Genomic DNA, 72,089 nt, shown 5'->3' with positions numbered 1-72,089 from the left:
AAACGATTGAGAGGAGGTTGAATGCCCTCACGGAAAAGGGAGGCTCGGGTCGTGATCGCAATGGTGGCCAAAAGAGCAATCGGGATCGTAGTGGCGGTGGACGTTGCTATGAATGTAACAAAGAAGGACACTTCGCGAGGCAGTGCCCGATTAGATACCAGCGGTATGAAAGACAGGCGCAACGACCACGGTCGGAATATCAACAGCGGCTGCCTCCTAATACCTCATTTCAACAGTGGCAGCAACCCCAGCAACAACAATCCTGGCAACAGCACTGGCAACCACCTCAACAACAACAACAACAACAGTGGCACCCACAGCCGCCACCACTACCTCAGCCGTCACAACAGCGGGACATGCCACCATCGAACGCTCAGGATCAACCGACATTGAATCGTGCTTCTCAATCGGGAAACTAAGCGGGGCCGAAACCGTCGACCAGGGACCGGCCCTCCCGTATCCACCAATTGAAATTATTCGGATAAGCGAACGCTCAGGAGTGTCTGCTAGCATTAATTCAATTTTAAATGGTGCAAATACACGATTACTGGTCGATTCAGGAGCCGCCGCCACTGTGATTTCCCCAAAATTACTTGCTGCCATGCCTGAAGAAACTCGCCCGAAGTTGCGACAATTGACTGAAAATGTACAACTCCAGGCAGCAGACAGCGGACTGCTCACTGTGTATGGGGAAGTTGACATTGATATTAGTTTAGAATCTGATGTTTTTCCATGGTATGCATACGTCGCCGATATCCCTGACGATGGATTGATAGGCTTTGATTTTCTTCATCACTATGACTGTGTTCTCGAAGCTAGGCGAGGACTTCGCATTGGCAAAAGACTGTATGAAACTGCTGTAAATAGAGAATTTAACATGTGTACTGTGTATGTTGAGTCTGATACCATAATACCGGCGAACTGTGAATTCATCGTTTGTGGAACTGCAAAAAACTTCGAGTTTGATTGTGACAACCCGATTGGAGTGATTGAGCCTATCCAAGATGACGCGCTGCCACTCCATGTTGCCCATTCCGTGGTCGATGTCGCCCGTATGCGTGCTGGTAGTGGTATTCCAGTAAGAGTTGCGAATATAGACGATGATGATGTACAGCTTTTCGCCGGAACGAGGATAGCATTCATTCAGCCCGTCGTTTCTATTGTGGATGTCGCTGGAGACTTTGAAAACAGTGATTCATCACCCACGACTTCGACCCCGATCCGCAGTTTAAGGTCTGGTGACCAAACGAACTTCGACAGCTGGTCGGATGAGCTCAAGGATCTGTACACTCGTAGTTGTAAAGGACTTGACATCGGCGAGCGTCAACGACTTGCTGCACTGTTGGACAAACATAGGAAATCATTTGCGATGTCGGCCGACGATCACGGTCGCACTTCGATCGTTCGACATGCAATAGATACTGGTGATGCAGCACCCATCAAACAACGACCGCGTCGACCACCAAGGGCCTTCGAAGGGGAGGAAGAGCAGATTATCGCGGACCAGTTGAAATCAGGAGTTATTCGTGAGTCATCGAGCCCGTGGTCGAGTCCACTGGTGTATGTGAAAAAGAAAGACGGGACTACGAGGCAGTGCGTAGATTACCGGAAACTAAACGAAGTCACAAAGAAAGACGCATACCCGTTACCTCGAATGGAAGACTGTTTAGATTGTCTTGGTGGTTCTCATGTTTTCTCGACACTCGATCTCCAGTCTGGTTTTTGGCAGATCGAGATCGAGGAAGAGGATCGCCAGAAAACAGCATTCAGCACCCGAAACGGACACTACGAATATGTGACGATGCCATTTGGCTTGTGTAACGCGCCAAGTACGTTTGAACGAGCAATGGAATTACTCATGAAAGGCCTCCAGTGGAAGTCCGTTAGTCAAGATTTTAATGTGAAAAAAAATGGTAATCGCTATAAAAAAAAACAAAAAAAACGGACAGATTGCAGATTGGTTCAAATAGTTAATGGTTTGTTTTGCTCGTGTTTGTTATGTTTTCGAGCACATTTATTCTTGTTTGTTAACTACAAAATGGATAAAGTTTGATATGTGTCGTCATGTGTACTTTTAAGTTTGTATTTTGTCCGTTTTACATATTTTATTTTGCGTTGAAACTTTCCCATACAATTCGTCGTAGAGGAGAGTTCAATTAATTACAAGAGAAGTATCGTGTTCACTTTATCCGTATTTTATTAAAAGAAGACATCACGTATACTGAAAAGACGAGCGTCAAAACAACATCACATAATTATGTAACAGCGAGACATTAAAAGGGCTAACACATCGTGCGGTCTCGAACTACTCGCTCCTAGTCCAGTCTCGTAAAGGCAGCGCGTAAAGGGAATCCTTTTTCTCCTCTCTTCTCCTCTCGTAATTACCAAAACAGACGTTTATATACGATCTGGGGATGTCGCGTGCCATAAAGCTGGGCGATCCAGTTACCATGCGAACGATGTGTAACTGGGTCATCCAGTTTCTCAAAGAAGGCAGAGGCGCGTGGATGTAAAACTGGGTCATGACCTATATCTTTCTGAGATCAAGTCGGTCTGGTCTACATTCAAGCTTGGTCGAGAAAGGGCAGCTTTAGAATCAGGGCGGACCGATCTAGTGAGTATGCAACTGGACCAGCTATTTGGTATCGGGCAGAACTAGTTCTATGGATGGAGAATCAGATCAGGGATGCACTATTAGATGAAACTGTAGCAGTTCGAAACATGATGGTGTCAGCATAGCAGTTCGAAACATGATGGTGTCAGCATTTAACAATCACATCGAAGGGGTCAAACAGGGTTCGTGAATACACATGGCGAATATAGGTGAATAGTGGTACACGTACAACATAATCGTATGCAGCATTATTCTTATTTCAAAAACCGTCACAATTGCGACGAATTTTCTGGGTGCGTTCGTGATGAGAGTTGTGGATGCATGTCATGGATGGCGAGGGTTCAAATTGTCATTTCACGCACACGCATATCCCATACAATTCGTCGTAGAGGAGAGTTCAATTAATTACAAGAGAAGTATCGTGTTCACTTTATCCGTATTTTATTAAAAGAAGACATCACGTATACTGAAAAGACGAGCGTCAAAACAACATCACATAATTATGTAACAGCGAGACATTAAAAGGGCTAACACATCGTGCGGTCTCGAACTACTCGCTCCTAGTCCAGTCTCGTAAAGGCAGCGCGTAAAGGGAATCCTTTTTCTCCTCTCTTCTCCTCTCGTAATTACCAAAACAGACGTTTATATACGATCTGGGGATGTCGCGTGCCATAAAGCTGGGCGATCCAGTTACCATGCGAACGATGTGTAACTGGGTCATCCAGTTTCTCAAAGAAGGCAGAGGCGCGTGGATGTAAAACTGGGTCATGACCTATATCTTTCTGAGATCAAGTCGGTCTGGTCTACATTCAAGCTTGGTCGAGAAAGGGCAGCTTTAGAATCAGGGCGGACCGATCTAGTGAGTATGCAACTGGACCAGCTATTTGGTATCGGGCAGAACTAGTTCTATGGATGGAGAATCAGATCAGGGATGCACTATTAGATGAAACTGTAGCAGTTCGAAACATGATGGTGTCAGCATAGCAGTTCGAAACATGATGGTGTCAGCATTTAACAATCACATCGAAGGGGTCAAACAGGGTTCGTGAATACACATGGCGAATATAGGTGAATAGTGGTACACGTACAACATAATCGTATGCAGCATTATTCTTATTTCAAAAACCGTCACAATGCTTCCCTCTAAAAAAAAATGATCGTCCCCGATCATGGATTAAGATGAAAGGTTCGAATATCAAAAATAACATGCTTCCCTCCAAAAAAAAAAAAAAATGATCGTCCCCGATCATGGATTAAGATGAAAGGTTCGAATATCAAAAATAACTTTGGAAGAGTTTTTTTTTTTTTCGGTAGATGTAGGTTCTATGCTGAAAACTAAGTAATATTAACATAGCATTGTCAATTTAGATGAACACGTCTGAATCGCAATGTAAAATTCTGATGCACTTATTTTTTTTTTGGTATAATTGTTTGTTTTTGTCGCCAATTGAATCAGAACTCCTAAACCAGAGCGAGATGGGGAAAAAATGGCTTTTGAGAAAATTTAGATAAAAATCCGCGGTGAATAAGGAAAGAATTTAGTTGACACTGAAAAATAGGCTGGTACCAACATTTTGATATACACGAACTTCATCGATATACTACAACGAAAAAAAAAAAACACGAACAAGTGTAACTGCATGTACAAAATTTACAACAAAGATTATAAGAAACAATCGTTATGTTCAAGTAAAAATAAAAATGAGAAAGTCAGAACACGGCATCGAGTCATAAAATACAAAGGCACCACTGCCCTCCGCAAGGTGGGGACAACGTGGCATACGTGAAATAAAACGAGAACATGCCAGTCAGCAAACTTGTATCACGGCAGAGGCAAAACAGTGTGTCCTTGGTCAACTTTTTATTTTTGAGAAGAAAGCGGAGGAAACTGACCGAAGTAAAATCGGGCACATGCGATACATTTTAAGGAATGTCGGACTCTGCGCTTTAGCCTATCTCAAGTGTTGGGAGTGCGATTCAAGGCTCAGCCTCTCGCAAATGACATAACGTTGCCTACATTTCACCCTACCCGGGCCACCTGTGTAATGGCGTGGGGCGATAAATCATGGGTGTCTGAAAGAGAAAAAAAGAAAAAAAAAAAAAAAAAAACGTGGTCAAGACAACGTAGTAAGGACACATATGAATTTCGCCTCTGGAAGTGAACAAAAATGAAAGTTTCCACCACGAAAGTTTCAACGCAAAATAAAATATGTAAAACGGACAAAATACAAACTTAAAAGTACACATGACGACACATATCAAACTTTATCCATTTTGTAGTTAACAAACAAGAATAAATGTGCTCGAAAACATAACAAACACGAGCAAAACAAACCATTAACTATTTGAACCAATCTGCAATCTGTCCGTTTTTTTTGTTTTTTTTTATAGCGATTACCATTTTTTTTCACATTAAAATCTTGACTAACGGACTAACATTAGTAACAGCAACAAAAACATGTAAACACAAAAGGCAGAATACATAGGTTAAAAAATGATTGGCTTCGTTCATAATGCAAAATTAATGACTTATCATGATTCGACAATCAAAAGCGATTATAGCAAAACAAATTTTTAAACAAAACAAACAATTCGTATAACCCCGCATCGGTATATGAAATATAGTAGGATTATAGATTATAGTGGAAAGGAGAGAAGATAGGACAGCAAAGGGGCAGAAGATTGGAGAGAGTGGGGGGGGGGGGAAGAAATATTCAAGATAACGTGCGCAAACATGGATGGACGAAAATACCGTTTCCATCCACACTTAATTGGATGATTTTGGATTTTCCCTTTCCGCAAGATTTCGGCAGATGCAGCATAGCACAGTTTTGCTGAAAATGCATACGAGAAAGCCAATTGAGTCGTTTCTTCTTTCGATTTTCGGAAACAAAATAAAAATGACAAGAAAAAGTATGTGGATCTGTCACTTGCAGCAAAATATTATAGGCACTGATAAAATCTTGAGCAAATAACCGTTACTACATGCAAATCAACATAAAGACATAGTGCATACAATAGAAAATAACATCTGCAATGTGTGGGCGAACAACGTATAATCATTAAAACAAACATGTTAATCTCCAAAATGAGTGCATAAACATTCCACGTTTCAGGTAAACATGATAAAATGCACAAAGTCATTATTTGTCCCTTTTGGTCAACATGCATGAGTTCATTGTCCAAAAGTGGTGTTTCTCACTCGAAACAAATTCAATGTTCCGAACCAATTGGGATCATGATCACGAGTCAGTTCTCGAATGAAGTATAATCCAACTTCGAACATCAGAGCAGAACAAACAGACGATGGTTATAATTATATTTTCCCTTTAGAGTTTCCTCGTGGATATTAAAAGAAAAAAAAAATCGCACATGAGTCCGATGATTTGAATTACTCCATTTCGTCAAGCAATGGCCTTCCGGCGGTTGCCGTGACTGAAACCGTCGTCGTTACGGAAGGGGCAGGTGTCGTTGCGATCGTTGTCGTCAAGGGTGACCAAAACGGTGAGGGGGCCGGCGGGTTCGAGTTGATCTCCTTGGGGTCATTATGTCCTTCACATTAGTCTGGGTTCCAGTCTGTCGCATGTTCGGATCCAAAATTTTCACTCTTTGCGACAAATTCATGGCCCACTGTGGTATGTCGTTATTGATGTATGGTTTAAGTCTGTCATGATGCAACGTTTTCCCCTTACATTTGGCACTTGTCCGAATTTCGAAGTTGACGTCGTTATGAATTCGGACAACGACACATGGACCAACAAATTTATTGGGATTAAGCTTAGGCGATAGTCCTTTCTTTCGTGTAGAATCCACATAATAAACAAAATCACCCACTTTGAAGTTATTGATAGAAATCCTGGCATCATAGTCGTTTTTCTGTCGTTCCCGTGCTTTTCCGAGGTGATCTCTGGCTAATTTCGATGCGTCGGTCATCGCGGAGACTAATCCAACTGCGTGTTCGTTAGGGAGATGACCACCGTTGTCGTCATCTGGCTGTCCTATCCCCATGGCGACCTCGATTGGCGTTCGGACCTCACGACCGAGCATAAGAAAATTCGGAGAAAATCGGGTTGATTCGTGCTCGGTGCTGCGATACGCTGACGTAAGGAGGGATAGGTTTTCGTCCCAATTCGTCTGTTTCTTGTCGACGAACGCCGTAATCATGTCGACAAGCGTCTTGTTAAACCGTTCGATCATCCCGTTCGAATTAGGTCTGTAAGGGCTAGTGCGTGTTTTGGTAATCTCGAGAAGTCGGCAAAGCTCGTGCATGAGGTCGGATTCGAAGTTTCTCCCTTGGTCCGTGTGGATCTCTAAGGGCGTTCCAAATCTAGCTATAAACTCATGCACGATCACGTTCGCGATTGTCGGGGCTGTCTGGTCCGCGATGGCGTAGGCCTCTGTCCACTTGGTAAACATATCACCAATGACGAGTACGTATCGGTTCCCTTTCGCACTGGTCGGAAATGGGCCTAATATGTCCATTGCGACGCGATCCATCGGCGACCCAGGCGTGTATTCACCGAGTGGAGCTCGTGGTTTGGTCGTCGGCTTCTTCCTCGCTCCACACGATACGCAGTTAGCCAAATATAATTTCACTGACTGCTTCATGTTAAACCAGTAGAAACCTCGTGATGTTTTGCTCAAAGTTTTCTTAATTCCCAGGTGGCCAGACATTTTTGAGGAATGGTTGGCCTTCATGACTTCATCACGAAGACTTGCCGGGACGACGAGCTGTAAACTCGTTGTCAGCCTGTTGTTTGTATAATTCCTCTTGTACAGTACTCCATCAATTATCTGTAGTTGTTTCCACAGTAACCACAAATTACGCACTGCTGGACTTTTGTCGTGAACCCGGCTTCGATCAGGTCTGTCTGCTGACTCGATCAGCCACTCGTAGATAATTCCGATGTCGGGATCGTTCTTCTGCTTGGTCATCATTTCATTGCGTTCGATATTGCATAGAAATTGTCCCTGCGGCCCGGAGAAATCTCCAGCGACGGCGCCTGTTTCGGAGACGCAGGACAGAGAGTCATTCTTTGCGATGTCGACAGCGTTCTTGCGACTTATTCGTGCCTTCACTCGCGATATCGATGCACATTTCTTCACGCGTAAACTCAGAAATCCCGGGGTAGGCCAATGTCCCCTTCTCAAAAACGAAAATGCATCACTCGTTCCCCTAATCACAACTGCGAGGCTCAAAATTAGGCACACAATAGCACTACATAATCCAATGCGCAAGTTATTCAAATTATATGATAGCAGTCCAAGAAGAAAAACGATGACGGAGCCGGCATAAAAGATCATGTCGGCACAACAGTTAACTTTGGCAAAGTAGGTTCGATTGACATTATCACTTCCGGGTTTATTCGTGTGAATGGTCTTCACACTCTTTGATGACAACGGGATGACGTCATCGACACTAAAGAAGTCGGACCATTCTCGATGTCGTCGATGACATGTTGTGCAGCCTCCACATGGCAAATCTGACAAGATAGTAGACCCGTCGTAACAGTCGCATGAATCAGGGTCACACGGCATACGAGATAATGAGTCCGCATTTCCGTGTTTCTTGCCCGCTCGGTGTTCGATGTCGAAATCGAACTGTGACAGGATTTCCAACCAGCGCGCCATCTGATCTGTGGGCTCTCTAAACGACATTATCCACCGCAATGATGAGTGGTCTGTTCGAATAAGAAATTTGCGTCCGAGCAGATAGTGGCGAAAATGACGTACAAATGAAACCACTGCAAGCAATTCTCTCCGTGTAGTACAATATCGTCGTTGGGATCGGGTCAGAGTTCGACTAGCGTAAGCAATGGGCCGCTCGACTTCCTTTTGGCTCGTTTCATCCCACTGCATTTGGGACAAAACAGCACCAATGCCGGTCGCGGAAGCATCTGTGTCCAGAATGAATAATCCTCTATCCCGGGGGTAGGCCATCACGCTATCACTGACGAGTGTCGTTTTGAGATCGTTGAAGGCCCGATCACAATCGTCGTCCCATTCAAATCTGTTCGATTTCTCAAGCAATTTGTTCAAAGGGGTCGCTATTGATGAAAATCCGCATATGAATCGCCGATAATATGAGCAAAGTCCGAGAAACGACCTGACGTCCGTGATCGACGTCGGCGTCGCCCAGCTTTTGATTCGACGAATTTTGTCAGGGTCGGGTCTGATTCCACTTTTGCTCACAATATGTCCCAGGTAAGCAACCTCTTGGCGAAATAAACTGCACTTGCTGGGCTTCAGTTTAAGGCCTGCTGCAGATAATCGCGACAAAACTTCGTCTAGTCGAATCAGGTGGTCGTCGAAGGATTGGGCCATGACAATGATGTCATCGAGATACAATATCAGCGTCTTCCACTGGAGGCCTTTCATGAGTAATTCCATTGCTCGTTCAAACGTACTTGGCGCGTTACACAAGCCAAATGGCATCGTCACATATTCGTAGTGTCCGTTTCGGGTGCTGAATGCTGTTTTCTGGCGATCCTCTTCCTCGATCTCGATCTGCCAAAAACCAGACTGGAGATCGAGTGTCGAGAAAACATGAGAACCACCAAGACAATCTAAACAGTCTTCCATTCGAGGTAACGGGTATGCGTCTTTCTTTGTGACTTCGTTTAGTTTCCGGTAATCTACGCACTGCCTCGTAGTCCCGTCTTTCTTTTTCACATACACCAGTGGACTCGACCACGGGCTCGATGACTCACGAATAACTCCTGATTTCAACTGGTCCGCGATAATCTGCTCTTCCTCCCCTTCGAAGGCCCTTGGTGGTCGACGCGGTCGTTGTTTGATGGGTGCTGCATCACCAGTATCTATTGCATGTCGAACGATCGAAGTGCGACCGTGATCGTCGGCCGACATCGCAAATGATTTCCTATGTTTGTCCAACAGTGCAGCAAGTCGTTGACGCTCGCCGATGTCAAGTCCTTTACAACTACGAGTGTACAGATCCTTGAGCTCATCCGACCAGCTGTCGAAGTTCGTTTGGTCACCAGACCTTAAACTGCGGATCGGGGTCGAAGTCGTGGGTGATGAATCACTGTTTTCAAAGTCTCCAGCGACATCCACAATAGAAACGACGGGCTGAATGAATGCTATCCTCGTTCCGGCGAAAAGCTGTACATCATCATCGTCTATATTCGCAACTCTTACTGGAATACCACTACCAGCACGCATACGGGCGACATCGACCACGGAATGGGCAACATGGAGTGGCAGCGCGTCATCTTGGATAGGCTCAATCACTCCAATCGGGTTGTCACAATCAAACTCGAAGTTTTTTGCAGTTCCACAAACGATGAATTCACAGTTCGCCGGTATTATGGTATCAGACTCAACATACACAGTACACATGTTAAATTCTCTATTTACAGCAGTTTCATACAGTCTTTTGCCAATGCGAAGTCCTCGCCTAGCTTCGAGAACACAGTCATAGTGATGAAGAAAATCAAAGCCTATCAATCCATCGTCAGGGATATCGGCGACGTATGCATACCATGGAAAAACATCAGATTCTAAACTAATATCAATGTCAACTTCCCCATACACAGTGAGCAGTCCGCTGTCTGCTGCCTGGAGTTGTACATTTTCAGTCAATTGTCGCAACTTCGGGCGAGTTTCTTCAGGCATGGCAGCAAGTAATTTTGGGGAAATCACAGTGGCGGCGGCTCCTGAATCGACCAGTAATCGTGTATTTGCACCATTTAAAATTGAATTAATGCTAGCAGACACTCCTGAGCGTTCGCTTATCCGAATAATTTCAATTGGTGGATACGGGAGGGCCGGTCCCTGGTCGACGGTTTCGGCCCCGCTTAGTTTCCCGATTGAGAAGCACGATTCAATGTCGGTTGATCCTGAGCGTTCGATGGTGGCATGTCCCGCTGTTGTGACGGCTGAGGTAGTGGTGGCGGCTGTGGGTGCCACTGTTGTTGTTGTTGTTGTTGAGGTGGTTGCCAGTGCTGTTGCCAGGATTGTTGTTGCTGGGGTTGCTGCCACTGTTGAAATGAGGTATTAGGAGGCAGCCGCTGTTGATATTCCGACCGTGGTCGTTGCGCCTGTCTTTCATACCGCTGGTATCTAATCGGGCACTGCCTCGCGAAGTGTCCTTCTTTGTTACATTCATAGCAACGTCCACCGCCACTACGATCCCGATTGCTCTTTTGGCCACCATTGCGATCACGACCCGAGCCTCCCTTTTCCGTGAGGGCATTCAACCTCCTCTCAATCGTTTCCATCACTCGCTTTTCAAACGAGAGAAAACGATCTTCGGTGACCACGTCTGATGCCGAATTCGAAGTGGAGATCGAACGAACAGGCCTCCTGGCCGTTTCCTCCCTGAGGCTGAGGTACCTCTCGGTAATGTCTCGTGCCTCTTGTAGCGTTTGCGGCTCCTGCATACCAATTGTCAAAGTCATTTGGTTATCCCCCAGGCCGCGTAAGAAGTGCCTGGTCGCGATGCTCTCTATTGTCGCGACGTCGGCGGTTGGGTATCCAAACGTGGTCAGTTTCTTTATGTCGGCTGCGAAATCGACGAGCGACTCCCGTGGTGCCAACCGTCGCGACTCGAGCTGCGCGATGAACGTTGCCGGGGTCCTTCTCGCTGCAAATCGGTCAGCCAATGCGTTTGTCAACCTCCCATAGTCATTGACAACGTCGTCGGGTAGCTGCTGGTAGGCGTAGTCTGCTGCGTCGCCTCGCAGACACGCCAACAGTCTGAATCGTTTTTCGTGGTCATCCCAACCACAGGCGGCAGCTAAATTATTAAACGAGGCCACAAAACTGCTCCACGGCCTCGATCCGTCGAATGAATCTTGTTGTGGCAGCTGTACGTCCATCTTTCCCGCGTAGTCGTGCTGTGGTGCGACCACCACCTCCTCGTCATCGCAGTCATGGCGAATGGTGTCTTTTAGTTCATGCAGCTCCCGTCTTGCGGCATCCAATTCGTCTTGCAAATGTCTGAGCTCACGCTGGAGCTCTGCTTTCCTCTTAGGTCTGGTAGACATTGTAGATTAATCGACTAAATAGTTCTCCGTAGAAGAAATAAATCAAATCGAAATTCAGATTGTTATGGTCGCAATCTGCTCCTTCATAAATGGTATGAGTTCGCGGAAAACAATGCCAACAAATATTCGCTGAATCAATTTGGAGGTGGAGCAGTCCATTCAATTAACAGCTTTATTATTGCTCGTCATTCAATCCATCACATAGCACAATCGAGGCGCGTGTTAAAGATCGCTAATCCCACTCCTGACACCATTGCGACGAATTTTCTGGGTGCGTTCGTGATGAGAGTTGTGGATGCATGTCATGGATGGCGAGGGTTCAAATTGTCATTTCACGCACACGCATATCCCATACAATTCGTCGTAGAGGAGAGTTCAATTAATTACAAGAGAAGTATCGTGTTCACTTTATCCGTATTTTATTAAAAGAAGACATCACGTATACTGAAAAGACGAGCGTCAAAACAACATCACATAATTATGTAACAGCGAGACATTAAAAGGGCTAACACATCGTGCGGTCTCGAACTACTCGCTCCTAGTCCAGTCTCGTAAAGGCAGCGCGTAAAGGGAATCCTTTTTCTCCTCTCTTCTCCTCTCGTAATTACCAAAACAGACGTTTATATACGATCTGGGGATGTCGCGTGCCATAAAGCTGGGCGATCCAGTTACCATGCGAACGATGTGTAACTGGGTCATCCAGTTTCTCAAAGAAGGCAGAGGCGCGTGGATGTAAAACTGGGTCATGACCTATATCTTTCTGAGATCAAGTCGGTCTGGTCTACATTCAAGCTTGGTCGAGAAAGGGCAGCTTTAGAATCAGGGCGGACCGATCTAGTGAGTATGCAACTGGACCAGCTATTTGGTATCGGGCAGAACTAGTTCTATGGATGGAGAATCAGATCAGGGATGCACTATTAGATGAAACTGTAGCAGTTCGAAACATGATGGTGTCAGCATAGCAGTTCGAAACATGATGGTGTCAGCATTTAACAATCACATCGAAGGGGTCAAACAGGGTTCGTGAATACACATGGCGAATATAGGTGAATAGTGGTACACGTACAACATAATCGTATGCAGCATTATTCTTATTTCAAAAACCGTCACAATATACTCTACTGCGCCAGTGCGCTGTGATGTTACAGAGCTCCTGATATTGTTACTGATTAGACACAAGAAAAATAGATAACAAATTAATCAAAGGCTTCTGAAAAAAAGATAAGTCTTCAATAAAGATTTGAAGACAGCAAGTGATGAGCCCTTCCTCATTTTCTCAGGTAATTTATTCCAAAGTTTTGGAGCAGCACAGCTGAAGGCACAATCCCCCAAAGTTACATTCGTTTTTAAGTGAGGTTGCTTTAGAAGCAACTTATCCTGTGTACTTCGTTTTTACGTGAGGTTGCTTTAGAAGCAACTTATCCTGTGTCCTGTGCACTTCGTAAATTATGAGAATATGAATGTGATTTCATTAATATCAATTCTGATAAATAACCAGGTGCTTGACCATGCAGTATTTTATAACCGAGTAACAAAATTTTAAATACAATGTTCTGCCTTACTGGCAACCAATGTAATTTCATCAAAACATGTATAATATGTGAAAATTTTGACGAACTGGACACAAGTCTCGCACATGCATTCTGAACACGCTGAAGCTTGGTTGGTTTTGCAATTGATCCTTTATTAACACACAAAATCCTGTTATTTCATATTTGTTCTTAATGTGAGACTTTCCCACTAGGAGGATAACAGGTGATGAGCATCTTCACAGCTTTTGCAAAGTCCATCATACATTTTGCTGCAAGCATCATTTTCGCATAGATTTGTACACATCCTGACATTACCCAAGCAATTACTACTCTATCGTATGTTTTTTTTTTTCTTACTGTGTGTTTGTTGCGTGTATGTATCTTTGCTGATAGACAATGAGTGAAAAAAATGTTAAAACTAGCCCAAGCCCTGCACAGAACACAGACTATACTTATAATGTTGAGTAAGACGACGAGTAACTTAAACATATGCATGTTTCTGTTTGGTAGATGATAAAAGTGGAAAATGGGGGGGGGATTAATGATAACTGATGACACTGACAACAACACAGTATGTTTAAACAGTCGTAAACAAGTCTATGATTGGTTTTTTTTTTTTTCAGATTTGAAGAGGAATGATGTTTCAGTTGAAACCTATACTTATTAGTCGTATTTTCCACCAAAACAGTACGAAAACACCCTACACAACGAGTAACGACACTGCAAGAGTCAACTACCACCGTTTCGAGTGAGTTCCGGATACTAATATTACTGTGTGTGTGTGTGTGTGTGTGTGTGTGTGTGTGTGTTCGTTTCTTTATAATTATGTGTTGTTTGTGTCTTTTTTTTTCCTGAATACATTTAATTTCATTATAACCGAAGTATCAGCCGCTAAAACCGAGCATTAATCATTTATTATCGTTAAATGATTTGCAAAAATTTATGTATTATTTTATTGTACCCTCAACACATGGAAACAAACCCCTTGTATCAGTTCATTGTCATCACTTCTCGCAGTTTACATAAATACCAGCATATAACAATTTGAATAGTGTTTGATTGGTAATGTTGATATACACGTGAATGTTGATTTTTTTTTTATGTTTTGTAATACTGACAAAAGTTATGCTTCTCTAAGATTTACATGTCATTTGAATCTTGTACATGTAAATTATTTAGCTATTTTTTGTAGAAGGCATTTAAACAAAACATTATTATATTCTGATATTGAAAATAGATTATTAAAATGAACTGAACTGAATTGAATTGAATTGATTGAATTTGTTTCTCTTCACGTGCATTAAAAAGCAACATCCTATTCTGGCATCTTTGCTTTAAGTAACTCAGCGAGAAATTTAGTAGGGATTCTTGGGAAGACAGAAGAAAGCTCTTCATATTATTTTCAACACCGATATTCTTTTACATACTAAATCAGTGTTCCTCGAAAATAAAATATTCAGTGCTAAAGATTTTGTGTCTGTTTCTGATCAATGCATGTACTAAGTATTATACCTTTAAACCAATAAACTAATGTGCTCTACAGGAGTAGTGAAGAATTACGCTACTTCACAATCAAACTTGTTTTACTCACCCGTTTGATATGGACACAATATGCAAACGTCGCTGGGCACAACCTCTGCTAGTATTCGAGGGGATCTCCCCTGGAACATCCATTTCCATTCTAATTCTTCATCTTTGTGTTTGCGGTGCTTATCAAAAGGCTGGCTTCAGATCTAATCCTGGGGCCTGTTCTACGAGAGCTTTCTTTTTGAAAAGAGTTATACATGGCGATATGTTCAGTTTCTATTATAGAAAATGTTAATTTGTGAAATGTTATATAATAAACCAATGACAAATCAATAATAACGACAAAGAAATTGATGACAGGCAAACACTGCCATTGGGCATAACATAATGTAAGAAATTGTGTAAATTTTAACTAAGTCAATTAAGCTCTATTTTGTATGTATATAATATAAAATACAAAAGAGAGCGTAATTTCTTTGCCGTTATCATGGTTTCACTGGTATTGTATTTCATATGGGAAAACAGTGGAGACGAATTTTGTTGCTCAGCTATAAACCGCATAAACTTATCAAAAATAATAACAACAACAGCAGCAGAAAGAAAAACAACAACAACGAATATTTTAAAGCATGTTTATACGATACATGAACGATCATTGCTGTACATGACGCAACCAGACAGCAAGGTTTTTTTTATTTTTTTTTATTTTAAGCAGGCCTGAATATAATTATTCATGTCAAGCCTTTTGTTTTGTGGCTCCCCTGTTAACTCTGGTAAGACATTTTCAGAAAATGAATCAAATCAATTCAAATCTAATTAAGTTAAACCCTAACCCTTCTTTCCCTTTCTCTGCATTACCATTTTTTAGAAGACTTGAATTACCAGCAATGTGGCAACTCATTGTTTGTTGGGTAGACACATTATCCCTTAATTTTCTCCTTGTTTTGCTACATATTCCCTCTATACTCAATAAAAAAAAAGGAGAGATAGTCACTAAGGCTTTGATTTCTTTGTTTTAGATCCCTTCAAATTATGTTTTCATAAAGTTTTAAAGTTTCTTCCTGTTTCGCCTGCCATTGAGGATGAGTCAGAGCACTGCTACAGATCTCACCTTTAACCTCATTTCCTCTAAAAAAAAGGAGTTCCTGAATCAATAAATCTAGCTGTTATAACTCACAAGAATAATCTATTATCATGTAATATAAAAGAAAGAAAAATATATTTGTGTTTTCTTTGAAGATCACCTCATGAAACAATTCCTTTTTTTCCCCCTGTACTTCAGTTTCGACAGGTCCGAGGACAAAGTTTATCACGTACACATCTGGAGCTCTGTCTGTCATTCTTGCGCTGCTTTTCATAATTTCACTGATCTGGTGTAAGAATCTACAGAAAAGGTAATTCTTTGCAGTTTCTTATAATCGACTAATATGAAACATTGATTGAATGTTGATACAGCTATTATAAACGTGTGTGCACCCTTTAACTTTAATACGTTTCTGTACAACACCACGGCCACAAAGAGGCTAATGACATCCTCAAGGTCGTAATGTAGCACACACACACACACACACACACACACACACACACACACACACACACAGAAGAGGATAAATACAGTACTGTATCTTCTCTTTATTAAACACGACAATCAAGCCATTTTACCTGCTATTCAGGTTCTAATTTTTTTTTTTTTTTGATTAAGCTACTGGTATTTTTTTTTTTTTTACTTTGTCCTACACTTCACAGGAGTAAAATCAGCAATGCTAATGTGAAACAGAAAAAGAAATTATTATGAATATAAAAGCACTTTTTTTTTAGAACTTGTGTTTCATTTTTGCTCCAAAACATCAACGTTATCTTGTAAAAAAAAAAAAAAACCAGAAAGAAAGATCAGTCCAACCTAATTCGACCATCATGTCTGCAAGAAATACCAGCCCTATATTAATGACATCAATACCATCAAATAAACAGATTTACGTTCAAAGAATCTTTGTCACCGCCAATGTCATCGTGTCTATTTTTTAAGCAGTTGAATGAATTAAAATAATGGAAACGGAGAGACTTGAAACGTTTGAATTTCATGAAAAACCTGTTTTATATTTATACCTGTTTTTATATATTATAATTATGTCCATTATGTTAGACATCCCAAAGATTCAAAACAGTCGAACGCCAACTCAAGGGAAGAACCGCTGCAGACATGTCATGCTAACTCGTCAAACATTCATACGGGCACACTGGATCATGTTGTCTCTTCGCGCAGAACCGAAACTGGCACTTGCGCAGTAGGTCGATATTTTCCTGAAAATGCTAAGAACATAAGAGAAGCCTCAGTTCATCACGGGGATGCGTGTCACGTCTACCGGAACTTTGCAAAGGTAATCAACACAAATTTTTATCTTCAAGATTACAGGTTTTGACTTTAGATCTGATATTGTTACTGTTCCCACTTGCTTGCGTTGTGCATTATAATTGCGTTTTGGACTTTAAGAAAGACTTTCAATGATTTTTTTTTCATGATCACGTAGATTTTATATATACATTTATATGTATATAGCAAATCTACGCGATCATGAAAAACAAACAAACAAACAAACAAACGCCAAAGTGTAATATATATACATTGTATATATATATTGTATATATATATATATATATATATATATATATATATGTATGTATATATACATGTATATACACATGTACATATATATATATATATATATATATATATATATATATATATATATATATATTTATATATATATATATATATATATATATATATATAACACTTTGGCGTTATCAGAAAATTCCTTCCTATGGCTGTACATGGAGTGCGGGGAGAAAAAGAATTGGAAAAGTTATGTTATCACATCGTCATTGCTAGACTGGTTAAGCAAATTCGGCAAGAGTCAACTGGTGTTACGTCATGATTAGTCTCTAATCATTCTGGCGAGTAAGCATTTGTGAATTGGCACAGGGAGGGATGTTAACGATTTCTGAGATTAACGCCGGATTCAGTGAAGTGTTCTATATGATCCGTCAGAAATGGATAGGTATAGCTGCTGATTACGTTGAGATATAAAATATGAATGATCATGCAGTTGGTCTATTAAACTCGACACTCCAACGGATTTGCGCATACGTACAAGACGTACATTTTGTATTATGTTGAATTTTAGGGGTGAAAAGGTAATAGCTTTTGACATGAAAAAAAAAATCGAATCCACTGGATATGCATTTGTTTAGACTGGTATAATAGTATACACCGTCTTTTCACATAAATGAAATAATTGATAATTTTGATATCAGCACACATAAAAAGAAATACTTGTAGTCATTGGTTTGAACGCAAGTGTGTACCTACAACCGTGTATGCAGAGATACCAAAATTGTATGTTGTCAAACAGCTTCAACCAGTTTCTTTTCAGCCTGTATTCGTCATCTTATCTTTAAAGGACCACACTCCTCCACTGGAACGGGGCAGCGAACATAATATTCTATTTTCAGGAGACACTGCTGCACGCCGTCTACATGTTATCAACCAAAGTGACGAGGAAGTTGCCAAGTACGAAAACACTATAGCAGCTGACGACAAAGAGCTCTACATGGACATGTCAGGTGCTGTTCTATCCAAGAAAGAGAACACCATCCTTATTCAATCGAGTTATATCGGAGCAAATGAAGACACTGATGTAAATGGGTACCTTGTACCCAATATCAATTTTTCCAATGCGCGAAAATTCGCCAAGTACAAACCATATGCAGTGTTTTATGATACAGGGGCCTATGATTATGGCGGTGCTCCACCCTATGCTGACGAAAGGAGCATACGTGTTTCTTGTCATTCCGGAGCTGCAGATCACAGTGACTTAACTCGACCGCGTGACGTTGAATGTGCAATGTACCACGAAATTCCCTCACCTAATGATGATCTGATGTGCATCCCGGAGCATCAGTACTGGGATGTCGGTAGACATGATAAAAACGACCGCGTTGAGATGAATCTGAGCGATTCCTTTTATTCCGCATCCATCTACTCAAACAAGTCAAGGCAACATCGTGGGGTGGATCGGTCTTTCGAGGCACACACAGGTCAAATCGTCTACAATCAATTTGTGCAGGCAGATGAATTGAATTCCACCACGGCCCACATGTATGAAAACGAGATTTAGATGGGGTTACCAAAATAGGTAAAGGTTAGGGACACTTCAATTCAGTTCAACAATGAACGACAATCCCAGAAACCAGAAGTCTGTATTAACCTTTATGCGGGATCACGTAGCGTATTGTTTCTATCCCTATGATGAACATATTTCCTTAGAAAACTGCATTCGCTATTAGTGGTTGAATTACAGTCGCACATGATTTAATGAGGTTCATCCCTTTCAAGTAATGTTTATAGTATTAGGTCCAGGTGTCAGCATCTTTTATTGTGGCAATGCTACAAGTTCCATTTACGAAAGTACTGAAGGCCCGCTTGAAATCGGTGAAAAGAGAAACCAACAAGAACATTTTCTAGCAGTAACTTCCTAGGATATCCCTAGGTTATTGGTGCAAATCAATTGCATCTTACGTGGGATTGACACTTTTCTTTCGTAAGTAGCTCTGGTTTGTAAAACCTGCTGACAACCATGACTATGATGGGATAGTGTGCTTTATCATTAACATTGCCATGGATGGTAAAGCTTAGGACGTGGTTTTGGGAGAGTAAAAGAATTGTGGAGACTGATGCAATGATTTCTGTGACTCTGGCTGTGAAGAGTGATGAACTTATGGATGTGTGTGTGTGTGTGTGTGTGTGTGTTTTGGAATACAATGTCTGCATTGAATAAAGTCTTGTAACAATAGTGAAACGCGGAAACGCTATGAGGAGTTGCAAACCACATTTCTATTACATTAAATCATACAACTTTGGCATGATTTCTTGAAGATTATTGCAGAAGGAATCTACTAAAAAAGAATTTGCTATTTTCTTCTATAGAAAAAGAAAAGTATGAATGATCAAACCTGGTAATCAAGAGAAAAAAAGATTACATAAAAAAACTGTAACAACAGCTCCAGCAAAAGCTACAACAATAACTAACAGCGTCAGATCATCAATAAAAAAAAAAAAAAACATGGAGATGACACAATAGAAAAGCATGCAGCTTATCGTTTTGAAAAGTTTCGTTGATTTTTCAGCACTAATCACTGTGTTTATTCATTGTAGTGAAGTATGCACTATTAAGTCCTAGGACCTGTTTGTTAGGTCAGTGTCCTATATGTTGTTTATGCAATCTATTTGCTAATTTAGTGTAACTAACCGAGAGCTCGACGCTCCGCACGGTGAAATTTGACGACACGCCAAATGCTTTTATTGTCGAGCCTGAGCTGTCTGCTTATGGGCAAAACAACTGATACGAATTCACTACAGCTCAATTGATGTTGCCTCTAAAATACAAATGAAATTTTGGATGAGGAAGAATCCACCCAGCGTGAAATTGCATACCCTATCGCATATGCACGTATGTTTGTTTGTTTTTTTAATATCGTTTCATGTGTTTCTTTTCATTATGTGTGTGTGTTTGTGTTAGTGTCTGTGCGTGTGTACAGTATGTTTTGGGACCATGAAAGTGACCTCGTCAAGTCAATGATGCCGGTCAGTTCTGTGGCCAAAGGGATTTTAACTCTTTATGTGCCATGGTGGAAACCCCCTGTGTGCCACGTTATTCTGATACATGAAGGTACCCCAAGGGTAGTCATGCTTTGAGAAAGAATTCTGTTTTTCCAATTGGTATAACTTCTACAAATTTCTGTTAAGATGGGCATAATAGTAGGCAAAGTAAAAGAGGAATGCCAAGCTTTGTTTCGATGTAAATTGTATGACGACCCAATTTTCAATTTTTCTTTGGAATAACCAAAATAAATGGTACATCACTGTAAAGGCATGACTTTTGCACGTAAAACCGTGACAGAAACTTAGAATGTACGAGCAAATCTAGTTGGGAACATCGCTCGATAGTCAATCACCACATAGAATGCTAGCCGTATATGAGAGGAACAAAAGCACGAGAAACGTTTTCATTGTGCCGCGGGATTAGCAGTAATTAGCGGTTTATCGATCGGTCTTGGCGGCTTTGTTTGTTGAGCAGAATATGCGAAGTTGGCACGCCGTCGACTGAGTCGAACGTGCGAACGTGGCACATAAAGAGTTAAAATAAGCAATAATATTTTGAATACGATTTCATCTTCTACTATTTGGAAAAGGGCCATTTAGAGACGAAAGTGAGTTTGCCTATGGGGTGTGAGTGCTCTATAACATGAAAAAAAATATTCCTCTAAAAACATTGTCATATACATGTTTATGGATGGATGTGGTTGTTCACAGACACTGGATAACTTCATGTCATATCATGAGAATACTTTATCAAATGTAACGCTCCCATTCTTAACCCCCACCATCGATCCCACCATTGGTGCATGGTAAAGGACAACTTACCACGTTTGATGAAAAAGAGCAAAATGACAAATCATTCATTCAAAGACATTTCAATTTTCCAGACAAAATTATTTCACCATACAATCCTTGGGTCCAATAAAGGGAGAAAGCACCAATACCACTCTTGAATTGCATTTTGTTTGTTTGAAATGGTAAACATATCTATTTTTTTCTAATAAATTTGTAACCTAGTGTTCGTCCTTAGATCCTGCAAAGGCAGGCGGTAGAATAGCCATAGTTGCCATCTACACTTTCTGTTTCATTCTCACTGTGCTATCAAATTTGTGGTTCCTTGCAAAAGAAATAAAAGACATAAAACAATATTATACCAGCCTCCCTCAGAAAATAAAAATGAATTGAAAACGAAAAAAAAAAAGAAAACGAAAAAACGAAATTTTACCATGGTAACATAAAGGAGCACCAATGTCATGACTGTTTGAAAACATTGTAAAATGTCCGAGAGTTTAGGAACCCTCCCAGTGTAAAGTGAAATGTCATACAATATTGGATATCCAAAGCTGTAAGAAAATGCATTTTGCTATACCAAGGGGTCGGTGCAATATAGTGCTAACCCACACAATAGTCATTTTGAGATAATCGCTGTTGAATGTTTGGAAAGTCCATATACAGTGAACATTAATAAAACACGAATGCATGCATTTTTTACTATCTTATTGGTTGAATTCAAATATGATATTTTCACGGAGGTTAGAGTGAAGGATAAGGATTATGAAAATGCATGTAACTCAATTTGGACAGAAGTGTGGGTTAGCACTATAATGCACCGACCCCTTCGTGTTTAAAGAATAATCTTTTGCTCACTGCATAACAGAATATCAAATTATAACTTTGGATTTTTGGTGGCCCGTTCAAACTATTGACATGATCAAATGTGACCCTCCATCACAAAACAAACAGAAAGTTGCCAGACATGAAATTTTAGTTGAGAGCATATTTTGAAAGAGCAGACTTTAAGTTTTAAAATGATGTATATAACTCAAATCAAATGGACTCTCATAACCAATCTAAATATTGGAAAGATAGCACACACTCGGGAAAAGTGTGAACTGAGAAGAGGCTCTGAAGTACAGTGTCTATTCAAGCACTTAATCTTTACTAAGCCATGCTGGCTGTGTGATAAATGGGACAAAAAAAAACAACAACAAACAAACAAACAAACAGGATTTTAACCCATTAGAGTAACAACAATGAAAGAATTATCAGATTAAACTGAAATTGAGCATGCCTTATTAACACATTCTGTCCATAATTAATACCACCTTTCAAAGCAGTACCATCATCCTTTCAAAAGTTATCAGAGTTGAAAGTGAAGAGTGTGTACAAGGTTTTTAAGAAATGAAAAGGGGACTCTAAAGACACACCTAATCACACTATTCTACCAAAAAAAAAATGTTCGAGATAAACTGCTAAAAAACACACTTTCCTGCCCGTTCTATGATCCCAAATTTTAGCATAATGTAGAAGAAGACTTGCTCTTTCAGAAACTATGAAAAAGTCAAGATCGGCTCGGTTGACCCATTTCACCTATTTTTCAGTCCTCGCACAAAATCAGTGTGTGCGACTTTATGTTAGTTTTGTGATGCACGGTCACAAATTTGAAATTTTGATGCCCCCCCCCCCAGAAATGGTTTGGCCTGAAATAAAAGGAGCCAAACACTCAAATTTTAAGGCCTATTTGGACCATCAAAAGATGAGGAAATCTATAGTGCCTCAAAAACTTTTTTTTTTCTTGAGTGGCCCTGGGACATCGCTAATGTCGAAACCTGGTTAAAGAAAATTTTATTGTTTGTCATTTTGTTTGACTGTGTATCTTGTCTTTTGTCTAGACAAAAGCCAAGCTGAAAGTGAATGAAATAGATGATCGTAGAGAGAAGAGCAACGTTCTCGTAGCATCCATTTATTGTGTCCGTGTATGATATATATGAAGAGTTTGTTCGCAAAAACCGATAAGTCCATATTTGCCAAATGGAGATATTTGTGATTAAAGGGCAAGGAAAATAAAGAGAATAATAAGAAAATGTTGCTTCTTTTGACCATAACTTTAAAAATGTACCTTTATATGTAGTGACCAATATATCATTTAAAAGGTATTATTTTGTACTTTATGACAGAGACCGTAATTCAAAATCTTCAAAAATGGACTTATCGGTTTTTGCGAACAAACTCTTCATATATATATATATATATATATATATATATATATATATATATATATATATATATATATATACTATGTGTTACAAAAAAAAAGTTTCCCACTTTTGATCCTTAGGCCTAATAGTTCGAAAAATACATGTATTGTATACATCAGATAACACTGTCATTGATATGAGTAATAGCTGAAGAGAGTACAATTTAGTTGAAGGTGACTTGAATATGAGAGCATGAATCAGTTTCATTAAATTCATGATTACAAATGTGATTCTAGTTCTAGATTTTGGTCAATTTTTAACCCCCTGTACAAAATTTAACTTTACACAGGAATCAATGATGTATATGTGAGTGTGTGATTACAATGACCCTGAACAATAGACATGAATAACACGAACACCACCTTTTCAGAGCTCTGCTGACTAGGCTTCTGGTCTCTTGCTCCAAGGCGCAATAATTCTTTATTTACAATCATTACCATGATTGATTGCCTTGGACACTGCTAGTCTGAATTCATGGTAAAGGGTAAAATGCATGCAAGTGAAAAAAAAAAGACTAGCTGTGATAGCGGAATTTCCCATGAATGTGTAATAAAGCGTTCAAAACCTAGCCATTGTTCAGGACCATTGACTGGGTGTTAACCACTCACTCCCATACACACCAATTGACCCCTGTGCAAAATGAAAGTTTTGTACAAAGGGTTGAAAATAGAACAAAATCTGAACAGTCCGTTTTAGAATTACGGCCACCAAAATTGTACACTATTCAGCTATTGCTCATACCAATGTCAGTGTTATCTGATACAATAAATAACTTGTGAATTGTTAAAGATCAAAAGTGGGAAATGTTTGTTTTGTTTTGGTTTTTTTTTGTAACACCTAGTATACTGTATGTGTGTGTGTATTTGCATGTACTAAACTAGTAGTATACGTCTTCAATAACAATTTAACCAGAGAGTGGAGGACTCCCGAGGCTCAACCAGGAAAAAAGAGAATAAGGTGTCCCAGATATATATATATATATATATATATATATATATATATATATATAGTGTGATGATGCTGATATTCCTACCGTACGCCTCTGTCATCTTAAATGAAATTATAGTTGAGACAATGTAGATAACAAAAGATGTCGCATGAAACCGGCAGAGTTGTGAAGCTTTCGACCGTGGTCTTCCTCAGCTTTAATATCTGTTTGTGAAACGAATTATATGTTTTTGAGAATAACAAATCTGGAGTCATAAACACAATATATCAAATATGAGTTGAGCATGAGTTAATAGTTACATGGCATACTTGGCAATATTTTTTGGCACTTTGCAACACATTCAACAATGTGTAACTGTAAATAAGTATATAGTGAAGATATGTAGCATACAAACATATCATCCAATAAAAATTATCAAACATATATCGTAAATAAACTAAATAAAATAATTACCTGCTAAGCAGACGTTTGAATTGCCTGGATGTCTTGTGGCTGTCTTGTGGCGGGATGTGAGTGATCATGTGATGTTGGGGGAAGGTTTGTGTGCGGTGGTGCATGTCAGGCAGGAGTGGGGTAGTATAAAGAATTAGGTTCAGTGTTACAAGTGTGTCAGTCGTGTCAGTGCAGACAAAGGATTGTTAACAATTACGATACAATGAACATTCTCGTGGTCATTAACCCATATAGCTGATTTACCAACAATCAAAATAGCAGGCATGGAACCCAGGTACAGATAAGGAGTGGATAGAGAGTGTGGATAGTGTGTTGTCACTGTTCCTAGGTATTTAAGACAGAAATATACAATATATACATTATTTTATATACCATACTGAAACAATCTTCATGCTCTTGCCACATGAAAATTATAACAAAATTATGTCGCACAGTATAATTTTTCTGTGTACACCTCTATCAATCTGTCTATTAATCTATTCATAATTCATATTTATATAATATTCATATTGAGATCGTTACATATACATACATTAAATACACATATATATCCATATACATATGCATGCATGCATACACATAAATATCATATACACACATACACATACATATATAATTATATAATTCCTTCTATCCACATCATATAATAACTGAGTATATAACAATACCTATCAGTTAACCAATGCAACATCAAAAATTCAATCCTTTGCAAACATTCCATCTTTTCCGTGAATACAGTCTCATTTTACATAAAACCCGGGTTTCTCGGGTGCGGTGTCTGTCATGAAGTACAAAGTGATACTTTTTGAATGATATGTTGGTCACTACATGTAAAGATATGTTTTTGAGGTTATGGTCAGGAGAGGCAGAAATTTCCTTGTTCTCTTTATTTTTCTTGACCTTTAGTCGCATGTGTCTCCATTTGGCAAATATGGACATGTCGGTTTTTGCAGGCAGGCTCTTCTGTGATATATATATATACATATATATATATATATATATATATATATATATATATATATATATATATATGTATATATATAATGTATGCATGTGTATATCATCATAACATGGGTGCATGAATATTATATAATATGTATAAGAAATGATGATTATAGATAGAGAGAGGTAGAGTTGTGCACCATAGAAACAACATATATAATACTGTGCGACATAGTTTCGTTATATCACGTGGGAATAGCATGAAGATTTTGTCAGCAATAATTTTGGCACATATTTCATTTCTGTGATGTGTACAGGGATAAGTGGCAAAACACCATCCCCTCCTTATCTGTACCCGGGTTTTATGTAAAATGAGACTGTATTCACGGAAAAGATGGAATGTTTGTAAAGGATTGAATTTTTGATGTTGCATTGGTTAACTGATAGGTATTGTTATATACTCAGTTATTATATGATGTGGATAGAAGGAATTATATAATTATATATGTATGTGTATGTGTGTATATGATATTTATGTGTATGCATGCATGCATATGTATATGGATATATATGTGTATTTAATGTATGTATATGTAACGATCTCAATATGAATATTATATAAATATGAATTATGAATAGATTAATAGACAGATTGATAGAGGTGTACACAGAAAAATTATACTGTGCGACATAATTTTGTTATAATTTTCATGTGGCAAGAGCATGAAGATTGTTTCAGTATGGTATATAAAATAATGTATATATTGTATATTTCTGTGTTAAATACCTAGGAACAGTGGCAACACACTATCCACACTCTCTATCCACTCCTTATCTGTACCCGGGTTCCATGCCTGCTATTTTGATTGTTGGTAAATCAGCTATATGGGTTAATGACCACGAGAATGTTCATTGTATCGTAATTGTTAACAATCCTTTGTCTGCACTGACACGACTGACACACTTGTAACACTGAACCTAATTCTTTATACTACCCCACTCCTGCCTGACATGCACCACCGCACACAAACCTTCCCCCAACATCACATGGTCACTCACATCCCGCCACAAGACAGCCACAAGACATCCAGGCAATTCAAACGTCTGCTTAGCAGGTAATTATTTTATTTAGTTTATTTACGATATAATAATTATGTTTGATAATTTTTATTGGATGATATGTTTGTATGCTACATATCTTCACTATATACTTATTTACAGTTACACATTGTTGAATGTGTTGCAAAGTGCCAAAAAATATTGCCAAGTATGCCATGTAACTATTAACTCATGCTCAACTCATATTTGATATATTGTGTTTATGACTCCAGATTTGTTATTCTCAAAAACATATAATTCGTTTCACAAACAGATATTAAAGCTGAGGAAGACCACGGTCGAAAGCTTCACAACTCTGCCGGTTTCATACGACATCTTCTGTTATCTACATTGTCTCAACTATATATATATATATATATATATATATATATATATATATATATATATATATATATAATGAAAGAGAGAGGAGAAGGAGGTGTGTGTGTATGTGTGTGTGTATGTTTGACAGGCAATCATAGTTAAATGTTGTGATATCAAGTTCACTAAATAATCAGTAAGGCATTTGATACACAATGCCAACATCATCAAACACAAAATTTATGCATATGACCCCGCCATTACCTAATTTGAATAGCCATTAATCATCAATCAAAACCAGACGTCTGCTGTTTTCGTGTCACGACAATGAAGTGGTTCTCATCCAGCTAGCGTTGGAAATCGAAAGCGATATTAGTTTACTACAATGATTATAAGGAAGATAAGTGGCTATTCGTACACGCATGAAAAAAAAAATCAGACCATTGTTCTAAGCCACTTCTATACGGATATGAGACTTAATTTTGAACTACTTAAACATTTTCGAGAAATTGCGTTGGGTTTCACACGCATTGAAGAAATGACTGACAGTCCTGAGTGGGCTGAGGAAACTAGTAAACTGGCTTCATGCAAATCTACATGCAGGAACTCTTAGTTTGTTATCTATAAACGAGAGCGCACGCCCTCAATGAGCCCCCACCCCCCCCCCCCCAAGAGGTGATTCAGTACTGTTATACAGCCTTTATCAATCCGAGTCGACTCGACTCGGCGTATACTTTTCACTGCTTTTGTTGAAGGTACTTTTGTCTGGCCTATGACCATTTCCTACAGAGATATCTTGCATGTAGCTGGGACTCGGATTCTAAACAGTTGGTTGATAATTGGTACAGTTTCGAAACTCAAAAGAAAGAATGGCGGCCCTGGCATTGCTGTTTGCTGGTTTCATCTGTTGCCATCCGTCCCTGGCTTTCTCAACTGATCCGTGTACGTATTGTTGTTGCTGTTATTATTATCTACTCAGTATGATTTTATTATTGACAGCATGATATTAACATTGTAATGAGTACTATCATCTTTATGTTTCGATCTTTTATTATTATTATACTAATTATATTTATTCGTCTTTCAATAACAAATATCAGTATTACAATTTTCAAAATCAGAACACACACTGGAGAGGTTGCACAAAAGGAAATAGACACTCTTTGTATATTGATGTTCATGCATGTTGTCAATTCTTGTTACTAGTAGGTGATGGATTGCTTATTACAAAATGTCTATGATAATCACCATTACTTTAGTGTCATTAAACCTGCACACATGTTTCCCACATAAACTTTTTCTATTTCCATTAACAACTTGGTTTTCTTATATTTCCATTCTTGAATTGTTTAATGTAGCTTACTGAGCACAATACGCATCATAATCGAATGACCCTATCATCACAACATTCACAAAATTTCAACATGTATGATCACTTGCTTAATGAAACATTCTTTGAACTTGGAATGATACCTAACTCACCAACAAAATTACAAATTTAGACATGGGAAATAAAACGTAAGCTTCTGAATAACTCCACTGAAGTAGGGCCTACATTGACTCATCCTTTATTTTGTGTAAATCAAAACACACCGTCGATTTGACAGTGAATGCAAACCACTGCGAATAACCTAGATTATAAACCTAAAATCTGGTACATACACATTAACTTACATCAGTATTAGTTCACTTTGGCAAACCTCTTGAGGGGAAATTGAAGGAGCAAACATAAACATAGAAAGAAAAAAGTGTACATCCAAAACTGTTTGCACTTCTTACACTATAGAATTTTACGTTCAGAAAACACCAAATTTACTGATTGAGATTATTCCACTTTTCAGACAAAATGTAATATAAACTAAAGGGATTTTGTAGAGTGTCAATGTGACATAAAACTCATTTTGTCCTCTTGTTATCCCGCAGTTATATCTCTGAACTGTATGGAAGAGTCTGTAGAGCGCAGTCCCTCGTGTGATAAAAACTGCGTATCCAACGGTGACGGTTGGGTTGTACAGGCACCCATTGGAAGGCGAATTCTTACACAAATTCAGTCTCTCAATAACAGAGTGCTGGGAGTCCAAGTATCAGATGAAATAGCTAATAAAACGTTCAGCACTCTCATCTTAAGCGGCGTTCCGTCTTCGTCCGTGTTATCCCTCTCCCATAAGACAAAGCTGACTATACGGTATATATATATACCCTGTAAATTTCAAGATGACCGTGAAGTGTTATGATGGTAAGTATTTATTATTTTGATATGACTATGCAATAGAAATAATCATGTCTCCTTTATAAATACTGCTGGTATATCTTACGAGTTGTTTATTTTTTCTCTTTTTCTTCTTGTTAGTTGTTTTTCTACTGCGAAAATCAAATCTGTATAAGATTAAGTGTTTGTTTATTCTTCCATGGGCAATTAACATAAGTAAAAACAATTTTTCAAAGTGGTAATTACAAGTCACGGTCTTTCTTCCGTCTTTCGCCTAATAATAATTAAGACCATTGTGAAGACACGACACTCTTATCGGCAGAAGGGTGTATATCTGATACGGCGAGTTCATCTTCTTTTCGAGATTCCAATTGTGACTGTGTAACATTGACTGTATGAGGATACTTACAAACAACGTCAACAAGCTCAATCCACATGTTTACATCTTTCAAAGACGGGTTTTGCAACTAGTCCGCAAACAAAGGGATAAGCGTTGCGAGTGATTGATAGATTCAGGTCGCTTGCTCTGAGTGAGTTCATTAAAGTGTATACGTTGTTTTTAGTACTATCTCCTGACACCGCCGTGACGGTGGTGCTTTCATCTTGACCTTCAAAATAAGTATTCTATTTTCTCAAATCAACCCAGAGAGAGATGATCCCAAACAAAAAGGAAAATTTGGAATGCAGTCATGATTTCTTTCTTTAAAAGGGTTAAACGGAGAGACAAAAAGAGAAACAATCGTAAAATTAATTTCATTTCCTCTTGTTAATTTTTGTAAAGATAGTAGCACTGTTCACATTTTTAGAATTCGAGACGTGCTTACGAATTATGAAACCCTCCCCCGATTTGGAATCCCAGGCGATAAATAACCCAAAATTACAGAAGAATGATGCTGCATTTCAATGGGTGACGGTCCCGCGCTGTAGCATTGTCTGAAGAGCACCGTTGAGTAAGTTAAATGTCAGTATGGCGCCAAAATGTTGATATGATGTCGTTTGTTGTTGCTATGGAATTGTTAACTTTGATTGGACAATAACATCCTTCTTGTTAAAGTGTGATTTTTTTTTTTTTTTGCAATTTATTACACTGCAGGTTAACAAAGCCGGGTGGCTTATTGTGTTGCAAAATAATGCACAAAACTCATTTCCATCCTTTAGAAAAGCATAATCATATTCCGATTCTGTCTTCAACACTGATCAGGAACAAAATGCTTGAAATCACTGCATATGAAAGTGCAATGAGTGCTCCATGATGAATCAATAATATTAACGTAATTCACTTCCAAGAAATGCCCGCTGTGCAACTGGCTCATGGGCCCTCTATCCTGGAAGGGTTAGTGGTCCTGGAATCAGACAAGTATGTCTGTTTTGACGGATTTACCGCTAAAGCTGCTGAATTGGTCTGTGGAGAGCTTGGCTTCCCAGCAGCGGAGGAGTATTCGGCTCAGGAATTGCCAAGTACAGCACCACGCACCAGAACCCAAAGCGTATCATGTTCATCTGACAGTAAGTGTTCTGTTATGTGTCTATTTGAATGAACATGTACCATCATTACGTATTATCAATTTTAAAGAAACCAGAAACCAACAAACCTAATAGATGGTCGAACAGAGGGTCAACAAAGATAAAATACAGGTTCAGATGATTATTCGAGATGTGGTTTGACAAAGTCCCAAAATGTAGAAACATGGCCGGCGGAAGGGGGAGGGGGTACCCCCCCCCCACACACACACACACTTTTTTTTGCACCTTACAAACGTATACATAGGGTGGCGCCGTCGGTGAGAAATGCTCTCACATTTTACTAATAGATCGAAAGCAGCATGAAACATTAATTTTACAGTTACATTTATCCAAGGGGCAAGGGTAATTATGACGTTGTGCATAGTTTTTTTTTTCCATTTTTTCTTTGATCATTTGTTAGAAATATACAGAAATATTTAACATTTCTTAGGGTTTCTTCCTCCTCATATTCTCGTGTCGAAGATTTTGCTTCATGATTAATGGCTTTACCGAACAGTTGACCATTCAACAAATAATTCTACAACACTGCAACAGACTCCTACAGATTTCAACGTTTACGGGATTGCCCAATCACTGAGTGTTCCTCCAGCAGGGCCGTCAGAGTGAAATGCAGAGGTGAGCCTATAATCAACGCAGTATCAGTTAAGGTCAGCAGCAACAATGATAATACAACTCAAAACCAGAATGTGGAAGAATGAAATGGTTGGCAAAACAGGACTGTCCGTTATGAGGGCGACACTTATTATACATGTATGAAATATTCTATCGGGCCATTCTCCAAAAAAAAAAAAAAAAAAAAAAAATGTGCAGTTACAGTTGTAGAAATGACATAAATTCAGCATCAAAGATTACATTCTTGTTTTATCAATTCAGAAACTTTGATCCCTTGGGAATACAAAACAATCAATGGGTGATTTTTGAAAGCTCATATTTTTTCTAGAAACATTTCCAAACGCAGAGTCCTTTTTTACATGTTCATACCACATATCAGCTACGTTACCAGATGTAACATCTTAGAAAATTGTTTTAATTTTGATTATCTGCTTATTTCTCGCTTTAAAATGGCAATGCTTATGCAAAACTACAGGCCTGAACATAAACAAACATCATGGAAACATTTTGTCAGCCGTGATCTAATGTGTAATGAAAAAGATCCTGGTTAATAAAGTGAAGGCTAGATAAAAAAAACAAGAAAATACGTATAATTCGACTTAAAATGTGATACCTTAATTTAACTTTGTACCTGCATTTTAATTATATCAACATTCTCATTGCTCATGTATGAATTACTATGAATTAAGTATTACACTTCTCATAAATGGCAATTGCCAGGTAACATCTCTGCCAGATTAAATACATTCAGGATCGGAAGAAGAACGGTGTGCGGTAACGTATCTGATGCATCAAAAGTTCCGTTTCAGACCCAACACCAATAAGGCCAATAAATTAATTCTAACTCGTAAAAACATCACAATGTGACCATTCTCGTTAAAACACCGCATTTCTAAACGTAAGGAATGATTTCGTCATAGGTAGAAGATTAGATAACTCTTCGATAAAACTTTGAGATATACGTGAAATACGAGAACCAAACAAACACAAATCCACAATACCTTCTTTTTTTTTCTGATATGGTCTATGCCGATATTTTATAATTACACGGAAGACGGTAAAAATGAAGTTGGAAAAGATTTCTATGCACATGATACACGCGAATTCAATTTTCCTTTGTTCCGGTCTGTAATAAATTAGGTCTCACGAATCGAGAAACAATGGTAACATATCTAACAAAGCATTTATGTTAATTGACACATTTAACCACCGATTTTACACTAAACCCAAATCACTCAATCATGTGATGAAAAAGAAATCTGATGTAAAACGTTAGACATCAAATCCTAGAGTCATTGTCAGACCATTAACAGTCAACCAAGGAAGTGCTCTTGACTTTAATCATAATACTGAGCGCATTTTTTGTAAGCTGCAAAATTATAATGAAGAAAGGTATATGAACCGTTCATGTAGCCTCGTTTGACAAGTTGACAACATAATGTGCGTACCAGATTTCAGCCCTTAAAAGTCCTATGTTGATTTTTACAGACAAACATTTATTGTACAAAACGCTCCCTCACACACACGCACACACACACACACACACACATACACACACACACAACCTCAACAAAACAGAAATAAAAATCAACGGATTTGTAACGTATATCTGACGGCATTTTTTGTAAATGCCATAATTCTTAGGGATAATACTATAGTTCTTGTTTAGATGAGGATTCAGTTTCTAACCTGTTACAAGATAATCGAAATCCACTTTTACTCAAGAAAAGTTTATTTGATGAAAATCGGTTTAGAAATGGCTGAGATGTCCATGAATAAAGTAAAAGGAAGATGTTCAAATGAAAGGATATCGGCCATCACATTTTGTTAGGACCTCTTTCTTTTACTTTATTTTGGATATCTCGACCACTTCAAAACTGATTTTTCATTTCATAAATTTTTAATTCCTTTTAGAACTGCATGTTTTCTTAGCAAGTCGTATAGAGCACGGTGTCAACCGGTTAAATCCACGCACAATAGCGCTTCGCGGTTAACTTTGCTGCACGATACATTTTATTGGTAACGTATCTTACATGTTTGATGGTAACGTAGCTGATGTGCCGTTACCGTTCTCACACTATTATTGACAAAAATATTAGTTTCTTCAACAATTTCTGTTGTGTAATTACTCATTACCTTAAGTATTCAAAAGATCCGGAGCTTTCCTTTCATATAAAAGCATTTTTTTTTTCTAAATGAAGCAAAGTTTAAGTAACGTATCTGATATCAGCTCATCGTAACATTAGGTTTCCATGGCTTCGCATATATATATATATATATATATATATATACATTTTTTTTTTTTTTGGTAACAAGAGATTCCATCAATAAATCATGGTTCCATGTATGCATGAGGTTGACTTTGCTTAACACAATACATTGCACTGCTATGCGCATTACCTTGATCTTCTCTGAAGGGTCTCAAAAATGGTAACGTATCTGACTGCAATTTGGCCACACGATATTAATGATCTCCTAGAGAAATATGAAAACATATTAATTATTGTTATGTAATATTATTTTTCATTCAGGCACTTGAGGGGCAATGGAATGAAGCAAAAAAGATTTGATTTAAATGATATGTTAATGAGTAAGAACTTGTTATATGAGCACGTCCTCTTCTGGCGACATGGTTTTTTTTAGGGTTACATCGAAGTTCGGATCGTGTTTCTAATATTTTCCCGGGGGTCCCAATAGCTTTATTAATATTTTACAGGTCTAACCTCTCGGATGAATTGAACTAAAAATGTTTCTGAAGAACACAATATCTATTTAAAACGTATGAACATGCTGGCGACACGAAAATCGCAGTTTCGCACATTTTTTTAGGAGAATGGCCCTCTCTCTCTCTCTCTCTCTATATATATATATATATATATATATATACATAAACATATGAATAGTGTATATATGAAGAGCTTGTTCGCAAAAACCGATGAGTCCATTTATGAATATTTTGAAGTACGGTCTCTGTCATAAAGTATAAAATAATACCTTTTAAATGATATATTGGTCACTACATATAAAGGTACATTTCTGAAGTTATGGTCAAAAGAAGCAAAAAATTTCTTATTATTCTCTTTATTTTTCTTGACCTTTAATCGCAAATATCTCCATTTGGCAAATATGGACTTATCGGTTTTTGCGAACAAACTCTTCATATATTATGTCGGTGTATGATTAAAAAAGCTGCTTTATTATCTCTAGTTATGTTCGGTTTTGAAGCTGCCAAGTTTTGACAGGAGGAAATGAAAAGGTTACTCTTCCAGGCAAGACAAACAGAAAAACTATGACAATTTGAATCAGTCAATCTCTTTTGGTTCATTTCAGGTAATCCTAGTCAAGATTGTTTGTTTGTTTGCTATTCGGTCTTTTAGCTGGTTGGTCAAATATATAGTTGGGTTCAATGGCATACTATATACACAGTCGAATGAACTCGTGTTTTATTGGCCAAAATGCATTACCAGTTTGTTTCTTCAATTTTGTATATATATATATATATATATATATATATATATGTAACCGTGCATCACAAAACGAACAAATAGTCGCCCCCACTGATTTTACGTGAGGACTCAAAAAAAGGTCAAACAGGTGAACCTAGTCAATCTTGAGTTTTTCATATTTTCTGAAAGAGCTACCATTCTTCTACAATATTCTTTAGTCTGGGATCATAACAAGAATGAAAAAGTGTCTTTTCAGCAGTTCTTCTACAACCCTTTTTGGGGGGAGAGTAGAATGATCAGGTATGTCTTAGAGGCCCCCTTTTATTTCTTAACTATTTATGTGTCACGTTCGCACGTCCGACTCAGTCGACGGCGTGCCAACTTCGCATATTCTGCTCAACAAACAAAGCCGCCAAAACCGATCGATAAATCACTAATCACCGCTAATCCCGCGGCACAATGAAAGCGTTTCTCGTGCTTTTGTTCCTCTCATATACGGCTTGCATTCTATGTGGTGATTGACTATCAAGCGGCGTTCCCAACTAGATTTGCTCCTACATTTTAAGTTTTTGTCACGGTTTTACGAGCAAAAGTCATGCCTTTACAGTAATGTAGCAACTGGTCATTCAAAAGAAAAATTGAAAATAGATTCGTCATACAATTTATATCGAAACAAAGCTTGGCATTCCTCTTTAACTTTGCCTACTAGTATGCCCGTCTTAACAGAAATTTGTAAAAGTTTACAAATTGGAGAAACAGAATTCTTGCTCAGAGCATGACTACCTTCCTGTCTCAGAATAACGTGGCACTCAGGGGGTTTCCACCATGGCACATAAAGAGTTAAAATCATTTACACACTCTTTATTTTCAAGTCTAATAACTTATTAAACGATAAAGCTACTGCTTTGAAAGTTGGCATCTAACATGAACATAATGGGTTGATAGAACATGCTCAATTTCAGCGTAATTTGATAATCCCTTCATTGTTGTTACTCCGGTGGTTTACATCCTGTGTTTTGTCCCTTTCACCGCACAGCTAGCACGCCTTGGTAAAGATTTAGCACTTCAATAGACCCAGTACTTCAGAGCCTCTTTTTCTCAGTTTCCACTTTTCCAGAGTGTGTGCTTTCTTTCCAGTATTTAGGTAGGTTAGGGGAGACCATTTGAAATGAGTTACACATCATTTTAAAGCTTACAGTCTGCTCTTTCAGAATCTGTCCTTAACTAAAAATCCATGTCTGGCGACTTTTTGTTGGTTTTGTGGTGCAGGGTCATATGTGACCCTGCACCTCAAAACAAACAAAAAGTCGCCAGACATGAATTTTTAGTTAAGACCATATTCTGAAAGAGCAGACTTTAAGCTTTAAAATGATGTATAACTCAAATCAAATGGACTCTCCTAACCTATCTAAATATTGGAAAGAAAGCACAAACTCAGGAAAAGTGTGAACTGAGAAAAGAGGCTCTGAAGTACAGTGTCTATTCAAGCGCTTAATCTTTACCAAACCGTGCTGGCTGTGCGATGAATGGGACAAAAAACAGGAAGTAAACCACCAGAGTGACAACAATGAAGAGATTATCAGATTAAACTGAAATTAAGCATGCCTCCTTAACACATTCTGTCCATAATTAGTGCCAACTTTCAAAGCAGTAGCGCTATCCTTTCAAAAGTTATTAGAGTTGAAAGTGAAGAGTGTGGACAAGGTTTTTCAGAAATGAAAAAGGGATTCTAAATACACACCTAATCACACTATTCTACCAAAAATGTTTGAGATAAACTGCTAAAAAAACACACTTTTCTGCCCGTTTCATGATACCAAATTTTAGCATAATGTAAAAGAAGACCCGCTCTTTCAGAAAATATGAAAAAGTCAAATTCCGCTAGGTTGACCCATTTCACTTATTTTCAGTCCTCCCGCAAAATCAGTGTGTGCGACTTTATGTTCGTTTTGAGGTGCACGGTCACATATATATATATGTGACTCTGCACCTCAAAACAAACAAAAAGTCGCCAGACATGAATTTTTAGTTAAGACCATATTCTGAAAGAGCAGACTTTAAGCTTTAAAATGATGTATAACTCAAATCAAATTGACTCTCCTAACCTATCTAAATATTGGAAAGAAAGCACAGACTCAGGAAAAGTGTGAACTGAGAAAAGAGGCTCTGAAGTACAGTGTCTATTCAAGCGCTTAATCTTTATCAAACCATGCCTGGCTGTGCGATGAATGGGACAAAAAACAGGAAGGAAACCACCAGAGTAACAACAATGAAGGGATTATTAGATTAAACTGAAATTAAGCATGCCTCATTAACACATTCTGTCCATAATTAATGCCAACTTTCAATGCAGTAGCACTATCCTTTCAAAAGTTATTAGAGTTGAAAGTGAAGAGTGTGGACAAGGTTTTTCAGAAATGAAAAAGGGATTCTAAAGACACAACTAATCACACTATTCTACCAAAAATGTTCGAGATAAACTGCTAAAAAAATACATTTTCCTGCCCGTTTTATGATACCAAATTTCAGTATAATGTAAAAGAAGACCCGCTCTTTCAGAAAATATGAAAAAGTCAAGTTCGGCTAAGTTGACCCATTTCACTTATTTTCAGTCCTCACGCAAAATCAGTGTGTGCGACTTTATGTTCGTTTTGAGGTGCACGGTCACATATATGTAAGGGGGGTGTTAGGGTGGTATGTGTAGAATAAAGTCTCTTGTCATGATGGCTTATTCTCACCCCGAATACATAATTTCATCCAAATGGATATATCACACAGAAACATTAAGCAAACTAAATATGTGGGCGTCAAAGCAGTGACAAAGACAATGTAGTACACATTGGATTACATTAATCACCTTGTTGGTGTTGAGATTTATTCAAAGTCAGGCATCAGAGCAACCAGTTTGATCTCTTTTAACCATGAAAAAAAAAAAGAGTTATTATGCATATAATACGAATGACAGAGATAAGAATGTACTCACACATAAGTCCACTCTGATATTCAATGACGGGGATTGCGTCATGCACTACCATTCAATTTTCGCGCAAAATGCTCACAAATACAGTTCTCGCGGTCGACTTAACATGCTAACTGATGGCGAATCTCGTTGGAGCGCTCAGTTCATGAAGTGAAGAGGAGCCGCGAATGATGACTTGAAGACATCTCTGCGTTGAGTTCACTCACGCATACAGTTGGGGGGGGGGGGGTCCATGTCCAAATGAAAGTTACTTCGGGATTGCTGCACATTCCGAAAGCTGCATGTCTGGTCCTCAAAACACTAAGTAGTCATTTGACTCTTCCTTAGGTCGACCAACATGATAACAGACCGTTTCGAATGTCCAGTAAAGCGTCCATAAAATATCATTCGAAACATCTATACAGTTGGGGGGGGGGGGGTCCTCGTCCAAATGAAAGTTACTTCGGGATTGCTGCACATTCTAAAAGCTGCATTTACTGGTCCTCAAAACACTAAGTGGTCATTTGACTCCTCCTTAGATCGACCAACATAATTATAACAGACCGTTTCGAATGTACAGCAAAGCGTCTATAAAATATCATTCGAAACATCTTATCAACTTTGAACTGATGTACAGTAGACATGACTTAGTTATGTCAGGACGGAATTCGGTGTATAGATGCAAAAGGTTGAGTTTCTCCACTAAAACATTCCAGTATATAACAGCTTGGTCTCTGAGAAATTTGAACACGTCCTTCCACTTCACAGGGCTTGGGGAGGAGAGCAGGGAGGTGGGAATACACCTCCCTCGGGAGAGAGACTGACCTAGTATCAACTCCAATATATACTATATATACTTTCTTGTTCCTACTATCACATAATACTTATCTCTGGTATCGTACCCAAGCTTTCCTGACTAACCCTTCTCAAAGAAACTTTATACAAAAACTTTATACAAAAACTGACCATGAATGGCAAAGGAGAGGGAGAGAGAGAGAGAGAGAGAGAGAGAGAGACAAAGAGGCAGAGAGAGAGAGAGATAGGGCGAGAGAGGGGGAGATTGAGAAAGAGACTTAATACAAAGCATTTTACATGTATGCTGTACTCTGGTTCTTTGTACGGCATCACAGGGTGGCAAACTTCAAAGTAACGTAGAACAATACCAGCCACTTTTATGTGGTTTTCTATCTCTAAGTCACTGTCCAGTCATTGCTACTGTCCAGTCATTGCCACTAAATCCACTATTCAAGTAGGGTGGCAGTACCTCTTTTGTTTCATAAACTCATTCAACCTTTAGGTTGCGTGATGGCACTATATATACACTGTGTACCAAGCAGCTATTGTATCTTGGTAATGAATAGATTTCAGCTTTCTGGTTCTACAAACACTATGTACAGTAAAATGGGCAAGTTGCTCCATAAACTTATATTACATGTCTTGGCATGAAAGCTACTATATTCCAGCCTTCCGCCATTACAATCTCTACAGTAAAGTGGGCTTGTTACTCCACCACTTTACATATATATATATATATATATATATATATATATATATATATATACATGTATATATATTCATCCATATATATAAATACACATTCCGTCGTTCAAATTTGTTCATTAACAAAATACAACCCTAGGCAATGCAAAATAGTAGGCCCTAGCTGTAGAAGCAGTGCTGTGTAGTTTAGTGAAAACGAACGCGTAGCAGCAGTCTGTAGTAGGACTGGGTTTATTTCACGTTTTACTAGAAATATTTAAGCTCGACGTACGTTGTCTTCTATTATTTGTTATCATTATGCGGCAATTTAGGGCAACTAGGATTCGTGTGGATGGAGGATTATATTCGTCATTCTTAACTTCATTCATCCGAAAATAAAAATGGGTTCCTAAATTCGAACGTTCTGCTGATTGTTCGTTACAGCGAAGGTTTGGTAGCAGGAAAATGAAAAGGTACGTTTGTGCCGACACGGATTGTCGCCCCTACACGGATTGTCGCCTCCTGCTCGGGGCGACAATCCGTGACGGGCGTTGGCGGCACGGATTGTCGCCCCCTACACGGATTGTCGCCTGGCGACAATCCGTGTAGGGGGCTGGCGGCACGGATTGTCGCCCGCCCTCGAAGCACATTTTGCTGGGTAATATCGTTTTGGACATAATCATTGAAATACTAACACATAACTTACATGGCTACATCCATGCAAACATGCCATGTAAAAAGTCATGGTGAGGTTTCAAGGAAGTGTGTATGTGCGCGTGCACATGATAATTTAGTGTCCGTTTGTGCGTGTGTGTGTGTGTGTGTGTGTGATGAAAGAATGTGTTTATTATGTCAGTTTTTTGCGTATGTGTTTTTTAGCTGCGCGTGGGGAGGGATAACTAGTAAGCTGTTGCTGGCATAAACGTTGATATTGATTTTATCAGCAGCTTTGAATTTGATGAGTTTGTTGGGGCAGATTTGTATAATCATGAATTCGGAATGGAGCTTGCGTGCGGGCCGATGCTGCTTTTCTGCATACGGTCCATTATGTCTTATTTATCAACATTGGGAAATTGTTTCATCAGGAAGGAATGTGGTATCGGTTCGGGTGTGCGTCGGTATGTGGGAAGGGGGTTACATTTCGTTATTGCAAAAGTTTGTTACTCTGAAGGCTCATTCGTCCGAAGGCTCATTATTCCGAAGGTTCGTTATTCCGAATTTCATTTTTGGATCAACGAACCTCTAGGTATAGGGAATTGTGTGTTTCGGATATTAAAATGAAGCCTCGGAAAAAACGAAACTTCGGAATAACGGAACCTTCGTGTGTGTGTGTGTGTGTGTGTGTGTGTGTGTGTGTATTTGGGTTGGTGAATGTGGGTGTGGGATGATTTAGGTTTTGTTTAATCAGGGGTTGGTGGGTTGGGGATTGGATTTGAAGAAGGATAGTTATAAATGGTATGACAGATGTTGGTAGGATTTAATATTTAGGATAGATGTAGGCCCTAGATTTGTTTCGGATGGGGAGGGGAGGGGGTGGTCGGGTTTTTTATGACTGATTTCATTCTAGATTCGTGTAATGTATTTGTGTTTTTTTTATGTATATGCCCTTGTAAGTAAGAAGGTGTTACATGATCCAAATCAATGTATTCAAGGAATATAGGTTTGGTAGGGCCCTACATGTCAAAACTTTCTCGTGAAGAAATTGTTAGTAGGGTTGGTCTATAATCGAGTTATCTATGTTGAAGTGAGATTATTTGTGGTATAAATTGACAAATGGATTTGTTTCTGTTTCGATTTGCCATTTGTAACTTTTTTTTCATGTTACACCCAGAATGAGTCGATTTATGAATGATTTGAATGAAATCAATGAATATCAAGGGAAAAAGTGTTGAGTTGGTTTATTTGCTTTATGAGGATTTGTTTGAGTGTTTGTTGGTGTTTGTTTGTATTGCGTATGTATTAGCGGTGTGCAATGGCAGTTCGTTTGTGCTAAAATCAACTAACGATTGACAAATTTTTTACGGCGTGTGGAAATTATTCGCTCATGCATAAAGCATGCCAAACCTATTCTGGGACAAAGAATAGTGGTATGGATGTTCTAGTTTATAAGACTGATGGAAGAAAATGACTGCAGTGAAAAATGAACAAAGACAAATAACATTTGGGGAAGGTACCTCCCTCGTATGTATTTTCTCTCGGTCTCTCTCTCGCCTAGCCTGCCTCACCGCTGATATTGGTTCACACACCCATACTATTTTTAGATCAACGCTGGTGTGAATTTTTTAAACACGTGCTCATACACTCTGAAGGCGTTTGTATTGCCACAGTAGCGCCGCTATATTCCACATACACACGTAAGCATACAGGCACACGTATACACACAGACAAACAAACCACTACCACTATGACCACCACACATGCACAGTTTCTACATATTGTATTATCATACTCCAAACACACACACATACACACACTTACACACACGCACACAGACACACACACACACACAAAATCATACACATCACATATCATGCAGCTCACAATAGACACACACACACACACACACACACACGCACACACACACACACACACACACACACACACATACGCATAACGTAGGGGGCGACAATCCGTGCCGCCAGCGCCCGTCACGGATTGTCGCCCCGAGCAGGAGGCGACAATCCGTGTAGGGGCGACAATCCGTGTCGCAACATACGTTATTTCAAAGGTCCTTGCTCCGAAAATGCGAAAAAAATGCGAAAAAAAATGTTTTTCCAAAGATTCGCTTTTCAAAAAAAAAAAAAAAAAAATCCGGAGGTTACTATATCAAACTGAAAAGAAAAATAATATGAACGGTGCGCAATAATTAGCCTTCAATATTACGAGCCTTGTTTTATTTCCGAGTTTTCAAACCTTGGGAAAAAATATTTGTTTTGTCTTTGTTGTTTTGTTTTTTTCACTTCATGGTTCAAGATCCTATATACGGAACTTCATAACTGATATACAGATGGACTATACGGAATAACGAACCTTCTGAAGAAGAAAACACAATCTTAAAAAAAAAAGAGTAAAATTGTAACCGGTCTAATAAGTCTGAACGCAGCAACAAACCAATAAGACGTTATTCAGGTAACCGTCGTCGTTATGACATTCTGTTTGATCATAGAGCCTGGATTTCTGGGATGCTACCAAGGTAACCAACAAACGATTTCGTTTCTACTTGACTATGGGTCTGAACTTCATTCGGATGAGGTGTGTACATCTACCTGCAGAAGAAAGCCGAAAAACAACGAGATTGCTCTCATACACCGTGGGATTTGTATTTGTTTGCGATCCAAACGGTATGCCGGTTTGATTACTGAAGGAAGTTTTTCCGACAACAGGACATGTCCCATTAACCGCCAGGCACAACTTGTATCTGAAGAACGTGTGCATTATTCATTCGACAGTGAGTATGAGTAGATACAGAAACACTAAAACATATTTCATCGAATGATGACAACAAGAAACAAGACAGAGAAAAAAAAAGTGAGCCTGCAAAATCTCAGATAAATTCTTCGTATAAACCCACTCTAAAAGAGCATATTTCAGCTTTTAGATTGAATGGACCTCAGTATGATTTGAGATTCCCGACCAACAAAATAGTAAACCATGATCACAGAGAGAAACAAGGTCAGCACATGCTGTGTTCAACGAAGATGAGATTTATTAACTCTGTGGTGACCAATGGGATTATAAGGTTACGTATAGGAGGGCTCAGTCATTATGGATGTTAAAAGCTACAGATGACTGATTTGTAGATTTCTGCTGTAATCTTTAAACCTTACTTTAACATTCCTCGAGGGAAGAAACCGGATTTCTCATGGTCGGACATCCGGGTATTTTGCGTGTCACGGGGTCATGGATAGCGGTGGAGTGAAAACAAACCATACACGAGCCTGGAGTGTAAACGCTGTACGTGTTTTCTGCCGGGGCGCCCCGCGAGCATAGCGCTAGCGCAAGCTGTACTACTGTACAGTAGCTGTGCGGGCGGAAGGATTAGGCCCTAGGCCTACCCTAAATTAGGCCCTACCCTAAGCCTACTACAGTACTAACGTTAGACCTATAGATCTACCTGAAGTTTCTTTGAGGTACTAAGTAAGCGTAGATATCGTGTTAGGGCCTACTCAAAGAGGTTCTACTGCACATCTGGCCATTTTGTCGGGTCGTTGATCCAGAGTCCTGCCGCGATTTCATACGGGCACAGGTCCAGTCCGGCTGCCTTCACCTTGGCAAAATGCCGGGACCGATCGATCGACAGGATCCAGATTTTTAGAATATTGCTGGCAAGACATGATGCATGTATCTCATGAATGATGGCACAATAGTAGAGCAGATAAGCCGAAGAATTGTGCAAAATTTGACTAAAGCATGAAACTTTCACCATTGTTAGTACATGCTATAAGATTAATTCTAAGATCGGGAGGTAAGTCTGAATTGACCTCTGATGACCTCTAGAGGTCAATGACCTCAAAATCTAAGAAAATTGATATTTTGCGTCATTGGTTAATGATAAACACAGTAATGATGTACTAAAACTTAATATTTGTCACAGTGAAATTGTCTTTATGTTCCAAGGAGCCCTGACAGGTTTCTACCTTTGACCTCTGATGACCTCCAGAGGTCAATGACCTCAAAATGTCAGAAAATTGATATTTTGCATCATTGGTTAATGATAAAACACAGTAATGATGTACTAAAACTTAATTTTTGTCACTGTGAAATTGTCTTTATATTCCACAGAGCCCTAACAGGTTTCTATCTTTGACCTCTGATGACCTTCAGAGGTCAATGACCTCAAAATGTCAGAAAATTGATATTTTAATGCGTCACTCATAACTGAAACACGATAATTATGTACTAAAAACTAATTTTTGTAAGAGGAATTGCCTCAATGTTCCACTGAGCCTTTCGAGTCAGATTTCTACCTTTGACCTCTGATGACCTCAGATGACCTATGATGAGGCCAATGACCTCAAAATGTCAGAACATTGATATTTGGTGCAATTGGTTGATGACAAACATGATTTAGATGTTAGATTCATTTGTATTACAATTGAATTGTTTTCCTATTCCACAGAGCAAGAGAAATTACTCACGTGTCTCTACCTTTGACCTCTGAGGAAGGTGACAGGTCAATGACCTCAAAATATCAGAATATTGATGTTCTATGTATAGTCAATGGTCAACTTTGTAATACCCGATGTACAATCATTTATGCTATAATAGAAGAATCTTGTCATTCCATGGAACATTGGTCATTAGCCTGTGCATTATATCCAACTTTGACCTCTCAGGACAATGAGAGGTCACTGAGGTCACATGTGTAGGCTTACCTGTATTGATGTTTGGCTTCATTGGTGTAATCGTAAATGCTTAATCATGTACAAATCACGCATTGATGTTTTGATCAAAATATGTATGCATATTCCACAGAGCATTGGTTTATAGTAACAGGTCTCTGAAATGTGAGAGGTCAATTACTTCAGAAATAAAGCTTAAGTTTCTTGAGTGATGGCAGTGACCTCAAATACAACTGTTGTGTTTGGGTTAGTTATGTAGACTAGCAAATATGGTCATTATCTCGACACTCGAGGAAAACAAGGCCCACGAGACTGATATACAGAGTGTTTAATCTATTCAGTGTAAGTCTCATAGATCTTTTCCCCCATTTGTCGGACTCATTTTGGGACTGGTTTGCCTAAGTGTCAAGCTCATGGGCAATATTTGCATAGTTTCCAGCTGATGGGCCTGTATTGGCCAGTGTAAAGCTGGTGGGTTGTTACAGTATGACTGCGATGAATGACTCATGGTCCTGGAGTATACAGTCCACAGCTGCGACATCATGGACCATCTTGAAAACTTCGACATACTGTGAGGCCCAACATGCATTCCACATGAAGCAATCCTGTGTATTGCAACTAGCTATTGCCATCCGAGACCTACCCAGGGAATAGATAAGCATTCATGGCAAACCATGGAGAAAGCGGATTGTGCAAAATATTTTGGAGTTCCAATAGGAGGCTCAGCTGGAATCAAATCGCCACAGCAGCTTAAAAAGGTTATACTTCAACCAAAGACTCTCTCCAGACGAAGATACGAGTATCATAAAGTTCAGGTGTTTTGCTACTCCATGCCGCTCAGGACTGTCCTGGAAAATGCATGCAACATCTGGGATCCATTCACCCAGGTGAAACATGATGAAGTTTGGAATGATCCAGAGAAGATATGCACTCTTTAGCTGCAATGACCATCATATGCAAAACAAGCAGTGTTACAGCCACACTTGAAAAACAAAACAAAGCAAAACAAAACAAAACTACAATGGCAATCCCTGTAAGAAAGTACAGCTCAGGCAAATTCAGCGATGATGTTCTGCATCAAGAACCCCACAATATCCACTCCGCAGGAAGTTGTGGCTCTATTGCTGCATTCTTCAAAAAGGGCAAATGACCAAAAATGTCAGGCATCATTTGCAAGAACACAAAGTAGGCCTACTCCCAAAAAAGGTGGCGGCTACTCTCGGCCACTGTCTCTTGTATCTCTTTGAAACACTTCAGGAGAGAGATACTCAATATTCAGCTCTGTTATTAAAGATACATATGTCTCTCTTTTTGTTTTTGCATTTGTTTGTTGTTTTTTGCTTCATATAGCTCTTTGGATACCTTCTTTAACCAATTAAGAAAAGGCTCCATGGCAGAATATTACAAGATTACACAGTATAATGAAGAAGAAGAAGAAGAAGAAGAAGAAGAAGAAGAAGGAGAATAGGAAACGAGATCCGCTGTCAATGATGCAGAGCCAATACCAATCAGTTCCATGGCAGATCTTAGTTGGCACTGCAAAGGTTTGGATGTCTCTCTCTGATGACAAAGGATATTCTAAAGCTCCAAGTAAGTCCATGGGGTGGTTTACATTGTCTGGGCATAGAGGGTTGGGTTGGGTATATAAGGATATGATGCTTTGTTATAAAAATTAGGTCTGAGATATCTATTTTTTATGTTTGTTTTGACCATCCCGCATGGATCTCCAACGAAAAGGAATGATAATGTGTTAGACCCAGCCGCCACCGTGTTTTTTCAATAGATTTTGATATTACAGTGTAGTTGAGAAAAAAGTAACCACTCATTGTCCTAGATGGAAGTCAAAATTGAACTGTGTGTGGAATACTCTGCATACAATTTTGGACACACACACACACAAAATGCATTTTTTAAAATATAATTATTATTTCATAAGCAGCAGGCCATTACAAACCAATGAGACCAGACATCAATATTCTTACATTTTGATGCATATCTTTCAATATCCTCCAGAGGTCAGAGGATCATCGCTAATGTTCATGTGAAATGAGTACACGCCTTTTGAATTGCTCACTTTTATTGCTATAGAAATACACAATATGTGCATCATGTCAATCATTAAATATTGTATCAGTTTCATTTTCAGTCTTGGATTATTTTTTCTATGTACAAATAAAATCGTGGCAAAGTAAACAACTTTCACATCAAAATATAAACGAGAATACTAAAAAAGAAATAGATGTAATAACGTGCAAGGCAAATACCAGGCCTACATCATCTCAAGGTATACAGGTGAAGGATATCACCTATTGATAAACAATTTACTTGACTGGGATAGCGACCACTGAACAATATTGTTTCTTAAAACTCTCTCTTCTTTTCAACAAGTGGAATAAAACACGTGCACATACCGGGGCATTAGTTTGGAAGAGGGGTGGGGTGGTGGCAGGGATAGTTGACCCCCACCCCATTAAATTCTGAGATGTGGACTATGTTTTGTTGTTGTTAGTTTTTGTTGTTGTTTTTTGCTTTTTGCTTTTTAGACAGAAAACTGCCCAAGTTTTTCACTTTAAATGTGCATCGGATTGTTAAAACTTAATTCTGAAATGCAAAATCTCCCTTCTGTGAGAGGGGATATCTCCTTTTGATAGACTCCTTCCCCCTGCTTGGTTCCTTCCACAGATATAACATACTTTGGGGAATGATAATTTCCCTTATTCTATGAAAAATGTTTTTAAGAGATATTTTTATTTGAATTCCGAAGATGAAAAGGCTTTCCTATATATGCACGATTGTTCATTTTGGATGGCAAGAGGCATTTGCCCTGCCTCCCGAGAAAATATGGGAGGGGGAATGGTGGGGACATAAAACTTTGCCTCCAAGTATTTCCTGAGATTGAGATTTTTTTTCTTCACTTTGTTGACAGAAAATGAATTGTCACTGTACATTTTAGCTATAGTATGCACCAGATTAAAAGGCAGAATCTCCTTTGCATACCCCCTCCCCCACACTATCTTTCGTTATGTCCCCTTCCATATACGCTCAGTGCTTTTGTCCCATTTTTGTTCTATATCATCACAAAGTATGTACTAGATCTTTAATTTCAGTTCCGACATATTAAAGAAAATCCCTCTTGTTGGAGGGGGTAGTGTATCTTTCAATTAACAATCCCTCCTCGGTTTCTACCCTTAGATTTGGTACACTCCTTTTACTGATAATTTCCCAAATATTCCATCATAAATGTGTATACTAGATTTTTTGTTTTACATTTCTATTCTTACTGCAAAGGCTCCCTCGCATGGGAAGGATTGGGGGACAGCCCCTTTCATACCCTCCTCTCGCTGTATCAACCTCTCCTCCATGCATTGATTATGGCTACACATTTGGGTATGGACTTTTTTTTTTCAAAATGGTAGTTCAACCAAGAGTGGCACGAGATCATTGAATTGCAAACAAAAGAATGCAAAAGCTCCATAATGTGCGAGGGGGATACCTCCACCCACATCCTTCTGTGGATTGGTCTTCCTCCATAGATGGCTGACTTACTAGACCTTTTTGATACAAATTTCGAGGTATTCCTTCAAAAATGCCTGTGTGCCAGGTCGTTGAATCTCATTTCTCAAAATACAAGAGCTCTGTCGAATGGGAGTGGAATACCCTACCCTCGCCAACGCTGCGCTTGCTGGGTTCCCATCCATATAGACTTGGTACACCTTGGTGATCCATAATTTTCCAAATATTCCCCAAAAAGTATGCATCAGATTCTTAAAAAAAAAACAAAAAAAAAACTTCGTCTTTGGGAGGAGGGTAGGTGAGATGCGCCCACACCCCATCAACTTCCGTATAAGTGATGACGCACACATTAAACAAGAGCTACACTGAATCACTGATTTCAGGTCTAAACCTGCAAAAATCCAGTCCCCCACCCACATCCTCCCCCTCCCCCTCCGCTTCATTCCTTTGCACCATGAACTTATGCTTTTACATATTTTCCAAGTCCCCCCCCCACGTGAAAACAGATCGACACCCCTAGTGCTCTGTGCACATACCCGACTTAGATAATTACCTGAAAAGTTCTGCGGAATGAGTAGCCACTTTTTTTGTAACAGAAATGCATGGTTTGTAAGCCCTACATTATAAACAATTATTAACTATTAACTATCGCAATATCAATATTAACATCCTCACATTTCATTCGAGGTATTTGACCTTGTGTGATTTTCATAGGTGAACGGTAATGGCTCGTTAATAAACAGGGCCTACGAGTGCTCTCTAAAACATCATCATGTTTACCATTGATGATGCCAAACTATTCTGATACTTTGAGGTCATTGACCTCTCGAGATCATCAGAGGTCAAAGGCAGAAACTCGTCTGTGTGCCTTGGAATATGAAGACGATGTCATTGTACACAGATATGCTTGTTTTGTACATCCTTACCATGTTTGACCTTTCACCAATGATGTCATACTTCAATATTCTGATATTCTGAAGTCATTGACCTCTCAAGGTCATCAGAGGTCAAAGGTAGAAACCTGTCTGCTCTTTAGAATGTGAAGACAATTTCATTGTAAGACAGATATGCTTGTTTTGTACATCTTAACAATGGTTACCATTAACCAATGACATCACAGATCAATATAATATTTTGAGGTCATTGACCTCCAAAGGTTATCGGAGGTCAAAGGTTAAAACCTGTCAATGCTCTGTGGAATCAGAAAATGGTTTCCCTGAAGTATAGATGCATGTTTAGTGAATCATAACCACATATATCATTCACAAATGTCTAAAAACATCGATATTTTGATATTTAAAGTTCATTGACCTCTGGAGGTCATCAGAGGTCAAAGGTAAAAACCTGTCAGCGCTCTGTTGAATCTTGAAATGATTTCTCTGTGGTATAAATGCATGTTTAGTGCAACATAACCACATATATCATTTGCAAATGTCTAAAAACATCGATTTTCTGATATCTAAAGTACATTGACCTCTGGAGGTCATCAGACGTAGATAATCAGACTTACCTCCCGATCTTAAAATAAATCTTATGATATGTAGTAACACTGGTGAAAGTTTCATGCTTTAGTCAAATTTTGCACAATTCACGTGATTTTGAGGGCTTATCTGCTCTACTACAATGACAAAATGAATAATGAAAAACAGTCCCCATGTACTGTCTGCGTAGAGTTGCGCATAAATTATACGCGTCGCACATGCACAGCATGCAGTATGCGCATTATGCATGCTTAGCGCTTGCAAGCTGTTTGTTTTCACTCCAGTCAACCGGAAATGACGTGTAGCCGACCGCAAGAATACACGAATAGAAAATAAACACACAGAAAATTGAAAAAAATATGAGAATGATAATTATTATACATTATGTCTCATCTAAAAGTATGTAATATTTTGAGTTGTACTACCAAACAGCATGGTTAACATTTTGCCGTCACGTATGTTTATCATCGTATCCTGTCTTTATTTGACCATGGCATGAATGGTGCTAAAAAGTACGAACAAATGATATTTGATGATTTGAACATTACTGTTTATTATTGTATTCTTCTCATTCTACAACAGCTGCATCTGATGGTTTTATGTAATGCGAATAGCGCATTAAAAGAAAAACGAAATTAGGTCATTCACGATATGCTGATTTTTTTTTTTTTGTCTTATCGTACAGCTATATTGTATGTGTACTGTATGCATCACTTGGCATTTGTCTTTTACCTCTTGAAGTATCTGTCGGGTCCTGTAATCACCCCGGTTCTGTGACGTATGGCCGCTGGGACTCAAATATCACGGAATATGGGTCCAAGATAACTCTCACCTGCGGGGAAGGTTATGTCATCAATGGCTCTGCTACATTGCAATGTGTGAAACTGCCTGGTTGGTCGACTTACTTCCCGCAATGGAATGCGTCAGTCCCGTTTTGCCAAGCAGTGAAAAATGAAACAAATGGTCTGTATTATAGAAATAAGTACCACTCTGTTCTGTCTGTGAAGTTTTAACAAAATTAGGTGAAGATTTTGCAATTGTATTTCTGATCCAACAACAGGAATACTGAGGTTAATGTGCATGGAAATCATTTAGGAACAACATGACAAATAAGGTGTGCTTTGTGTTGAATATCTGCACATTCAAGGATACTCTGATTACCTTTATTTGAGTACAAGTCAGCAAAATTATATTTCTAGTTCGTAATTTGATTTTCATAACGTCAATGCCCATTTTGAAAGATGTGCCCGTTGTCCTTACTACAATGTCAACTTTTAATCTGATTATCCAAAGACACTTTTTTAGACATTGGAGTTGATTTTTGAGTTGATCAAAGTGTCAGGGGTAATGGTTCCAACGCTGAGAATGTAATCTTCAATCAACCTGTAAATAAACTCTGAACATGTAGGATCTAAAGAAGAAGAATAATCATATCTCGAGACTTGATTTTGTTTTTGTTTGATGTTTTTAATGTATGCTTGACAAAGGTTTCAGTAACAAAATGAAGGATATACAATTGAATTATCTAATGATATGACATTGATTTAAAGTAGATACCCTTAATTTTCATATTTTTGGAATATTAACTTACACTTCCATTTATAGTCTTAACCTGCATGGTTTGGATAAATGAAGAGTGGTACACGTGTTAATAATCCCAAACAAGGAGGTATCCAGCAAAAATTGATCCTAAATGTGTTTCTTTATTAACAATAAGCATATGACATTTACCTGATATATCTTGTAACACTAATTTCAGCTTTATACGTTTATATTTACTTTAGTAAAAACTGAGCTGCATACCGTTAATCCTAGCACATCAACACCACAGATTACAGTCAACACCTTCAGTAAGTATCACTGTTTGATTGAACAAAACTTATTGTTGTAGGCTTGACTGTGTGTGTGTGTGTTTCTTCAAGTCGTGATTGCGTTTCATATTTTTTTTTTCTGGCACTGCCTATTATGTTTACTCATATTATGTAAAATAACAAGTGCTGAAATGAAAAAAAAAGTGAAACCGAAATGTCAAGGGAAACACGGACACACACACACACACGCACACACAGAGAGTAACAGACAGACATTCATGCATACGCACAGACATAATTTATCCATCCATACTCCACACATTGTACACATATATTGGCATATTTTATTCATTATTTGCAGAAAACAACCATACAGGATATGAAAAGTGTCAAACTGTAATAAGCATATCCCCAAAGGTTTACTTGTCTGTATTATCGCATATCTCTTTTTTTTTTCCGTTTAAGAGATGACATGGCTACATAGATGAGAAACTGCTGTGGTCATTACCAACATTTGCACTAATGTATCAACGATCTTTATTGTTACTCTTGAATAAATAGGCGTGGAACAATCTGCACGAGACGTATCGATATTCCATAAGACAAGCACCATGATACCCTCAAGTGAGTTGTGCATCTTACTTAAATTGACATGTATACAAATACTAGTGTCAGGTCATTAAATTGTATATTTTTCTCATTAGTATTTCCATTGTTATTCCCGGTCCTTAAAGTTTGAAGGGGTTTGCTGCAAATGTTGCAATAGAAACTATATAGGCTTCAAAGAACATCTCCAACTATCAAAGGCTATTATACAAATTATATTAAAAAAAAAAATCATGTCATGTTATGCAAGACATTTTTGTTCTCTCTGTGTGTTCTATAACTAAAAGGACCACTGGTTGTTATTATGGCACTTGATATAAACTGAATTGAATATGTGTAACATTATTCTCACACCCGACGAATTAAAAAGAAATAAAAGTGCATGAATGAATATACCTTGTTGGTGTAAGGGAACGCACAATATAGGAAAAAGGGTCTTAATCATCATCCAACTTTAAAGTACATAATTATCTAACTTCGCTGATGCTGATTTATAATATACTAGTATTATGCAAACAGCAGGTAAAATGAAGCCTTCAGCAGACTTAGTGACGACATGGGACCCAACGCCTTCGTTCAGTGTGTCTGCTTATACAGATGAATCAAGTACGTAAATACATATGTGTATACGTGAAATATGCACACTAAAACATGCATATTCAAATACACAAACAGGTACACACGTAATGGTAACGTACGACACACATATACCGTATCTCCAAAAAAAAAAAAAATACAACGGGAGCTCCGCAATGATATCTTTAAAAATAGTGAATCAATCTAAATACATATTAAATGTATGAAATTATAACTCATTGCCCATATCTTACAGAAATCCACATTCGATTTGCTTCAGTGGTCGAAGAGAAATGTGGAATTTTGTAGAGGATGTCAGGAATCTCTTCCCTCCAAGTTTTGTATATATGACCCTGCACCACAAAACCAACAAAAAGTCGCCAAACATGGAAGAGCATACTCTAAGCTTTAAAATGATGTAGAACTCAATTCAAATGGACTCCCCTAACCTACCTAAATACTGGAAAGAAAGCAAACACTCTGGAAAAGTATGAACAGAGAAAAGAGGCTCTGAAGTGCACGGTCTATTCAAGCACTTAATCTTTAGCAAGGCGTGCTAGCTGTGCCATGAAAGAGACATAACACAGAATGTAAACCACCGGAGCAACAACAATGAAGGGATTATCAGATTAAGCTGTAATTGAGCATGTTCTTTTAGCACATTCTGCCCATGATTAATGCTACCTTTCAAAGCAGAAACCTCATCCTTTCAAAAGTTATTAGACTTGAAAGAGAAGAGTGTGCAAAGGATTTCAAAACATGAAAAGCGGCCTCTAAGACAAACCTCATCATTCTACTCTTCCCCCAAAAAGGGTTGTAGAAAAACTGCTAAAAGCACACTTTCCCATTCATGTTCTGATACCAAACTGAAGAATATTGTAGAAGAAGGGTAGTTCTTTCTGAAAATATGAAAAACTCAAGATTGACTTGGTTGAACCATTTCACCTTTTTTGAGTCCTCACTTAAAATCAAGGGGTGCGACTTTTTCTTTGTTTTGTGGTGCACGGTCACATATTGTATTCACACACAAGAGCATCGAAGTGCTAAACTTGGAAGGATCAGACTCATTAGATGCTTTACAACAATCCACATTTCTCTGTGATCGCTTAACCAAATTGATTGGGGATTTCTGCAAAATAGGATTAAGGTGTTATATTATATGCTTTGGTTTCCATTACTAACTGACTGTAAAATCAAGAGATGATAACAAAATTATCCATCATTACCCTGACCCGCAATTTGAGTTATTTTGACTATGACCACACGGCTCAAAAGCAAAAGAAAAAAAAAAGGCCAATTTATGTATTTTCTACACGGTTTAAAAGCGTAAGCTGTAAGCTTTAAAATGGTATCTTATTTAAAAAATGATAGACCGTCCTAACCAATTAAAAATTTCTAATTTAAAGCAGATAAGAGAGATAAAAGGTGCAGTTTCATAGAAAAGAGGAAAACAGAGGTTTTCAAGATGAGGGTCACTCAGGCTTTGTGTGCAGAAATACAATGAAAATCACAGTGCGAGCAGTGCCTTTCCGAAAAACAATGTTCAAGAAAGTCTGCTATCATCTTGATTCTGGTTTTGTTTGTGAAGTATCAAATGAGATTAACTTCTAAGGTAAGGCAAGCTTAAAAAAAACAAGTCTGTCAACATGTATGACTATTGATTTGATCTATCATTTAAAAAAAGGTCATAATCTGCAACTTTTGTGTGGGTTTGAACTATATTATCACTTTCCGTAATGATTGCCATTAACATGACTCTGACACATGACAGATACGAAAAAAAAAAGCAGTGTATGATTAGTACTTTACGTCTTGGGAATGATAGTACTATGGACAGACTTTGTTTGGTTATAGGGGTACAGCAATAAAATCATATGGAATCAGATTCACTTTGAGAGCTTATATAGTTTATCCTAAATACCTTTAAATGGCTGATACTGACTTACTGGTTTTTTTTCTGTAAACAGACAAAACAGGGTCCACACAAGATTCGACAACATGGGAATCAACGTCTCCTTTATGTGAGTTTAATCATCCTGATGAAAAACGTACTTTATTTTTTTTTTTACTGTATTCACATACAAATGCACATAATTTGATGCATACACGCATAATGAGTGTACATGTCAATGTTCATGTTTGGAGTACACACTATATTTTCTTCACCTAGGCTAGAATATAATAGGAGTGCTGAAGATTGCATAATTTCTAAAATACGATACTAAGCAACTGTTATGTAAAAGTCTTATATTTTTTGATTTTCAAAATAAAGTGTTTAATGTAGGAATCAAGCTTTATAGTTTCTAGTGTAAGCACGCGCCATTTTGCTTCCGCTTTGATACAATCTGTGTCTTCGTTTGGGTATTGATGACTACAGACGCAAAACAAGAGAGAATAAATATTTTAATGAATAGATAAAAACATGATACTGCCTTCATATCCATCATGCCGTCTACATTTTAGGCACTGGTATTCAAATCGAATCAGATTCCAGCTACTTTTCGTTTTTCAATTTCGATTTTAAACAATGCACTTTGTTTTAATCTGTGCACTTAGCCATTGATTTCTCTCTTTATTCTCTGTTATTTTCAGCAATATACTTAAAATATAAATGTAGATGTAGGAGTTTTGGCAACTGAAGAGATATCTGCAGACTTACTTATATAATGTTGCAATAAATGAAGCTTCTAGAATGAAGCTTATAGCCACATACGCTGCCACCTGTCTATTGGTTCAAAGAAAAAAAAAAACACAAGTTGAATGTGACTGTATCATGTTTACATTTGTCGAGAAACCAATCGTCCAACTTATTATCTTGCAGATTCTCGAGTTCCTGTAATAAAAATAATTGCATACACCATTGGAGCCTTTCTGAGTGTCGTTTTCGTAGTCCTCTGCGTACTGTCCTTGTTCTGGAGGAAGCGCCGGCAGAAGAGGTGTGTTTCTTTTATCTATCATTCTTTTTTTTTTTTTTTTTTTTTTTTTTAGTATGCAACTATTGCCATCAGTATTGTCTTATAAAGAAAGAAGTAAACACTTTTGAAATTGCGATGATGATCGGTGTCCGAATGTAACTTGGATCGTAAAACTAGTATGTCACGAAATCTGTGCATATTGTATGCTAATGTACATAATGTCTCGCTCCACAAAATCCAATACAATGAAAACCAAGTTACGTTGTAGATATGAACGTATCCCTAAAAAGACATCCAAAACTTTTCATGATATAAGTGATGCCGGAGTTTCATGATTGCGATAAGTTCACTCTTAAAAGAGAATCTGACCTTTGTATATCTCGATTCTTTGCTCGGACGTCCTTTTTTACATTTATAGCAGCGTGTTTGCTAAGGGACTGTACTATTATTGATAATTATAAGTTCGGTCGTTGTTCACTTACCTGTTGGCTGAGCAGACTTACATGCAATTAATGGTATTGTAAAAATAAATGCAAAGCAAAGAAGCCATGTCGTAGTATGCATGAGTATCATGTCTATGACATTTGAGGGCTACATCTCCATCATGCATGTTCAAGGCATGATGTATGTTTTTACTACAATATAAAAAAAAAACCACCTCAATTTCAACTCAGTTTGAATCTAAAGGTCTTAGAAATATGAACATAAACGAACAAAGTAACTTTACATTTAGAAAAGGCACTACCTTTATCTTGTTGCACATGTTTTGCTTCATGAGTAAAAAAAAAAAAAAAAAAAAGGTTGCATTTTATCTTACAATTTGATACTTTCACCATACTCTACCGTTTGGGGATAAGGTATGGAACTGTAAAAGGTATAAGAAACTTTTAAGAAATGCATCTATTACCTTTTACGTCATTTTTACAGCAGACGCGGGAGATCGCATCTGCCGAATCAGGCAAACAACTACTCAGATGACGGTCAGTTGCAGTTATATCCAGTTAGCACGGCGACCCAGAATGCAAACATGACGACTGATGTTGATTTATTGGACTATTCCAGCATTAACGCTGATACGATGGGCCACCCTATCCCCAGCCGTTCTGGAGACAGATATGGCGACGTCACAGATCATCAAGAAGACCCGTATCATATTTACCAGGACACTGAAGAAGTACGCAATGGTCATTCAAGATTTGGCGGAGTGGATCCCAGCTCCTCCTCTACAAGTGTAGGCAGTAACATGGGCAGGGCCACAACCGCAGTGAATTCCTCGGGTTACCATGGATACCAGTGCTTGCAGGAAACATCACTGGATCAACCGGCGAGCTTGTATGAAGATTGTGATTACCAGGATGTAGACATTGATAATAGAAAGGACAGTATGACGAAAGATGACTTCAAGTCCACTGCTAGAGTATGCTTGTTTGATGATAGCTGTTATAATTCCCTGGACTTTGGCGAACGGTCTGACCGCGTTTTCGCTCAAGCGAGCAATGTATGCATGGACAGTGAATACGGTTGCATCAAGCATGTCACTCACGACGACGACAAACAGATTCATGACCCGTTACCTTCTACCACTGGGTCGACTTCTGGAAGAGCTGATAGTATGTCTTGTTCTAATTTGAGTTCAGCAAAAATCGTGCCTTCTGAAGACCTTCTCAACAAAGCAGATTGTGAGAAATCTCACGATGTCGATTCGACATATAGTCTTATCAGAAAAGATGAAACCCACGGTGAAGAAAACCTTGTTTCCTTGAAGCCAGAGCCTAAGCCTTGTGAACAACTGTATGCAGCTGTGGACAAAGCAGCAAAGACACCTTCATCATCCGAGGAGTTGTATGCAACTGTGGACAAAGCAGCAGAAACAACTTCGTCAACCGAGGGGTTGTATGCAACTGTGGACAAAGCAGCAAAGACACCTTCATCAATAGAGGAGTTGTATGCAAAGGTGGATAAAACAAGAGGAGACCACGCTGAAGTCACGCAACCATTGCAAGAGGAACTGTACATGAATGTTACTAACATATAGTAGAGGGAACAACGCTTTTGTTGTGTTAATGTTTCTGACATTATGTCATTTCGTTATTATTTAATGATGCGAATGTTTACCGAAAGTGTTACAGTTCTTTCCACCGTAGAAGTTATTGCTTATGATATCATATACCTCTGCAATTTTCTGAAATGTCTGTCTTTATTCATTTGATTTTTTTTTTCTGGGGGGGGGGGGGTGGGTTATGATACCTTGGAATGACATGTTGCAGTTATTATCATGATTTTGCATCGTTCAATATAAATCCGAGCAAACAGCAAGCATGTGGCCCTTGGATTATTGATGCGATGCTTCAATTATGCAACATTGGGTTAAAGTCCATAATATTTGAATGTGATATTTTGGAAAGAGTATGGGCCTTTTTGAGAGAGAAGGAGAAGCTATTCTTTATTCCAAGTTTGATGGATGAGTATGTAGCTACGAGTCTATTTGTTAAATGGTATGCTATGTATAGCGAACAATTGGATATGTATTAATGTTACAAAATTTGATTTATGATTAAAGTAGTATATACAAAAAATCCAATGTGGAAGCAATGACGACTCTCAGATACACTTATTGTCAGTCAGTGAAAACGGGATTATTTGGGAAAGTATTAAATATGTATATGTGTATATGAATACGTAAGAAATGTATGAAGTAGTTAGTCAGTAATTGAGTTACTCACATTGTACAAGTGTTAAGACGGGATATCATATCCTTTTAATATTTAAGAATGACGCACCGCACCTTTGGATAAGGAAAGAAAGAAAAAGAAATCCGAATATATACGGAAAACAAAGTTTGTTTCAAATGATTTTAGCGGTAATGTAGAATAGTAGCACTTTAACAACCTGAAAATAAGAAATGCCAAAGACCAGCAGAAAAAAATGGAAACATATGCATATATATATATATATAAATATACATAAATATTATACATATATATTCAATTTTCCAGGTTCCTGAATGTTATGTATACTAACTGAATACAAAACGGTCACTTTAAACCTATTACTGGCATTGCTTCCAAAAGAATTTCCAAAGATGATGGCCAAATTTTGGACTTGACCGTTCTTACATTCAGGTATTCAATCATCAAAATGAGTTGTGGTTGTGGTTGTGTGAGATTTGATATCACTAAATAAATGGAGTGAGTTGCAAATGTGTATACTGTGTAATACGCTATTCTCAGTGCATAAAGTTATAGAAGATATGTTATGCATGTACTTCAAATTGCACTTCTCTTTGTCTTCTTTATGTTGGTACGAATTATAATATCGTTATTGTACGTAAATAATTTTAACTTCAGGCATTTATAGAAATAGATAAAACAACCTTAGTAAAATATCACATAATATGCTGTAATCGCACTATAAAACCATTGTCAGAGAAAGTGCACCTTCACATCACACAACGGTGTTTGTACTCTTGAAGTGACGAATTGAATACTGTTCTTGGTTGACATGAAACAGCGAAATCCATGAAGATTATTGTTTGGTATTCCTAGTTGCGGGAAGAAATATATTCCAAGTAAATTTACGTCGATGTAGGGCAATTTGTCAATCATCTGCAATGAAATCATGACGGAAGAATTTCATGAAGTTGAATAATTACGGTGTACCCGCTGCACGCTATAAGGATTATAACCAACATGACGTGCTGTGCTGGAGATCATGAGGTCGTAGGTTAGAGTCCTTTTCGAGTATGCACGATTGCTGTATGATTTCTTTTATCACAGTTACTACTGAAACACTAATCAATTCAGTGCTTATTTAGGTTGATGTGGCTCAGTTTGTCAAAGTTTGTAAAGTTTAAAGGGATGGTACAGTATTGGTGGAGATGAGAATTGGGCTTTTAACTTTTAGCGAGATACCAAGAAAACACTTATTAAATAATACAGAGCATATCATTAAAAGAGGAAATCAAAGTTTGTTTGATGAAAATCGGGTTTGGCATGACTAAAACATCCAAAAACAAAGTTAAACAAAGTGATGGAAAACAAGTGTGGGTTCCACACTTATTAGAATCACTCTGTGTTGGATATCTCAGCCATTTCACAACCAATTTTCATCGGATAAATGTTGAATTCCTCATGGACTTAAATGCTCTTTCATAATTTATAAGAGGTTTCTCATTATCTCACCACAAAAATGTTAGAAACCTGAAATTAGATTTCAACCAAAACTATACAATCCCTTTAATGTAACAAAAATATATTTAACGCCGTACACGTATGATTCAGGCACTCCATGGAACCCTGCGGAAGAACAATCATATTTTGCAGATATTGCTGAACAGGTAATCCCCTTTTCTTAATACTGTACATGTATATGCAATGTATATGCAACTTGTGTACATTTTCACCCAAGACGGAAATTAAAAACAACAATAAGAAGAACAACATTTGCACTTTTTGAATTTCTTTGGCATGCGTGCTCGAATATATAGGTGAATTTGATTTCACTTGTTCTAGTTTGTGAATGAAAAGTCTGATGGACGCTTGGTGAGAAATGAAAAAGTGCAGATCACTGTAGAGTATTACATGTGAGTATAAATTGTTTACGCTATCAGCACAGTGACTGAAATGTACAATAAAATACAATCTTCCTATTGAAAACAAGCAGTCTCTAACCTGGCTATCTCTAGCAAGTTCAGTCAAAAGAGCGAATTCTTCATAAGGACTAGATAGGTTAAAAGATATTGAGTATAGAATAAAACGTTTATTGTAAAACAAAGTGCCTCAGAGAGGCTACGCTTTTTGAAGTATTACTGGCTACACAGTCTATAAGACATGCCAAGTAATGACGTTGTACAGGCCCGCTCTCAAGAATAGTACCATTTTTTGGAATTGTTTGCAAAGTGAAATAAAAAAAGAATATACATAACGCTATAATATGAAACATGATATTAACTACATTTCACAAAGATTATAACGCATATTTATGAATGGAAAATTAACTTAAATAATATGAAATATAAATTTACTTGTGTTGTAGTCCATTCTGTGAATGCATAATATCATAATAATAGCATAATACGCTGTAAGATATCTGTATCATTATCGACGAGTCAGTGCATGTTCTATGTCCAGGAATTCTTACAAACTGACCAATGTGCGACGTATACTACAAATGAAGAGTTTGTTTGCAAAAATCGATAAGTCCATATTTGCCAAATGGAGATATTTGCGATTAAAGGTCAAGAAAAACAAAGAGAATAATAAGAAGATTTTTGCTGCTTTTGACCATAACTTCAAAAATATACCTTTATATGTAGTGACCAATACATCATTTAAAAGGTATCATTTTGTACTTTATGACAGAGACCGTACTTCAAAATCTTCAAAAATGGACTTATCGGTTTTTGCGAACAAACTCTTCAAATGTAGGCTCATAAATAAAAATGGAAGATATATTTCTCTCCCCTTCCGGGAAAAGAAAAATACTGCAGAGTCTATGCGAATTGCATCCAATCGTTAAATACCTTCTTTGTTGATCTTACAGATAAATTTTACAAATAAATGGAGAGATAAATTTCAGAAAATGCATAAAACGACTTGGTACATAGCTGCAGAGCTTCAGACACTATATCTAAAGATCCCTAATTCTTTTTTCATACGCGGAGATACTTCAGGGGTAGGGGTTTAGGACATGTATGAGTTGACAGTCTGTCGGACATCATATAAAAAAAATAAAAAATCACAACTTTTGAACGGAAGGTCCGATTTTCCTAGAACTTCACAGTGTTTGGCTAATATGTCTCTATTAATTAACACATTCCGCATAAGTGATTGGGGCTTATTCCCCTTTGAATAAAAATGTTAGTATGTAGTTTTAATATGACATGACAGTTTGCAGCCGTCGCTTATACGTTGCTAATCTGCCGGTGCAAACATTCCTAGAAGGTTATTTGAATAATGGCAGAAGCTGTGTCCAGCAAACAAATTCTACGATGGAGAATTAAGCAACGAATTGGATGGTTTAACATGAATTTAATGAGGCATGGGGCACAATATACCAAGATCAATTCACATTAGAAAGACTTTGCTGATGGAGGTTAAAAAGGAGAAAATTACAACCAGGTGGAAGACAGATGATGGAAAAAGGCATATAATTACCAAGTAGCACCAAGGCGGGTAGATATTTGTTGCACATTCTAATTTGATAAATCATCACTCAAGCTTAACGTTTGCTGATAGGAAATCATGACGATGAAGTGTCTGCTTGCGCCATTAGGTTTTTTTTTTTTTCGTTTTTCATCTATAGTGTACGAAACCGAAAAGTCTGATAATGACATCATTTTCCTTTTATGGAAAGAGGGAGGATAAGTGTTACAATCATTTTGTATCGTATCTAAAGGAGATATCATATCATTGTTCTAATCCAATTATCCAATACGGATATGAAACTCAAGATAAAACATGGCGAGAGAAATTGCCATGTTTTTCATACGAATCACATGAGTGACACTCTGAAGTGGTTATTGTGGCTTATTTGAACCCTGGGATAATTATTGAAGTGTCTCCTGTATTGCATTGATTTAACGATTTCTCAGATTGACAAAGTTAGGTTGACATAGTGAGCCTCCCTCTCCCTCACCATTACTTTGTGTGATGTTTGCTCATTCTTCTACAGCCCTAGAAGTCTGAATTTGGAGTCTCGAAGATTTCGCGTTTATCCATAGGCCTCTGCAGTGAATGCCTTCAATGGATATACATTGTATAACATCAAAATCGGGTTCAAAACAGTTAAGATCCTGGTATAGTTTGAATATCGAAAGCAGAATGACTGCCATAGTGTCGTCATTTGCTGGTGTGATCCTGTGTTACATGTTCCAAATTTTCTCGACGGATGCAGTCTGTAAGTAGCATTAACATTATTATCGGTATCGCAATTCGTTTCAAAATCGTTTATGCTGTGATGACCACTAATACCAACGTTAAGGAATGTCAGTTGCTCTCATGTTCTATCCTTTATAATTCGTTTAGACACTTTGGTGAACTAGTAATTTCATTTTCCTATCGATACTGTAACTATTTCCTGTTATAATTGACTATTTAGAAGTTTATTTCAACTGTTAACTGGATATTATGATATGATATGATATGATATGATATATAATATTATATAATACGATATAGTTTACATATTATGTAATACATTGCGTCTGATAGATTCTTTGATCATCAGTCTAACTTGAGTACCTTAATCAGTTCAAAATGTGTTACATTTGATTATTTTTCACAATACCAACTAAAAATCGTCAGGTAAGAACATTATTATGTCGATAAAACATTCGAAAATGTTCTGCACTATGCAATGATACATTGTTATGGAAATTAGGTGTTCCTACTTCACCGAAAATAAACAAATGAGAGGAGATAAACAATAAAAAAAAGCCCTTGAGAAAGGGAGCTCCTATCAGATAGGGGTCCTCCAGCGTGAACAGAACCATATTTTACTATGTGAAAAGCACAAAGAGGAAGAGATAGTACATGCCAACAAGCCGCTCTGAAGGACTATAGATTATTAACTTGATTAACGTGAACCTTGATGCACTTATTAAAGATAAAATGTCAAGTCTTAAACTGTCATAACGCGCAGGTTGACGTGACGAATGCTATCTTCAAGCCTGCTGAACCAAATCATAGACCTGATCCAAATGTGTCTGACATTTTGAAATCATGTAGACAACATCACTGCAACTGTCAGTATTTGGTCTTATTTATATCTTACAGATTTAACTCTGAATTGTACAGAAGGTACTGTAGAACGCTTCCTCTCGTGTGATGAAAACTGCGTCTCCAGCAGTGATGGTTGGGTTGTACAGGCACCTACGGGACGGAGAATTCTCATCGAGATCGAGTCTTTCAATAACAGGGATATGAGCTTCCAAGTATTAGATGAAATAGCTTACAAGACGTCTAATATCGCTATCTTAAATTACGTGCAGTCTTCGCCCGTTTTATCATTGACCCATCAGACGAGCCTGTCACGATTTGTATATATACCCTGCAAATTTCAAATTGAACGTACAGTGTTATGATGGTAAGTATCATACTCACGCTTTGCTATGATTAAAGATGTCTGTGATTTATAAGGCTATAAAGACACTATGTTACAAAGTGTTGGTGACATTTTGTTCCCTGGTTTTCTCTCCTGTTCTTCATCATCCTTTTTTATTGGGGGGGGGGGGGGGACGCAGAGATGAATAGCAAGTCACCTGTACCTTATTTCACCTGTTTGCCAAACGGCGTAGACTACTACCATGACATTTTTTTTTTTGCTAAAGCGATTACCATTGTAATTAATAACGTGAACTCTTGAAGAAAAAAGGTTACTTTAAAAGTTAAAACATACGGCATAATTCATATTTGCTTCATAATTCATAATGTTTAATGAGGACTGCTCTAACATCACTAGTATGAATGATTTTTTTCGTTTGTTTGCTTGTTTGCTTTGTGCAATGAAAACAATTTGAAAAGTATTATACAGTTGGTGATAAATGCCTAAAGTCAGGAGTTATAATTATATAAGAAATGGCTAATCAAAACCTCTACAAGTAAAAGTGAGCAAAGAATGGTTTATCTACACATTGCATTTTGTACTATGCATTATGCAATGATACGTTTTTATCGAAATAAGATGTTCCTGCTGCACCGAAAATAAACAGATGAGAGGAAATAATAAAAAACAGCTCTTGATAAAAGGAGCTCCAGATAAGATAGGGGTCTTCCAGCGTGAACAGAGCCATCTTTTACTAATAATGTGTAAAGCACAAAGAGGATTAGATAGTAATATGACAAGGTAAGCCGTATGATACTCACGCTTTGCTATGATTGAAGATGTCTGTGGTTTTTAAGGCTAGAAAGACTCTTTGTTACAAAGTGCTGATTTCATTTTGCTCCCTGGTCTTCTCTCCTTTTCTTCATCATCTTTTTTTTTTTTATTTGGGAAAACGCAGAGATGAATAGCAAGTTACATGTGCCTAATCACTTGTTTGCCAAACGGCGTAGACTATGTACTACCATAACATTTCCTAAAGCGATTACCATTGTGAATAATAACGCGAACTCTGAAGAAAAAAAAAAGAAGAGTTACTTTGAAAGTTAAAGCATACGGTCTAATTCATTTCTGCTTCAATTTTGTTGTTTTTTTCTTAATTTCATAATGTTTAATGAGGATTGCTCTAACATCACTAAGATGAATGATTTTTTTTTTCGTTTGTTTGTTTATTTGCTTTGTGCGATGAAAACAATTTGAAAAGTATTATGCAGTGGGTGATCAATGCCTAATGTCAAGAGTTGTAATTATAGATAAGATATGGCTAATCAAACTCTCTGCAAGTAATAGTGAGAAAAGAAAGGTTTATCTACACAACATTGCATTTTTCATGTGCAGAGCCCTTATGGAACAAACACAGCGTTACCACACTGTGTTCCCATAGTTTACTATCTGTAAAATGTGTGAATAATAGTGTTTTCACAGTGTTGTTACAGTGTAAAATTACAAACTATGTGGTTCACCACATACAAGTCACATAGTCATACGCACTTACCACAGCTTACCACATAATGGTCACAGTGTGTCATATTCTGCAGTATGTGGGCATGATGTGTTCATACAGTTGCCATAGTATGAAATTTCAGGTTAACCACATACTTATCATGAATTATGGTGACATGCAGTTACCACATAAAGGCCACAGTGTGTCACATATTGCAGTCTTTGGGAATAGCGCCTCCACAGAGATGTCACACTATGAAACGATGGACTATGTGGTCTATCTCCTACTAGTCACATAGTGGTATACAGTTACCACAGCTACCTCATTAAAAAAAAAAAAAAAAAAAAAAAAAAAAAAAAAAATCACGTACGCAATGAGATAGGGCTGACTTTTGGCAATCTCGTGCGATGTCCAAAAGTAACGCGTACCGAAAGCTCCCAATCTAACTCTCCTTTATGAAAAAAAGTAGGGAACAGAGTAATTTAGGTCCAGCTTCTCAATTGCTCTCCCTGGAGAATGAAATAATAACGGAATTATATAAGGCGTCGAATGTCAGAATTAGGTGATCCGAGTATCCTCTCAGATCACCTTCTGTATCTGTTCTGATTCTTCTTTATTAGGTGATCCGAGTATCCTTCGGATCACCTTCTGTATCTGTACTGATTCTTTATTTCTGGACAAAAGTTGTGCAGAGATTAACTCAGAAAGTCCTCTGCCTATCAATTTCAAAATTATACCATATATGTATCATGTCACAAAGACGACAGATTTTGTAAAATCATTGTGATCAATGGACCGTGACGTCACTATGACGTCATTATATTTCTTCTTTCTTTATTTCTTTATTTCTCCGCAAAAGTTGTGCAAGAGTTAGCTCAGAAAGTGCATTGCCTATCAATGTCAAACTTATACCATATGTGTATCATGTCGCAAAGACGACAGCGCAAGTAAAATCATAGTGATCAGTCGACCGTGACGTCACTATGACGTCATTATATGAAAACACATTTTCATGCATATCTCATTAATGGAATGGAATTTTTCAATGAAATTTACGTCACATATATTTCAAGTCAAGCGGGTTCTACTCATATTCTCAAAAATTCATATTTATCTTAAAACGCGCGCGTACGCGCGCGTTGAAATATTTGTATGCTCAAATCGAGCTCAAAATTTTTTTGCACACGTTTCAGATCATTTGGAGCATTTTTTGAAAAATTGAAAAAATTGGACGGACGCGTACGCGCGCGCACATATTCGCACGCACAGCTAGTATGCAATAGAAATTTTCAGTTTTTTCACACGGATCGGATATCCAAAATGTCAAGGAATATTTCTACCAAGTTTCAAGTCAATCCGACTCAATATGACGTCATAGGGGCCAATCAAACTCAAAATTCCGCGCGTGCGTCAATGGGGATACACAGTGCAACTATGCCAAAAAACCGTCAATTTTAAATCGGATTTTACTCGTCAGGATGAACGGTGACCCCCCTTTTTCTTATCACATTCTGAAAGCTGATGAGTTGTACATGTCATTTCATGGGTTTGCTATGCTGACAAAATGATTAAAAGATATCAAATTTCTTAATAAAGTAAAAAAAAGTAAATTTTCAAAATGACGTCATCAAATTTCAAGTTTACTCGAGCGTATCTCACTTATCCTTTGCCAATTTTCACCCAAATTTCAGTATGTTGTAGCTTATTTAATAATCTTTCATTCATATGCAAACATAATTTTGATTGAATGACGGCATCACCTCGTAAAAATGGATTGAAGGTAACCTTGTCAAATTTGGCCAGTTTACGTGTAATCTCTATGGGAGTGCAATTTTTATGGAAATGAAAATTGACATGACTATCTTTATCGAGCACTAGCTCACTTATGCTTCGGTGAATTTCTCCAAGATTTAAATATGTTGTAACTGAGACTTTGGGCTATCGTGATTGTGCCCTTCGTTTTTTCATACCATGTCGGGATCACGTCAAAAAACTTGCTTGAAATTAAAGCTTATCTTCGATGTACTGAAATATTTCTTTCTTTCTGCAACTTTCTGTGCAATAACTCAAGAAAAATATACCCTATCACCACCAAATTTTGCACATGATTAGTTAATGTCACGAACATTATTTCATAAAATAACTACTACTTGATCAGACGCCATCTTGGGTATGTAAATTAGGGTCAAAGTCATAAATGTTTCATTTTGTATCTTGGTAAATACATGTCTTTTCTTTCCCATATTTTGCACATGTAAAGACCATGTTACAAGGATCATTTCACAATTTAACCACTAATTGCTCAGATGCCATCTTGGGTGTGCAAAGTGGGGTCAAAGGTTATATGTACTTCTTTCTCTATCTTCGCTATTACGTGTTATCTCTATGGGAGGGAATTTTTCTAGATGTGAAAATTGACATGACTATCTTTATCAAGTTAAAGCTCATCAACGATGTATTCAAATATTTCTTTCTTTGTGCAACCTTCTTTGCAATAACTCAAGAAAAACATGCCCTATCACCACCATATTTTGCACATGTTTAGTTCATGTCACCTACATTATTTGATCAGACGCCATCTTGGGTATGTAAATTAGGGTCAAAGGTCATAAATGTTTCATCCTGTATCTTGGTGAATACCTGTACTATCTTTCCCATATTTTGCACACGTAAAAACCATGTTACAAGGATCATTTCACAAAATAACCACTAATTGCTCAGATGCCATCCTGGGTGTGCAAAGTGGGGTCAAAGGTCATATGTACTTGTTGCTGTTTCTTCGTTATAGTGTATACAGAATTTGGTACCAAAGATGGCAGATATGACTCCATTTTCTAAATGAGAATCCAAACATCACACGGCCAATGTCTCTAAACACATAATAACATAATAACCTGTATGGCCATGCCTATTGCGATCAGGACTCAAATCATCGATTTAAAAAAAAAAAAAATCGGATCACCTTAATTTGTCAGTAATGACAAATTACAATCTCTAGTTATTATTATTTTTTTTATTCATCTATTTATTTGCCGCCATTTCTTTTGTGTGTGCGTTCTCTATTTTATTTTTTCTTACATGAAGTCGTTTTTAGATGATCTTAAAAAAGTAAAATGAGGTTGGTATTGATGGTGGAATCCGTAAAAAAGAAAAAAATAATGTTGAAGGCGGTCAATATCTTATTTCAGAATTCGACTTTCTTACTGACGTTAATAGTTCAGTGCCTTTTCTAAATGTAACAATAACGGAACTCTCAAAATTCCATTGTTATGTACACTGTTCTTCCAAATCTCTGCTCTACATAAAAATTCATGAATATAATAAACGGGAGTAAATTAAGCTTTTCAAAACTAATGAATACACCATACACGGTTCGTATATGTACATTATTTTTCACTTTCAAGAAATACCCTCTGTGAGGCTGGTTGATGGGCCCTCTCCGTGGGAAGGTTTAGTTGTGCTCGGATCAGACGGTTATGTCTGCTACAATGGGTTTAACGCTAAAGCTGCTGACTTGGTCTGCGGGGAGCTTGGCTTCCCAGCGGCAGAGAGGTATTCGGCTCAGAATTTGCCAAGTACAGAAACAAGGGGAAAGATTCAGCACCTATCATGTCCACTTCAAGGTACAGCTGCATTATAACTTACGTCTATATATTAACAAAAAAGAAAGAATAGAAAACCATTATGGAATGATTTGCATTAATTTATGAATTGCAATGTGTGCGAGTTTTTCAACAAACGAACAGAAAAAAAGAAAAGAGTCGGAATTGTCTATTAATATTTCGTCTTTAAAAAAATTAACGAACAAAACAACGAAAAAGTTTGCAAGACATGGTCAGCTATAGGAACGCTGTAAAGGAATTTTCGGTTGTCATACCCAGGTGCTAACTTTGTTGTTGTGAACGTAGCATAAAGCAATAACGTGAAATAAGCATTACATGAACAAATCATAACCTGAAAAAAAAAAGAGAAGGTAGAAGAGAAAAGACACATTATTTCTGGAGGCCAAGTCATTAATGCACATCAATTACAATTACAAATTTCCAAACCTTATGGCAGATTAATGCACTTTGTTTATAACAATGATGGTTAATTTGTCTCCGACTCAAATTTCCGAAAAGCAAATTGCTGTGATTTCGATAGTTTTCTCTTTCCATAATTCATAGTGTAAAACTTGTATATTACCAAGTTATGACAAAGCTATTGTTGAGTTTGGTAATAAGGGTTTGATAAAGAAATAAAACGGCTTCTCAACTTCAAACTCTATTACGTGACATTACTGCATAGATTCTTACAGGTTTCAACGTGTGAAAGATTGCCCACTGGCAACCACTGACTGTTCCTCAAACAACGCTGTCCGACTTAAATGTCGAGGTGAGGCTAACACTGCAGTGTCATATTCAGAGCAGCATAAGACATAACTTATATATAAATTATAATAACAGTATACGAATATACCAGGCCTGAAAGCTTCTGGTTGAAACTATGTGCATTAGGAGACTTTAATTTCTGAGGGGCGCAGTCCCGATGAAAATAGTGGCATTGAAGTCACCGAAGGCTTGGTATATTTGTTTTATATCACTTCCCATGAATTTTAAGAGTAACAGCAAAGTAAATTGATTGGTTGACTGGTCAAAAGTGATTTTCTACGCACAAAATTACACGTAAATGTGTATGCATCGACTACGTTTGCGGTGTCTCAAAAATGGCTTATGATTATGTACTGCTAAATATGTGCAAGTGAAAGGGTGGTGCGTGTGCGCTTACGGGACGGAATGGAAAAAAAAAAGAAAATTCAAAGGAAAATTATTTCAAAGTTGATGAGCTAGACTTACAATGCCATGTGGTGTTTGTTTGCTGCTGTTCCTTGCATTACTTAAACAAAACAAAAAAAAAAACTAATAGATCTAATAGATTTTATTTTATAGCATATTTTATTAGCAACATACAACACCGTACAACTGGACGCCATGGAAGACCAGCTTTTACAACTATGGGCTTTCCAGCCATCTTCTGGGATGGGTAATGAAACAAGCAAATAATTTATTACATGCATTATGATTGTTTGTATACACAGACATTAATGCAGTTATATTTCATGCCTCATAATATAGGTTTTCCCTGTCAATTTCATACTTTTGTAATTCCAATTCATTAGTGTGCATTCAAATTCACGCAGCGCACGCTGGGCATTCAAATTCAGAATCCGTGCGATCAATTTTATTTATGGAAGTTCCATTTCGTTTTCGTGAAATCAAATTCACGCTTGGGCGTTCAATTTCCAAATGCGAGCATTTCCTTTCCTACTCGTGCATTCAAATTCATGCGATAGTCATGTGATAGTCCCGATGAGCTTGTTTGGATCGTTCAATTTCATTTTCAGACAATCAAGTTCCTACTTCGTGCAATCAATTTAACGAGGAAAATGGAGTAGACTTTTTTTTTTTAAAGAAAGGAGAAAGGGCATACACAACCAAAAAAGGTTTGCAAATAGTGTAACTATGATTGTTTAAAGGTTCTACATTGTTCTGTGTTCATGTATTCTTTGTTTTTCATCTCAATAGATTTTAAATTGTAAGGTCCAATCAGCAGTGCATCCAAACAACACAACGACAATCTTATCACATTTCTTGATCATGCGCATGCTGACAACGCCCTGACACAAACCTCATAATGACAATGCATCAATTTAAAGACAAACTGACACACAGTGACCTCACATAGCCCGGCAAAAGTAAACCAATAAGATAGCAATAATCAACAAACACGACGTATAATGTTCATTTTATCAGTTTCCATGTATTCGAAATTATTATTATGTGTTTTTTTTTTTTTGTTTTTGTTTCGAAGGTGTCAACCAACCTTCCGTATTATGTTTGTTTGTTTGTTTGCTTGTTTCATTTTCCATTCAAGGAGATGGCTTGATAGCCCAAATTCAGCTGCAATAGATGGTCTTCCATGGGGTCCAGTTGGATGTAAGGTGGGACCACCGGGTTAAATACCCTGCTCTTTGCGATGAATAAATGAAGTGGGATCTTTTACGTACATGACTTGTGACTCTCTCACACATGAGACCTCTATATTATGTCCTATCCGAGGGACATGTGCCTGTATATTTCTTTTCGTGAAGCCCGAGTTCAAATTTCTCAATGAACTGGTGGATCTCTATACTGCAAAATAAATAATCGTCATCATAGATCCCAATGTATTCAAAGCTAAATGAAAAAGACACACATTCACGGTCCCAAACTTACTAAATTCCAGTCTCCTTTTAAATTGAATGCAGTTATTTGGAACATGGTTGCCTGTTCACGAATTTGAATGATCGACAAGATTCCGTCGCCAGCTTGACATGGATTTGAATACTCATTGCTGAAATGCGTACTCCTCTCTAGAATTTGAATGCTCTGATAGTGAATTTGAATGCTCCGACAGTGAATTTGAATGCTCCGATAGTGAATTTGAATGTTCCGAAAGTGAATTCGAATGACCTGATTTTGAATGTGATTGCTGATCCAGTGTTGTGAGCGCGATATGCGTGAACTTGAATGCTACGCATAGGAACTTGAATGAAAAAAGTATGAAATTGACCGGGAATACCTATATTACATTTGTCAAGCATTCTTTATTCTATTAGCAGTCAATGCTGTACAAAGCAGTTTCATGCAATGTCATGATTATTAAAATCAAGTTCATAACGTCATGCTGTTGATATTGTTACCAATTGGAATTAAAGGGGAGGGTAGAGATACAAATGAAAGAACTGAAGGGAAGATGAAGGATCCATAAATACCCCTTGACCACTTACAACAGAACTCTTTCCACAGGTGTGTCATACAGGCTTACTTGATGTCATTTTATTATGTTCCAAGTTAGTCAGGAACACCCTTTTTCTAGCCCATTGTGGTAGTAAAATTCCGTCCCATCGCAC

The 72,089-nt window shown here is 37.9% G+C and overlaps 1 protein-coding gene across 1 annotated transcript; it reads left to right on the top strand.

The window, feature by feature from the left end:
- Nucleotides 1-29,355: 29,355 nt before the first annotated feature.
- Nucleotides 29,356-57,649, top strand: LOC140227039 (uncharacterized). Its single transcript, XM_072307470.1, has 12 exons — nucleotides 29,356-29,377; nucleotides 30,638-30,856; nucleotides 31,409-31,489; nucleotides 42,537-42,818; nucleotides 50,448-50,669; nucleotides 51,012-51,019; nucleotides 51,502-51,556; nucleotides 52,079-52,141; nucleotides 52,646-52,702; nucleotides 54,667-54,720; nucleotides 55,521-55,635; nucleotides 56,542-57,649. Exons 1-12 carry the CDS (start codon nucleotides 29,356-29,358, stop codon nucleotides 57,647-57,649), a joined length of 2,286 nt encoding a protein of 761 aa, XP_072163571.1.
- The last annotated feature ends 14,440 nt before the right edge of the window (nucleotides 57,650-72,089 follow it).

Source organism: Diadema setosum, chromosome 4, assembly GCF_964275005.1.
Source record: "Diadema setosum chromosome 4, eeDiaSeto1, whole genome shotgun sequence".
In the NCBI taxonomy this organism is placed as follows: Eukaryota; Metazoa; Echinodermata; class Echinoidea; order Diadematoida; family Diadematidae; genus Diadema; species Diadema setosum.
Note: the sequence above shows the minus strand (reverse complement) of the source record. Positions and strands in the feature narration are given on the sequence as shown.

Coding starts and splice junctions, on each gene's coding strand:
- LOC140227039 (XM_072307470.1), top strand. CDS start 29,356: ATGACCGTGAAGTGTTATGATG. Junction 30,857..31,408: donor CGTATCATGTTCATCTGACA/GTAAGTGTTCTG, acceptor ACACTGCAACAG/ACTCCTACAGATTTCAACGT. Junction 52,703..54,666: donor GGACCCAACGCCTTCGTTCA/GTGTGTCTGCTT, acceptor TTCTGTAAACAG/ACAAAACAGGGTCCACACAA.